Source organism: Callorhinus ursinus, unplaced genomic scaffold (genome assembly GCF_003265705.2).
Source record: "Callorhinus ursinus isolate GAN/ISIS: 27379988/994484 unplaced genomic scaffold, GSC_fseal_2.0 scaffold8, whole genome shotgun sequence".
Lineage (NCBI taxonomy): Eukaryota > Metazoa > Chordata > Mammalia > Carnivora > Otariidae > Callorhinus > Callorhinus ursinus.
In genome coordinates this window covers 34,075,909-34,147,997 of record NW_027397070.1, presented here as the reverse complement: position 1 = coordinate 34,147,997, position 72,089 = coordinate 34,075,909, and the positions used below count along the sequence as shown (strand labels likewise).

At 38.0% G+C, this 72,089-nt stretch overlaps 1 protein-coding gene across 3 annotated transcripts; it reads right to left on the bottom strand.

Annotated features, from left to right (window-relative positions):
- Positions 1-16,869: 16,869 nt before the first annotated feature.
- PPM1A (protein phosphatase, Mg2+/Mn2+ dependent 1A) lies at positions 16,870-62,718 on the bottom strand. Of its 3 annotated transcripts, XM_025869929.2 has the most exons (6): positions 62,559-62,717; positions 27,425-28,278; positions 24,898-25,015; positions 20,655-20,763; positions 18,950-19,007; positions 16,870-17,758 (listed from the first exon to the last, which is right to left on the bottom strand). In XM_025869929.2, the coding sequence occupies exons 1-6, from the start codon at positions 62,569-62,571 to the stop codon at positions 17,729-17,731; spliced, it is 1,182 nt and encodes a 393-aa protein (XP_025725714.1). In that variant the 5' UTR covers positions 62,572-62,717; the 3' UTR covers positions 16,870-17,728. The 3 variants fall into 3 exon arrangements, with proteins under 3 accessions (XP_025725714.1, XP_073751406.1, XP_025725715.2); XM_073895305.1 differs by lacking the exon at positions 16,870-17,758 and having other exon boundaries at positions 18,887-19,007; positions 62,559-62,718; XM_025869930.2 differs by lacking the exons at positions 16,870-17,758; positions 62,559-62,717 and adding an exon at positions 58,904-59,232 and having other exon boundaries at positions 18,887-19,007.
- Positions 62,719-72,089: the final 9,371 nt, after the last annotated feature.

The window sequence follows — 72,089 nt, the reverse complement described above, 5'->3', positions numbered from 1 at the left end:
GCTCCAGGCTTAAACTTACTTTTGCTATTCTTGCTTCCTGTCTTAGTTGGAGCTGCCATACAAAAGTACGATAGGCTGGATGGCTGATAACAGAAATGTATTGCTCACTAATCTGGAGGTTGGAAGTCTGAAGTCAAGGTGCCAGAATAGTTGGGTTCTGGTGAGGGCTCTCTTGCAGGGCGCAAACTGCCAATTTCCTGTATCTTCACGTCGTCGAAAGAGAACCAGCCAGCTCTCTGGCCTCTTCTCTTAAGGGCATGAATCCCACTCCTGAGGGCTTCACCCTCATGACCTAATCACCTCTTAAAGGTCCCACCTCCAAATACCATGACATTGGAGATTAGGGTTTCAACATATGTATTTTTATATATGAACATATGAGACATTTGAACATTTAGCCCATTGCATTTTCCTTAATTCCCAATCTTTCTCTTAAAGTCATTGGCATAGTTTTGAAAACTATCTTTGAGAATAAGGCAAAAACAAATCGCCAAACCAGGACTCATGTTTTGAGAAAAAAAATTCTAGTTTTGACTTTTAGAAAAGCCAGTGAGACAAAGATTAGCAATGGAAGTATGTCGAAAACATTTAGGACTATTGGAAAATAGTAGAAATCGGCAAGATGTAAGAGAGGGAATACAATACTTAAGGTAAAGATTGACATAATGTGCTCTCTGAGATAAATGCTTTTAATAGCATATTATCAATGTCCAGTCTACTCTCCAGGGCACATTATCCAGATTCAAGATCGAACATAGGGTGGGGGGAGGGGAATGGCTTGGAGATGGGCTAGCTCAGAGATGGGGAAGCAGTCAGGATGGGATGGCAGTCAAAGACCAAGCTCAGGACTGGGGCAGGGACTAACGGTGGGCTGGAGCTCAGGATAAGGAAATCAAGGATGGAGTGAGAATATGCTGGGCACATGTGTATTAATTTTTTAAAAATCTAAAAGTCGGAAAGGTAAGAGAAAGCCTTTCCTCGTAGTAGAATATAGAAAGTATGGAGTTCTAAAATCAGCTGATGCTAGAACTGGTGGGTGGAGTTAGATGAGCAATAGACGATTTACAGTCTCAGATAATCTCCCCACATTAATTACAAAGGGAAAAACAATGACTTCACAGTGGAGAAAACCAGCAGATACCACCTTAATTGAGTGATCAGAGATAGCATCTGAACGTAGTAATGAGAAAACACCAGAAAAACCCAAGTTGGGGGATATTCTCAGAACAACTGGCTTCTATTCCTCAAAAGTGGCAAAGTCACTAAAGACAAAGGCAGGCTGAGGAGGCAGTGAAAGCGACAAGAGAGCTGATGGCCATGCGTGATCCCCACTTGAGCCCTGGGGTGGGAAGAGTAGCTGGAAAGACACTGTGGTGTAAGTGATGAAATTTGAATATGGACTGTGGGTTAGGGAACTGTATTTTAGGAATGTGCCATTACCTGATGGTGAGAATTGGGCTGTGATTCTGTAAGGAGACGTCCTTGTTCTCAGGAAACACACATTGAAGTATTCAGAGGTGAAGAAGCTCAGTGTTTGCAACTCATTCTCAGATGGCTCAGAAAACAGCGTTGCTGCTACAACAAATGGTACCACTGTTGGCCCACACACTCTTGCCGGTTGGTGGTTAAATTCACCATTTAGTATGTCAGCTACTGAAGGCAAGGACTAAAGAGTAGAGATCACAGAGATTTCCTGGACCTGGAACAGTAACTGATGACACTTTGTATTGTCTCCCTCTGGGGAAGGGCTAATGCATTTTTCTTTCTTTCTTTTTTTTTTTTTCTTTTTCATTTAGTTCAATTAGCTAACCTATAGTACATCATTAGTTTTTGATGTAGTGTTCAGTGATTCATCAGTTGTGTATAACACCCAGTGCTCATCACGCCCCATGCCCTCCTTAATGTCCATCACACAGTTAACCTCATCCCCCCACCCCTCTCCCTTCTGTAACCCTCAGTTTGTTTCCTGGAGTGAAGAGTTTCTCATGGTTTGTCCCCCTCTCTGATTTCTTCCCATTCAGTTTTCCTTCCCTTCCCATACGGTCCTCGGCGCTATTTCTTATGTTCCACATATTAATGCAACCATATGATAATTGTCTTTCTCTGCTTATTTCACTTAGCATAATACCTTCCAGTTCCATCCATATTGATGCTAATGGTAGGTATTCAGGGCTACTGCATTTTTTGAAAATTGCATTATGTGAGGCCAGGAGCATTTGGGGATAATATAGGAGTGAAAGGGACGTGGATGTAGATGTTGGGAGACCAGCAAGATGATTTCTAGCAGACAGTTGCCGTCAGTCGCGGCCCAGTATTCACTCCCCCTCCTGGGCTCTGTTTCCTTTAGGGAATCTCCTCTACAGCCTTATGTATGGTCTTGGTGCATCTAAATTTTGGCGTCTGCCTCACTATGAAGCTAAGATGATAGATCTTTCCTCTAATTACCTTGGTTTCCACCCATTTCCAAGCCTGGTTTTCTAGCTTCTTGTAGGTCTGTGAGCTGCTAAGAGCGTTGCTATAAATTTCACTTTTTGCTTAAGTTATCTAGAGTCAGGATCTATGGCCTGGAAAGGAAGAGCCCTGACTGATCTGTGCGCTGTGTGGTGGGCACTGTGGTAGGTGTTTTGTATACACGTCAACAATTCTCAGAGCCATCTACTAGCCTCATGGAGAAGACAGGCATATACAGGCTAATTGCTAGTAAGCAAGAACAGATCCATTCATCTCTGCTAATCGGGGAATTTTATTTTATTTTTTTAAAAATTTTATTTATTTGTTAGAGAGCGTGGGCGAGAGAGAGCGAGCGAGAGTACAAGCAGGGGGAGCTACAGGTAGAGGGAGAAGCAGGCTCCCTGCTGAGCAAGGAGCCGGATGTGGGACTTGATCCCAGGACCCTCGGATCATGACCTGAGCCGAAGGCAGCCCCTTAACTGAGTGAGCCACCCAGGCATCTGCTAATTGGGGAATTTTAAATGGGGAGCATAAGTGCAGTTTTTACTGTAGAAATTGAGGTTGATCCTCACCAGCCAGGGGTCAGAAGCAGTTTGTAAGCTTTCTGTCTCCAGCCTATGCCCAGTGTCAGGTGAGACAGGAAGAGAAAGCCATCATCATAAATAAATTTGTTAATCTTTTTTTCTTTATTTAAATTCTATTTAGCTAACATACACTGTATTATTAATCTCAGGGATAGAATTTAGTGATTCATCAGTTGCATATAACACCCAGTGCTCATCACATCACATGCCCTCCCTAATGCCCATCACCCTGTTACCCCATCCCCCCACCTGCCTCCCCTCCAGCAACCGTCAGTTTGTTTCCTAGAGTTAAGAGTCACTTATGGTTTGGTCCCTCTCTGTTTTTATCTTATTTTCTTTTTCCTTCCCTTCCCATATATTCATCTGTTTTGTTTCTTAAATTCCACATATGAGTGAAATCACATGGTATTTGTCTTTCTCTGACTTATTTTGCTTGGCATAATACCCTCTAGTTCCATCCACGTTGCTGCAAATAGCAAGATTTCATTCTTTTCAATAGCTGAGTAATCTTTTAAATAAATGGTGCTGGGAAAACTGGATATACATATGCAAAAGAATGAATTTGGACCCTTAGCTTACGCCATATATAAAAATTAACTCAAAAATGGATCAAAGACCTAAATTTAACAACTATATAGCCCTTAGAATAAAACATATTTGAAAATCTTCATGACCTTGGGTTAGGCAATGATTTCTTAGGTATGACACCAAAAGCACAGGCAATAAAAGAAAAAATAAATCAGGCTTTGCCAAAATTAAAAACTGTGTATCAAAAGACTCCATCAACAGCTCACAGAATGGGAGGAAATATTTGCAAATCATCCATTTGATAAGAAATTAATATCCAGAATCATAAAGAATTCTTACAACTCAACACACCAACAAAGCCAAACCACCCAGTTAAACAATGGGCAAAGGTTAAACTAGACATTTCTCCTAAAAAGATACACAGGTAGCCAGTAAGCACATAAGAAGATGCTCAACATCATTAGTCATCAGGGAAATGCATATCCACAACAGTGAGATCCACTGCATGCCCATTAGGATGGCTATTATTCAAACAAAGAGAAAAGTGTTGATGAGGATGTGGAGAACTGGAACCCTCATACATAGCTGGTGGGGATGTAATATTGCGCAGCTGCTGTGGGAAACCATCTTTCAGCTCCTCAATAAGTTGGACACAGAATTACAATATGACCCAGCAATTCTACATATATATACCTGAAAGAATTAAAAACAGGGACTCAAATTTGTACACCTATGCTTATTAGCAGCATTATTCACAACAGCCAAAAGGTGAAAAAAAACCTGTCCATCTATGGATAAACAGTTAAACAAACTGTGGTATACATATTCCATAAAAAGGAATAAAATTCTGATACCTGTTAGAACATGGATGAAATGTGAAAACGATGCTAAGTGAAATAAGTCACACACAAATACACAAATAGTGTATCATTTCATGTATATGAAATATGTAGAATAGGTAAATTTCTAGAGATAATAAAGTAGAATAGAGGTTGCTAAGGTCTGAGGGGAAGGGAGATTGGGAAGTTATTGTTCAGTGGATATCAGGTTTCTGTTTGGGGTGATGAAAGTGCTCTGGAGATGGATGTTGGCAATGGTTAAACAACACTGTGAATGTACTTAATGCCACTGAATTGTACACTTAAAATGGTAATTTTGTTATGTACACGTTGCAATAAAGAAATTATGTCAAGATAATAAAGCTGGTGAGATCTTCCCTGAGAAGTTAATTCAGGTGGCTTATCAAAGATGTTTAAAAAAAACAACTGTTTTTTTTCCCAGCTTGAGGATTTTTTTTACAGGTTGTTATAAATCATGGTTGGAGATAAGTCTAGTATATTTTAATTTTTAATATTCCTCAGCTTAAACAATATTCCAAATACACTAGAATTTCTATTTGCTTTGTCTTTTCCCCGAATCACAAGAAAATGATTGGAAAGATGGTCACCAAACTCAGAGGCTGGTTAAGTTAGTCTAACTTAAACTGTGGGCTCTGTGGCAAACCTCAAATTCACTTTGGGGCTTCCAGAAGTGCCTGAGAGAGAAACGATCATTATCTGCAGAAGATTAAGACTGAGGCCCCTGGGGATGGGAATGTGTGGCCTGAGTGCACAGGGGGCGGCGAGCGGCTTGCAAGGCAACTGCGTACTGAGCCTCAGAGGCAGAGACTCCACTGCAGGTGAGGATGGATGGCAGAGGCGAGGCCGCTGACGGGCGGCTGTGGCATATCTCAGGGTTAGTGACAGCGGGGGGGCGGGGTCTTTAGTTAAGACTGGTTGATAATTCTAGCCAGCGACAAGGGCAGGACTGCTGGAGCTGCAGGAAGATGAAATAGCAGTAAGCAGGCAGAGCCCCCAGCCTTGGGTTTTGCTTCTGTTTTGTTTTTTTGCTCATCACTTCTATTCAGAGAATGTCTCCTCCAAAGAATCACATTTACTAAGAAGAAAAACATAGGATTGTGCTACCTCCTGTCCTAGCCACAACGGGTGCAGGTTACTGTTTTAGAATGGAAGGAAGGAGAGCATAGTGTGAGGAGGGAAGCTTTCTGATAAAAAAACAAAGCCTCTTGCAAGGTTTACCTCTAAACTGTCATAGTCACAATGAATGGACCTGGGCAATAGCTTTAGAAGCAGCTCAAAAATAGGGACATAATAATCATACATCTTAAGGTAGTCACATCAGAAACAAGTTGCCGATAAATTGGAGGCTGTAAAGGTGGTGTGTTTTTTTTTTTAATTATGAAATGCATTGTCCATTGTTAAAACTTGAAAAATGACAAACTATCAAATGCTTAAGGGCTCTTAGCTGATTCCACATTCCGAATGTTGGTGTTATTTTGTTTCTGCTCGGAGGGGGGTGGTGGCAGGAAACCTCAAAGAGAATTTCATGTGGTCCCCGCCTCTCTGCTCCCACGCACTTGCCTCAAAGTACACAGTTCAAGTTCGCCCCCGGCTCTGGGCTTGTGCTGGCGGCGGAATAGCGAGGCCAGTCAGCGGGGTGGGGGCTCAGCTCAGGTATGGGTGTCTTGGGGCCACAGTTCTGCCAGAGCTACTGCCAAGGCTCCTCTAATGCCCATATCTAATGCAGAGGCTCCAGAACCCTCCTGGGGGTGGGGGTGGGGGTGGGGGCGGGGAGGCCGTAGCAGATAAACTTTCTGACTGGGCAATCAGCTCAAATTACTGACCGACTGTTAGGTCTGGGGCCCACTGCGCTGGTGGCGTATGGGGAAGGGGGAATGACTGAGATGCCGCTGGACTGGGATGAAACTGATTTAACATAAGCAATGTCCTATTCATCACATAGACTTAGTGAAAAGCTCTTCTCAGGAAGCAAAGGACAGAGAAAGCAGGTTTCCTAGTGATGTACCTTTAAACCTCTCATTCGCCGTCGGGGGTCCGGGCGCGGGAAGCTACTGCCGAGCCCGCCATTCTCACCCGCCTCGCCGCCTCGGCGCCTTTCCTTTGCGCTCCGTTGCTCATCAGGTTCTTCTGCTTGGAAAACTGCCTGCCTAGCTCTGTCGATGCAAATCTAACCTCACCTTTAACGCCAGGTGTGTTCCACTTCATCCCCAAAGATGTAGGAACGCTGACCTCTCATAATTATGAGCACTTCCAACATGAAATCATCCCATGTGGTCCCAGCCACTGGTCTCAAAGTGCACAGTTCAGGTAAGACCACGTCTCCCGGAGCGTATACACCAATCTCATTTTCTGCAGGCACAGATACACGCACAGGCTTATTTATCCAAGTGCATATTGTGCACCCAACATACTTATTAGGGTTACTCACGAATATTCCGGTTTGTTCCTTTTAGGTCTCCTAAAGTTAGATGTGACCTGCTCTGGCCAATGAAACCATGCAAGTACAGGAACAGTAAAACAAGTTCCCCTAAGACCCTAGGATGTGAATGAGACAGGCATGTTCTGGGGAGTGTGGCTGAAGCAAAGCAAGCCAGGCGGGTGCAAGAGGTCTCAGGGACCACCTCATACAGAGGGCTTCACAGGCTGCTGTGAAGGGCTTCAGCTTCTACTGAGTGAAACAGCAGCCATCTCAGGAACTTGAACAAAGGGTCTGAGGGGCGAGGGAGAGAGTGCAGGTACCCCCGGGGGCTGGCAGTGGAGTAACCTTCCAACTGAACCTTCACTGATGGAAGAAGGTCATTCTATCTTGTGGGCAACTTGAGAACCACTGCTTCAGAGAAGCCAGGGGACCAATTAATAGAAGGGAAACCTGCAATCCTTATTTTAAACTTCATTTTTATTGCTTTCCTAATCGAACTTACAAGTGACAGTTGACAATTGAATGTTGGGTCATCCCCAGCTTCCCTTATACTGGGCCTTTGGAGGGACATAGTGCAGGGAGAGCAGGGACACCTAATCTGCCAACCAGGGGTGCCTATTGACGGCTATAAAAACATAAGGATTTATGGAGCCGAAATTGATTGTTTTTAATTTCAGAAAAGTAGAATTATCTTAACTTAAAAAAAAAAAAACCCGATAACTTGTTTTTCACTTTAGAACCTCTTCTTTCTTGCCCTTAGTATTTATCGCCTTTCCTTCCCCTCCTCCACATTCCCTTTTCCTTTTCCTCTCTTGCCAAAAAGAATACTGCCAATTTCGTTAAATGACTTCAAGTTAAAGTCTAAGAAAATCATAGATTCTAAGATTAAAAAGTACAATGGTTTTCACATAAAGCATTCAAATTTTTATACCTGAACAAATGATTTTTGAACAAAAGTGTTTGACTTTCAGCCCAAGAAACTAAAATATCCAAACAGTTCCAAGAGATTTAGAGAACCAACTACATTGGATCTTCAAAAACTACTACAGCCTTCTTATTTCAAATCATGGAGACTCACCCTCCAGGAAGTTTCCTTCTTGGAGCCCTGCTCCTCCTGAGATGAAGCTTTTACTGACACTGTTGTTCTGTCAGATGCCAAATCCATCTGGTCATGAAGCAGCAAACCTCTCTGAAGGTCAAGTTGAACCAAGAACACTTGTGCCAGGCACTTGAACTTGAACAAGGATATTTATATATGCATATGCAACACCCTTATAACCATATTGTCATTAAACAGTCCAACCTAGAAATATTGAGGAAATTGGGACAAAGCACAATGCAAACCCTTAGGGTATGAGAGGAGGCAGAATTCAACACCCTCAGATTTTTCTAAAAAAATATTTACATAAGTCCTAAAGCAAATGTAGTCTAGCAGCTTACATATTTAAAACAAAACTAAAGGAAAAAAACAAGGCAAGCATTCTGATTTCAGACATTAAATACTAAGGAAAAAGGACACCAAGCAAGCTTCCTTTCTGGGATCTAGGCACATTAGCTGTTTCATTACCCTTATTAAATGCTAAGGCCTCTGTCTTTTTATTTTATTAAGGATCATTGCAGCAAAATCTGTCAAAATACATCAAGAAAAGTGGACAGTTATAAAAGTTGAATTTACATCAGCTACATGAAGACTTTTATTTGCTTAATGCCAGGTTAAAAAGTCACTTCCCATGTGCTTCTACTACATCAAATCACTAGAACATTATAGTTGTTTTGTTAGGAATGTTCTGGAGACATTTAGCTAAAAAAACCTTTGTTTTGTTAGTAAGCAGTTAAAAGATGGGATGGCTAAAATAATTGAAAAAAGTTCTGCTCTTATGATATATAGTGAATCTTTGTTTTCTTCATTAAATGGAATCAAATATACATTGAAGATTGTTATGCTGAAAATTTAAGACAATCCTTAGAATTTCAGTATCCTAATGCGAGGTACACATATAACCCACTTGACCTAGAACAGTCACAAACTCTTCTAGCAAACCTTCTGATTTTTAAATACTAAACAATTTTAGTCAGTTGATAGCAGAGCAAACACAAATAGCAAAATACAATACAAAAAGGATCTTTAAAGACACAGCATGGCTATAATCTAAGTCAGAGTTCGACTGTCACCTAGTTAGAGCCCTCATCAACCTCTAACAGAGACGACACTTAAAAGAATAATTTTTGGAGACTTCAGTGATGTCTCAGTCAGACTGAGTTGGATCCATAAATCTCAACACCTTTAGAGTTTGAAAGGAACTCTCCACTCACCTCACTTCTGTGTCATTCAAAAGAAAACCTTAAAATCACTTTCCCAACTTATCTTTATGCTGTATTATAATCCAGCATTAACATTTAAGCTCAATATTATTTCTTTCTGGGTCAACTGCTGGAATAACATTTCCCATACCAATGTCCAAGCAAGTTGATCTAATACTAGAGCATCTAGCGGGGGCTTTATGAAAAGCTGAAATGATGAAGAATAAGTAATTTAAAATAAAAACATCTTTAGATTTAATTTCAAAGTAGGAATTATAAAGTTGGTATTGCTTACATTTATCAAACCTCATATATGCAAATTTTATGTATGTTTTTTCTTTAAACCTGTCATCCAGTTCTAAGGGTCAATTCTAAGGAGACATGATTAAATTGAAATAAGCACTGACTTGCAATCTGATCATTCAAGAACTAACTTCAGAAACTATGAAATTGAACCAAATAAAACTGCCATTTTTGTAGATCAAAAATGGTCAAATCAGAAGTTAGAAATTTCAATTAGAGGGGCGCATGGGTGGCTCAGTCGGTTAATTGTCCGGCTCTTGATTTCAGCTCAGGTCGTGATCTCAGGGTTGTGGGATCGAGCCCCGTGTTGTCGGGCTCTGTGCTCAGCGCGGAGTCTGCTGGTCCCTCTCCCTCTGCACCCCCCACCCCCCACTCGCTCTCACTCACTCTATAAAAAATAAAACCTTTGAAAAATAAAAAAGAAATTTCAATTAGAAATTTCACCGGGTCAAATTAACATCTGGAAAAACTCTTTGTACCTATAAGGAAACCACAGAGAAAGTGCTTTGGTCTGGGAGACCCAAGCCCGTACCTAAACTATAAACAGAGGAGGACACTTATGCAGTATGTTTAGCTAATCTACTATCTAGGTAATGGTACAACTATTAACATGAAACACAATCTTATAAAAAGCTTTTTAGATACTCTGTATCACCTTATATAAGGTATCAGAGAAATTACTACGAATCTCATTTAGACAACAGGCAGCAAGAGAGCACAAATCCTTTCCCTGTCCCTGGTAAGTGGGTGGTTTTGTGGCAAGTAAACGAAATCCTATGGACAGCATGCAAATTAAGTTTTTCTGGGGTAGTTCAGAAGACAATTTTTCAACTAGAATCAAAATTTCTGTGATATGATGGGAATTTCAGTCCAAGCAAATAAGTGATAACAAGGAAAGAGTACCCCAATATTAGTTTCTTCATAAGCAATCACTTAAAGGGAAAAAGCAACTGAAAAAAAACAATTTTTACTTAAAAAAAAACCCTACCTTCAATGTTTAAAAGAATAATTACAAAAAACAAAACTCCAGGATACAAAACTACACTTTGACAGGTGAACAGGCACTAGTTACACGTAAGCCAAATAAATTATTTGCCACACCCTTATTTATTTCTAAGACTTGCTACCTTTAATTAATGTGTTTTCATTACACATTTTATAATGAAAATTAGCTTTTGCAGTTCATAGAACTTCACTTACATCACCAATTCAATGTATTTTAAAATCCCTCTAGTTCAATTATGCAAGCCTCTAAGTCACACTTTCAGACATGAACACAGGTAATATAACAAAATATCAGAATTAGCAGAAGCGCGCGCGCGCGCGCGCACACACACACACACACACACACACACACACACACACACACACACGATGAAGTGAGCACTGCACCAGGGACACGAAATGGGTAAGTTCCAGACCAGTCCCAATTCCCAAGTCTCTAAGGGAGTAAGAAATCTTTATCGTAAGAAGACAAATGGAAATGTTCTTGCCAGAGGAACGACTTCTGGCTTGTTTCTGGAATGTGTTTATGAAAATAACCATCAATTCAAACTTACTTGCTTTCAGTAATCTTCCTAAAATCAAGAAGGAACAAGTCTAGTTCAAATTATGACTATCAGTTCTATCTTCCTTAGCCAATGAACCAAATTGAGTTGAACAAAAATTCTCTTAAGGTATCCTAATAACTAACTTCAAAATTCCCATGTTTCCAGGCAGAACAAAAGTGCTGCCTGCAATGTCAAACAATCATAAACACACACACACATTATGCAATTGCCTGTTTATTTAGTGGCACCGGTTTTGCAAACTAGAAATTATTTCTACTTTTCATCTCACAATCTGCAATCATTCACAGGCCGAATGCAATTTCTTCAACAGACTTAAAAACAAAAAGTACATTCTTAAAGTTTAGAACTGAATCCACATGTTTTCTTTGGACCAGGAAAATGGTACATAATACAAAATATACATTTATGGAATTTCTTTAAAAGTTTGGATCACATAAACGGCAAACAGTGGGTGAGTTAACTGTGGAGAATTCTGTTATACACTGTTTAGGAAAAATATTTCTGCAGTTGTATTAGTTTTACATTTATAGATTTAAAAAAATGAATGTATTATATATAATGCAACATGCTTTAACATGTACATGGTCTCTCCACTCATAACATTTATACAAATTAAGTGAAATAAATCATTTCAAGAGTGAAACCAACTACTATTTGGGCGTATTACTACAAACAAGGTACTTTCCTGCAGATATGCTGTTGTCTTAATCAATGGCTAACCAAATAAGACAATGGTTTCTGTGTTTCAAAATTCCCACAAATGGGAATTAAATAAGCTGTAACTTATTTTGGCAACAGATGCAACAAGCTAATAAATTTTTTCATGGTGGTTATATTTTAGTAGAAATCCCATTAATTCTGTACATTAATGGCTGTATATTACGTCCTATTTTAACATTCTGTATCACTAAGTAAATACCCAATTCCTTAGAATCTGAAGTGAATTAAACATTTAATGAACTCTAAGACTAGGGAGCTCAAAACCTGAGTGAGATCTGACAGTTAAACGTGTTGTGAATATACTGTATTCGCACTATGCAGGTCAGAAACATTTCAAACTTTCAATTTCCATTTTTTACCTCTTTTCTGTTGTTTCAAGTGGCAAACTCAGAGTGACGTTATCCTCCAAAACTAGTCCAAATACTCTATTCACCTTTAATTACTTACTTTCCCCCCAAATACCATCTTTAAAAAGGATATTTTCCTATCAGGTTCTAGCCTAGGGTCCCATCCACCTCTTTTATCTTTTAAAAAAGTGAAACACTTCCTCAAAATAGACTCAAATTATTTTGATGCCCTTGAAATTTTTATGGGCTTTGCAGGAAAAAGGCTGACGAACCAATGCAATATTGTAAACTTCGGGGAGTTATGTACATTATATGAATTTTCCTGTGTAAGGAAGTTCCTAGGATTCATCAATTTCAAAGGGCCTGGGAACCTAAAAAGTTAAGAAGCACTGCTAAAATGAATTTGTACCACTCACTGTACCTAATTTTTACTAATTTTGTTCTGTAGCTACCCAATCTCCTACACAAATCTTACTTCAGATAGTACCATACAAACACAAATGTTATTAAATGTCCTTTACTGGATCAGGAGGACTATACAAAAGAAAGGAAAAACATTAAATTTTTCTAAACATTTAATTCAATAAGAAAGCTAATAGAAAACTGAGTTTTGGAGCAATTAAAAGAACAAAAGGATTGGGTTTTGTGGTGAATAAACATTGCATTTATTTTTCTCAGTTAAGTTGAAGCAGCAGTAATTTTTACCATTATCTCCCTTGCTGGAAAAATCAAATGATCTGAAGCAAAGGTTGGTTCTTGCTGGTTTATGTGATGCAACAGTTAATAATATACAGCTAGGCTCAGGGAAGACCTTCCAATGGCATTTAAAATAATTAAGAGCAATCCTCTCTGTCTTCCTCATTGGCATTTACCCACCCCTCCATCTCCCAAGTTTTCTTATTTTGGGCCCACTTTTATATAGTGTTAATTGGCCTTGGTGAGGTAATGCACCCAAGAAAACGGAACTGGCCTGCTGAGAGACAGAGAGAACCATCACCAAGAGGGTAGTAGAGGAACTCAAGCAACATTTTGTGCTGCATGAAGGAGGGAAAAAAAAGTCACTTCTTTGTTATATCAATTCAAACAACATTTTCCCCCATCTAATATGTTGTCAACTACAATTTAAATATATCTGAGTTTTTTTAGTTGGTGCACTCCTACCTGCTGGTAATATAATCGGGAAAACACGAGAGCAGAAGCCCCTAGGTTAATATATAAAGCAGGCAAAAGGGAAAGAATCTGCGTGAAGGTGAACAGAAATAGAAATGTTCATTTGACAACAAAGTGGAACCAAATACCTCTCATCAATTCTGTATGGCATCCTGATTTCAGTAGTAACTAACACTTGAGACTTATTATTCTGACCAACACAGTATTTTACTCCCAACATTTAGAAAATGTATTCTTAAATATTTCAAGCATATTCTAAAGTAATGTATAATTTAAAAATACAATCCAAACTCATGGCACATTATTGAAAGAAATAAAGTGAAATTAGGCTTCTAAAGTTTTAAACTACAGAGAAGTCATCCTCATGACTGAAAGAAAAACTAATTAGAAGACTCAATTACAAAATGGTCATCTCACTAGCAATACCTGCAAGCAAAGGTATGAAACTCTTTAAGATTCCTTCAAAGAAAAACCTCAAAAGAGAAACATTTATGTACTGAAAATATTTACATATTTTCTACTACCAAATCCTAACATAATACTGTACAAATAACAAAACATTATAGGCTTACACCTCTAATTCCAACTTTATGAATTAAAACTATACACCATGAAATTCAAAATGAAAACAGAAAACCTGTAACCAATTTTGTCAGTTCTTTCAGAAATCACAAATTGAATTCCCATATGAATTTGTCCAATAAAGATGGGCAGCGAAATTATTTTTAAAAATTAAAACACACAGTAATCATTTGGCTAAAATTATTAACACTGGCAGTGTGTTTTCAAAAAACATTTTTTTCTTAAATAAGATAAATTTAGCTATATATATATATACATATGTATATATATATATATATATATATATATAATTTTAAATGCCTTAAACTCAAACTCAACCAGTATTTCCAGGGTTGGAGAATTCTAAGAAATCCATGACCTATTTCTCTGACTGGTTGCTGTTGGCAGGAAGAGTAAAGGCCAGTTGTTAAAGGTAGTCAAGCATACTGAACAGAGTTGAGCCTCCTCAGTCCAATTTTATTACTATGCTGAGCAAAATTTTCTTCTGAATGAGATTTTTAACTTTGGGGAGAAGAAAGTAAATAGGAGCGTTTTCAAATGAATAATGGAAGTACAAAGGAGCTCTTCAGGGCAGAGACCTGCCTTGTTCAGGACAATTATCTGGCAGACAGTAGGGGGGCTGTAACTATTTTTTTGGATGAGTGATTCAGTTACAATATTAACATACATTAGATTATAAATTGTACTCAAATGTAAACTCCTGAGGGCAAGGACCTATTCATTTCTTTATAGTTCCAAGGTACTTGGCCTAGAACAGTGTTTTGCAGATAACACTTCAATACATTTTGTGGAAAAGCTGGATTATTAGCAGAATTAATATGTGGTCAAAAGGATGGTCACTAACAGTGTTAGTGTAATTCAGATTATTTGAATTATATACTTGATTTAGTCTTTAATCCAAATTTCTTAATGTGGTAAAAAAATATGTGGTTGGAGCAGTACACTAATTGCATAGTACTCTAGAAGAAGCATTATAATTAAAAATGTGTGAAATAGTTCTAAAGCTAAATAAGAAAAATACCACTTGGATTTTTTAAAGTTAATGTTAATATTGAGCACTGTTTCTGTTATCTGTAAAAGTATATTCCTTAAGAAAGTGGAAATTAAGAGAGCTTACCTTGCTAAAAGAGATCAGTGAAATTTTTTAATGTTAGGGTAACAAGAGTCTGCTACACAAAATGAATTTCCTATTAAAAGCAGCAAATTGAGTTCGTCCTATTAAAACACTTAAATGAAACTACATTTTAAATGGTATATTACCATCATACAAGAACTTCCACCCTCCAAAGAAACATACAACACATCAAAAAATTTTGAGGCATTGCCCTGAGATGCTAATTAGCACACAAAAGGGGGTTGGGAGGGTAAGAACTTAAGTGGTACAAAAATGATGTGCACAACAGAGGTGCAAAAGTGCCTTTTAAAAGTGTGGTTGGTTCCCACCCCCACCCTTACCCCAGGAATCAAGAACACACACAGTCTGCTATTATAATGTATACTTCCTTTTTTACAATGAAAAATTATATATAGTATGGCAATGCTGACTCATGCGGAAAAGATTTAGTCTTCTCAGAGAATACTTAGTAGTTTTCTATCACTTCCAAGCTTCATTTCAGTACTAATTTTAACAAGGAATATCTTAACCTCTTCTTTTGTATTTAAAAACTCTCAAATAAAAAACTAAATATGCTGTTATGGTTTGAAATATAGCGTTCCATCACATATTTTTACTCGTGACTTACAATTTTACAACATCTCAAAGTCTAATTCAAGGTTTTGAAATTTCTAGAACTAAAAGATTCAGTCTACTTTAAATATTAAGGAGCTGGCTTCTTATACTAGGAATTTAGTTTTCAGCGCTAGTAGGTCTAGGACTCTCTACACTAGAAGCGCCGCCATCCGCGGACTGCACGCGGAGGTGCCTGCAAAGCCAGAACAGAACATTGTCATACTTTGTACTCTACCACAGATTTAGACACTGAGCATTTATTTGTAAGTTTGGAATTGGTTCTGTAATTCCAACTGTTATGAATTTCTAAATATAAATAGTACTTGTTTTTCTTCATTCATGCTGGATTGAGTTATAAATTAAATACAATTAAATTACATTGAATTGCCTCACAGTAAGAGGGATAATGGAAAGGTTTTGCTGGTATGTAACTACTTAAATCTGAGACATTTCACATTACTTTGCCCACTACTCCCCTAACTTTACATTAGTTTTAAGGCTATATATACAAATATGTATATTTCCAAGTTAGGGAAAAAAACAAATATAACAAAACTAATTATACTACCTTTTATACACAGAGTTTCGATTTTGTATTCAATGTTGTATTGTAATCTTATACGTTCATAGTTTTACTAGTGGGGAATCTGCCTACTGAATGATTAAATTACACGGCAATAAATACAATATCCAACCTAGACAGACAAAAATACAGAAGGGCACAAAACAGTAGTCTTTTCTGCGTGACAGATTTAAAAACTTACTTTCACATGCTTAATCAGAGGAATTTAAGCCTAAATTAAATTAGGTATTTTTATATCTACAATTCTTTAAGCTTTGAAAGTTATTTTTAAAGGCCAACAGCTAAATATTAGCAACATGCTATATTTCAAATCACAAATACATCTTAACTACTTGGATTCTAAAGACATGGGCCAATTAAGAATCACAGGCAAACACACGCTCACACACACACACGCACACGCACACCCCTACTATAGAGTGTTAGATTGTCAAACTCTGACAATTATTTTAATTAAACAGTAGGCAAATTCAAGCTGATCCACATCTTAATGAAAAATAAGCAGCCAGAAAGAACTCTGTTAAAAAACACATTAAGAAACAACAGACTTAAATCTTGTAGTCTTTCTAATGGAAGGGAAACAGTTCCATCTGTGCCTTGAGTAACAGTATTTCCCAATTAAAAGAGACTAGCATCTTTCCCCATGAGAAACTTCTCATTTACAACGGCATGGTGTTTTATAAGGGTGGGGTAAAGGAGGAATTACACATACATGATTAAATTTCTTGTTTGTTAAATCAAGCTTTATTGATAAAATGGAATCAGAATACCTTACTAGGAACGGCAGCAGGCCCAGCCAATCATGATAGCAAAAACGTGGCAGTCTCCTACTATCGGCAGGAAGCTGCTGCTTATCAATTAGTCATTCAACGTAAGGACTTGTAAAAGAGGTGCAAAGAATCAAGGCATTTTAGCCCCAAGATTGATATTCTTATGAATATACTGTATTACCTGCAATACTCCTGGCAACAAGGCGAGGACAACCTAAAAGTTAAATGAAGGGACCAGCTTTATCAACAGTGCCAACCCCACTGCCAAGATAGTTTTCGGTTAACTCCCTGGATGTTCAGCTTTGTAAGATTTTGGAATTATTCTCCATAATTGTGAGCACATTTGAGCGTCTAGCTGGCATGGCTGCTACTCTCCCTGTCCCGACCCCAAGTCCAAGCACAACATGACTTCAAAGGACTATATATCTGTTGCATCACACAACAAGCCAAACATTTTTTGTAACTTTGATAGTGATTTAAAGCAGTTCATAATTAAATATGAGCATTTTGTACAAGGACAATTACACTTTACAAAAAACAAAATCATACAACAAAAATTGCTGGAGTCTGATTTACAACATGAATTATGGTTTGAAATCACGTTTACATTAAAGTCTCAAATTTACAAAAAAAAAAAAAAAATTCAGTCCTGGGCTAGCTGTTGTACTGCTGAGTTCTCCGGTGTGGCCCACTCTCACCACGTCAGATGTCCTTCTTTAAAGTTGAGGATGGATGTTTGAAAGGTTCAAGGAAGTTGAGCTGTACTCTCCTTTGGAGGTGAAGGTAAACTCCATAGCTAGATGAGCAGTTTTACCACATGTCATCAGTCGATGTAGAGTCCTTTGTAAAAGGAAACAGAGCAGAACAAGGAACTACATTAAAGCTGAGAGGTGCCAAAAAACATTACTTTCTGGATAATGCCGAAAGGTAAGGTTTTGTAAAGTTGACATCTGGACTACAAGTGCTTTTTAAAGTGTATGTGTGTCTATGTAATATTAGTATTCTATCTGCTCAAAAAATTGTTAACCCTTTGTTTTGTTTTGGAATAAAATATTTGAAATACAATTTTACCATGAGGCTGACCAAATGTATTTCTAAATCAGTGTAATTACTAAAAAATGTTTATTTTCTTCAATTAAAACCCAATTTATCTTCAGAACACTACTTTTATTACATAAGAAGAGATTAAGGCCTCAGATAATATGAGATTTAAGGAGGCTTCACAATGCAATATATATCTCAGAGCTGTGCCCAAATGATTTTAAGTCACGACTTTCCTGTGGTGACTTACTACAACAGAATTCTAACAGGAAATTTAAGTGGAGAATAGGACATTCTAATGTCTTTTTATATAAGTAGAGTTCTCTACTTTAGTATTTAAATGAAGTATATATTTCAGGGTTCTCAGCAAAGGTATTTCCAAACAAAAACTACTTAGTGGAGCTGAGCATTCTAAAGTTCTGTTGCAGCTGCTTATAAAACTCAGAATTCAGGGCGCCTGGGTGGCTCAGTTGGTTAAGCGACTGCCTTCGGCTCGGGTCGTGATCCTGGAGTCCCGGGATCGAGTCCCACATCGGGCTCCCTGCTCGGCAGGGAGTCTGCTTCTCCCTCTGACCCTCCCCCTCTCACGTGCTCTCTCTCTCTCATTCTCTCTCTCAAATAAATAAATAAAATCTAAAAAAAAAAAAAAAAAAAAAAAAAACTCAGAATTCAAAATTCTGAGCAGAGGGATTATTTCCAACTTCAAAAAATCATTTAGTGGAGGCAAATCTTCTGAAGCTGATTGCTTGTAGAGACTTAAAAAACCAAGAATAATTCAAAGGGGCTTTCTTCTTTTTCGAGAGAGGTGGCCACTCACCATGATTATGTCCTCAATCACTAGAACTGTGGTGCAGCCAGAGCTCAGAGCAATCAATCAGGGGTGTGTGTAAGAGAGTGGGTGCAGTGAACGGCTCTGCAAAAACAGGTAGGAAGGATATGCATTTACAATGAAGGGGAAGGGAAAGCAGATGGAGCCAAAATGTTACTTACAGTGTCATCATTTTTGTAAGGATTCAGTCTATTGTAAACGGCTTCAATTACATTCCGCCTAAATTTAAAAAAAATGCAGAAAGTTAATTCTTTAGAGCACAAAACTTTAACAATTCATAGTTAGGCGCTCATTAAAATGTCAAAGATAACCTTATACTTAGACATTATTTTAATTCTATTTCTTACTATCAATAAGTGATCCTCACTTTAAGGTATTTGAGCCCCTATGTTAAACTAGAGGTGAATTTACTCTAAAATGTTAACATTCCACCAACCCAATTAATAGAAGACTAAAAGTCATGGTACAAAAAAAAAAAAATGAGTCTATTTATGGTCTACTTCATTTTGAACTGGCTTATGTGGTTATGAGTCAGCAATGACGATGCCGTTTTAAGATAAAATACTAATATATATCCTGCTTAAGAGTTGAATGTTAGTTTTGAAGTAGAAGTAACTTCAGCATCTGTTGCGGTAAAATAATTTAGATAAATTTTACATTTAAATGTCTGCTTTTTGTAATGCCCCCTTTAAAAAACTCTATTAAAGCTAAAATGTCAAATATGACATTTCCCTGCCAAGTCTAGGACTTTTTAAATAACATTTTGTTAAACAATCTGTAGTGGTATTTATAAGTTATAGCCTCCCCTACTTCCAAAATTGATTTGAAGCAATTTCATAGACAGTCATTTCACAGAAAGTCATATTGGAAGAAAAGGTTTCCAAGCTTCCAATAGGAATTTTAACAATTACTATTTAGAGAAATGATTATAAAGAACATGGTTACATTTACAGAACACAGTAGAGAATCAAGGAAATTATCAATATATCTTGTAGGTCCATTATATGGGTATCAGAGGTAAAAATGTTTGAATTATAAAATTTCTTAAAGTCTCCACTTTATAAAGATGTAAGCTTAATATCTGACACAAATTAGTCCAATTCTATGAACTGAAATGCACACAGAAAAAGGCAAGAAATGCATCCTCCTATCTTCCCTCGTTACAAAATCCAACCAACCAGGAATCAACAATCAAAGACACCGGGAAAATCAGAGATAGAAAAAAATGGCCTAGGGGCGCCTGGGTGGCTCAGTGGTTGAGCATCTGCCTTCAGCTCAGGTCATGATCCCAGGGTCCTGGGATCGAGCCCCACATCAGGCTTCCTGCTCTGTTCAGCAGGAAGCCTGCTTCTCCCTCTCCCACTCCCCCTGCTTGTGTTCCTGCTCTCGCTGTCTCTCTGTGTCAAATAAATAAAATCTTAAAAAAAAAAAAAAAAAAGGCCTAGATGGAGGATGGGAAAGATGCTCGTCCCTGGGGTGCTAAATTATCCAAGGATTGACAAAATCAAATTAAAATAGTAGCAATAAAAATCACAATTAGAATTTTGTAGTGCTACATAATTTAGCTTAAAAAATTATTTCACAAAAAAATATTTCACTATATTAATTTACTTATCCTATAACCCAAGCTTTCACTAAAGACAGCCTTCAGTATAATTAGTTACACATAATGACATTCTGACACCTATTCTAAAACATGCATCATGTATCATTAATAATGAAAACCACTGAATCACAGGCTAAACATTTTGAACATACAGGTAACTGCCTCACTTTAGAAATTAGGTAAATACACATCTGATCAATGAACACCTAACATTTTTATGTGCGGAGATAAATTTTAAGAATATGCAGAACGTAACTTACTTGCTTGCCAATTCACCCCCTGGTGGGAGGCTGGGGATGTTCTCACTTGCTAATGTGCGCATCACATGGACTAAGTCAGGGACGCCTTCCCCCTGCTTCTTTATGATTTCTGGGAATCAGAAGTACTTTTTTTGTAAGTGTTGTCCAAATTTAATTAAAAAAAAAACTGAAACAAAGATAACTTAGGTTTTTAAAGATGGCATTTACCACATCTGAGATTTTCTAAGCTGGTATTAGAAAAAAAAAATCAAGTTGACTTTTGAAAATTTATGACAAAGGGATACACAAAATGACACAAAAAAATGAGATACTTTCCAGATAAACTTTGAAGAATGAAAATAAACAAGACAAAAATGTGAAAAAAGTTTCATGTTAAAATCAATATACTTTATGATCAAGGATATGGGTATACAAATGAAAATATTCTTAAGATGCCAACTAGTTACTTCTGAGGAGGTCAACTCCTCTCTTTAGACTACAAACATGTTTCTTGAATTTTGCACAGGTTTTTTTAAAAAATAACCAATCTCAAAATTTGAAAGGGAAAAAACCCTTTAAACATAAGGGCATTTTCTGATTATGAACTCAAATCATTTTTACATATGTTTATACTTGCAAAGTGAGACTTAAGTAGCATGTGCAGATTACCACTCACAGCTTAATTTTTGTCTGAAGTATCTTTAAGCAGTAAATAGATATATAATACCATTTCCCCAGTTGGTCATTTGAACAGGGCATATGGAGTGGAAAAAAATATATAAATTTCATGATAAATTTTTACAAAGAAAAAATTTGATAAACCATACAACTGCACTTAAAATTGTTAATTTCAAAACATCCAGTTATTAAATGGGTATAGTGATATGACCTGCAGTGTTGCCATGTAGACGCATACTGTTATTCATACCACAGAATACCAACAATTATATACAACCAACTTAAAGAATTCTCAAACTATCAAGTACAAGAAGTCTTCACTTGGAGTTTTAGCATATTTATTCTAAATGCAAGATCATACCAAAGGTATTTGTAATTTAAAAGTTCAAGTTTTGCTCAATTTTCTGTTTTTAAATGTTTTTAATTGTAAGAAATTCTCTTTGTCATCATTAGGGCAAGAAAACTGTCATTCTAGTTCTCAATTTATAAATACCTTTGAAAATCACAATGCATATAAAGATGTTCCATCCTTCGATCAAGTCTCAAAATATCAATTCCTCATTAAAGCCATATATTAAAAGACAGACATTGCTACCCATATTTCTTTAAATGGCTCAAATTGTCCTTTTGGAATTAAGGCCAAATTTTACCATGTATTCTTTTTTTGCCTTTTTTTTTTTTTTTTTAAACCAGTCTTAAATCTGAACAAAAAGCAAGGATCTCAGATTTGGTTTGCCAAGTTCCTTTATTGTATAATCTTTAACATCTAGTATTCTACATGGTTCTAATGCTGGAAATCTGCTGTACAAAAATAAAGGGTTTTGATGTTTACCTAAGCTGCACAATTTCACAATCTAAAGCTGTAAAACACTTAACATACAGTCTCTGCTAAGCCAATACAATTATTGGATAGATAACTAAATACAATAGAAATGAACACTGATGATAAAGTCAATCAATGATAGTTTCAGGTCTAAAAAACATTACCTTGATTCATCTATATTTGATGTATCTTACATCTCCTTTATTAAAATATATATTAGGGTATTTTAATTGTGAAGAAAATTACAGGAAGACAAATTCTTTAAAAAAATTAATATAAGGCTTTAAAAACAGTTAATATCTCCTATTCCACACGGGACAACACATTTAAACTGTCTTACCATTAATACTACACTAGCATTGCTTCTTCTGCTTTTAAAAAGGAAAACAAGATGAATTTTATGAAATATTCCTTTAATTGCTCTTGAACTATACATTAATTAGAATTGTAAAAAGGCTGAATGCTTTTACTAAAGAATATATGTATAGAAGATCTGTTTCCCATACTCACATATAAACACATTCTGCTCTTCCCTACTCCCCTCCACACCAAGTCTGAGGCATCCTATCAGTTATGTCCAAATTAGCAACTTTAAATGGGCAGTCAACAGAAAAGATTTAAAAAGTATATACGTACAAGTACAATCTTAAATTGGCTTAGAAGGACCACAACCTTAAGTGATGTCGTTTAAATTATGAGCTGAGTCTTTTTATCACAACCCTAGACAGTCAAGTATTTAGAAGGGCACAGGTAATGGGACAGCTGAAAAGCCTTTCCTCTTTCGTATGGTGTGGACAGAAAAGCCGAAAGTATTCAAAGCAAATAAAATGAGGTTTAGTAGATCACAGCAATTTTGAAGACATGTATTTAAACAAAAGAAAGAAAAGAAAGAAAGAAATATTCAGTGCCTGTTTTGAAAGCTGAATGCAGTCATTTTTACTTAGAACAACTTTTGCAATGTAAATAGTTACATTCTATGTTTTAAAATATAGTAGCAACTTTAATTAATGTAATTATTTATTTTCTAGTTGCAGTCTTATCAAACCTACCTCAATAAAGAATATGAAATTTAATTTGTGACATAATAATCTCAAATTGAATGATACAAGTATATTTCAACATATCAAAAATATTGAGTATTGATGTAAACTCTGTTCAGGTGGCAATTCTTCCTTGATAAAAAGCAATATAAAACTTAATATTGTAACATAAAATTATGTACCTAAAGCAATTATTTAGAATTGCACTAAAAACTTAAAGAGTGTACACTAAAAAGCTGTAATTCATTTCTAAAATATGATCCTGTTTCATAGTAAATAAAACTAAAGTACTTATTCTTTAAATCAATAAGAAAACATGTACACCCAAATTACTTTAAAGTGCCAATAAATCACATACCAATTTATCCCAATACATAGTCTTACTGTTTCATTTTTCCACTAGCCAGCAGTTTGAACCAATGTGGTATGAGTTGGTAGCATTCTAAATATTTTATTTTAGTGTATTATATAGAAATAACATATCAAAATGATTCATTTAAAATATAAAAATTCCAAGAGCCTTGGGTAATAGTAAGAAAACAAACTCAGTGAACAATAAGTCCAATGAATGAAATACTACATAGTACACACATACTAGATATAGTACTATCGAGTGGGGGGAGCAATAAAAACAAAACAGCAGCTCTAGATGGTAATGAAAATCAAAACCAATCCTGATTCTAATAGCAGACTGATTATAATTGATATCAAACAGTAAAAACGGAGAAAACAAAATTAAAGTGCATATTAATTTTAATAATGCAGGCACAGCAGGATATAATAGTGTGTAGGTCAATGCTTACATGCTATTAGATCTTTAACGTGCAAATTCATGACATTAGGAGCCCAAAATGCATTTTAACGCTATCATAGGCATGTCAAGCTTTTCTGCTTAAAAGAAACTGCATAATCTACATGCTCATTGCATATATGCAGCCAAATGGAGTTCTCTGGGGAGACTTAGCATTTAAAGCAATAGCTTCATAAAAGGTTGTTTGTATTTTTTCAGATATTTAAAGGCATTACACTTGAGAGTTACAAACATCTTTCTAATTGTCTCCAAGTAATTTGCAGAATTATGACAAATATATTCCTGAAATTCCCAACTTATTTCTTCCTTTTATTCAGCATTTATATTTCTGCCAAGTAGAAACCTAGTATATCTTCTATTCAGGTCTATGTTGTCTCAGTGAGGAAGTTTATGGCTTAGGCAAGAAGCCTTGAAACAGTTTAAAATAAATTTTTTAAAAAGCTGTGGCACATGAAAGTTGCTAACAACCAAGCTGTGATCTTCAAGTTATTAAAAAAAAATCCTAAAGACCTTAAATTCATATACAGAGCTTTACACAGAAAGATGGTATTCAAATTATCACCATCATAAATAATCTGTTTATAATTAAATAAACCACAAATCAGGCTTTCCTGGCATAAAACTACTCATGCCAGTGAATTCATCAAGAATTTTAAAGCATACAAACACTTTTCAGCCTTTTTAAACAAAAGTATCCTGAACAGAATGTACAGGGTCACACTAGTTATTTCTAATATAACTGTAATAGGACAATCAAAAACATCTGAACAGTTACTACAGAAATGCCCTTTCCCACTTTTGTACACTAAACACTAGATGTCAGAGGCATGTAAAGATCTAAAAGCTAAAATATTTTGATTGTGTTGAGGTTTTTCTTTAATAAAGCTACTTATTTTTTGTTAAATGATCCACCTTCTACTCTGCTTTCCAGGTACTTGTCCAATTCTGCCTCCTTCTTCACTGCTTCTGGTGATACTTTGGGTGCATTTGGAAAACAGATCAGTATCACACTCATGTTGTCTCGACTTCCCTGGGAAGAAAGAAGTTTGAGAAATATTACGCTTTCTTCTTGCTCTTTAAAGCCTTGAAAACTTTCACAGTTATGACTATCTTAATTATACTTCTAGTAAAAAATATATAAATTGTTTTAAAGGAGAAAAAATATGCATATGTGGAGAGGCACCCCCCCCCGCCATACACATACAGTGTATATGGTATACAGTATAACCAACACTCCAAAAGATGGGAGAAGCACTACAGGCTAACCTCCACTGCAACAATCATTTTTTTAAAATGCTATAAAACAAAAATATTTCTGAACATTTACTGGCAGCCTACTTAAGTTGAAGATACCTAACACAAATGTACATACATACATACATACATGCACACACACACATAATCAACAGAAAATTCTAGGGGATTTGACCTATAGTTACATGTATACTCGACAAATTTATATTTAAAATAAATTATAATAAATTTGGGGGCTAACTACTTTGCTTCATAATAAACAGAAACATGGAATTAGTAAAACACTAAATATATATAATTTATAAACCAGTTTTTTAACTTTCATAATTTAAAAAAATGGCTTAACTTTTAGGAAGTACATTCATTTTTAAAGATACCTAGGTATTCAAAATGCTATAATTAAAATACCTGAATCAATGTTAGCCTCCTCATATTCCCCTCCCTATTAGGAACTGGAGTTAACTTTTACATTTTAAATATTTGATTCCTCAATATGGGAAAACTGACCTCATACCATTAGTTTAAGCAAACCAAAGAATTTAATATTAAAAAGAATCTTGGAGAAAAACAGTATAAAATGTGGCAAATGACAGAGTACTGAATAATTTTTAAAATGGAGAACGCAGACAAGATATTAGCTGAGTCATAATTTACCAGTATCTGAATGTGACAATTCTCTCCAAGAAAACAGCTTTTAATCTAGCCAACAACTATTTAATTCTCAAGAGCTATAGAATAAGACCAACAAATAGATACTACTTTTATGCATACTAAAAGGGACAAGGAGCACATGCGTCACTGTTCGGCTCTCCTCAAATTCAGAAATCAAGAGCGTGAACTATTAAGTTGTTGCTCTACTGGTTTTTTTTTTTTTTTAAACCTATGGGGCGCCTGGATGGCTCAGTTGGTTAAGCAACTGCCTTCAGCTCAGGTCATGATCCCGGAGTCCTGGGATTGAGTCCCACAACGGGCTCCCTGCTCAGAGGGGAGTCTGCTTCTCCCTCTGACCCTCCTCCTTCTCGTGCTCTCTCTCTCTCATTCTCTCTCTCTCTCAAATAAATAAATAAAATCTTTAAAAAAAAAAACCTATGTGCTGGATGTTACATAAACTCGATTTGTGTTGGATGTGACATAAACCTGATTTCTAAGTATGATCAGATTTTAATTAAGATTTTAAGTAGAGCTGGCAGTATGCTTATAAAACTATAAAGAACATTAAGATGACTTTGTATTTCTGCACGTTAAAAGAAAATCAAATATGTAGTCTCAGAAGTTTTATAAAATCAACATTTGTTAGAGAAAAAGAAAAAAATCAAAGAATTAATGAACATTACAGACAAAAAATTTAATTCATCAGCAGTCCTATGAGGTAGCTACTACTATCTCCACTCAGTAGCTGAGAGAGGTCAAACAATTTGTCTGAGACTGTAAAGGTGACCCAGGTAAGCCTGACTGAAGGCCTGCCTCTTCAGTCGGCTTCCTCTTGGCTTCAGCTTCCTCATCTGTAAAATAAAGGGGCTGAGCTGGCTCATCTACATACATGAACACTTTTGATCATCCCAACAACCCCATGAGATAGGGTGATAATATCTCTTACCTTTTTTACAGTTAAAGAAACTGATTTTCCAGACAGCTTAAATAGCTTACCTGAAGTCATACTCAGTCTCATACCACGTTCTTCTGACGCCATGTTCAAGGCTATTTTTATTACATCACACCAAGTGATCACTAAATTCTCTTTGTTGGTGCTACATATTCATTAGACTATAGTCTCACAGTACTTCCATAATTGTATGGAGATATCACATGATAAAAATAAAATATTAAAATTCTAAAATGCTTGTCATTTATTAGACACAAAGGCCTAACCCTCCCCCATGCCTTTCCTTTTAAGACATGCACCCTGATAGTTTTTTTGCCTTTGATAATCTTCCACAATATTAAAAAGCTGAGGTAGTCATGGTTACTAAAAGACCATTTATATTATAATTCTTGCATATTTGGTAATTGGGTAATTTATTTCTAAAAAATGTTCCTGAATTTTCATAATTGGTAAAGAGTATCCTGCAGTTTTGTGCCAAGAACTTATTTCTTGAGAACTACAGTTTCTAAAATGATTAAATACTAGAGTAATAGTTAAGATGACATACAACCATTTTTATCTTTTAAAAGAAAGTCTAACTACCTTATACAAACAGGTGTCGACTACTTCATTGCAAACTTTCTCAAGGTCATCAGTGACTTCAAGTCTGGATCTTACAAAATCACAGAGCTCTTCATTTCCCATAACATCCCAAATACCATCACATGCAAGGATAATGAACTGATCATCTTCTTCAGATCTTTCAATATCATGGACTTCAGGCTCTGGTGAGACAAGCTGCTCTGTAGGACCTTTTCCATGGACACATTTGTAATCAAAGTCCCCAAGGGCCCTCGATACAGCCAGAGAGCCATTCACACGCTGAATCATTACAGAACCACCTGCATTCTGAATTCGTTCTTTTTCCAGCGGATTACTTGGTTTGTGATCTTGTGTGAAGAAGTGAACTTTCCTGTTTCTACAAAGTAAACCTCTCGAGTCTCCACAGTTAATGAAATAAGTATGTTGAGGAGAAATTAAGACACCCACAGCTGTTGACCCACTTCTATCTGCACCATGTTTCTTCTCTGACATAACTCTCATGTGTTCATCAATCTCCAGAAAACCTGTTCTGATTCCATTCTTTACATTTTCCACAGAAGGTGCTCCTGCAGACCCTTTAAAATCCTGGTTATTGGTGATGTGATCTAACAAATGCTCACAGCAGTATTTGGCAACCTGAGAACCAGCATGCCCGTCATACACAGCAAAGAATGACCATGTTTCAAGTCCACTTGGCAAACCGATCACAGCCGTATGTGCATCCTCCATTTCAACTCGCCAACCTTGCATGCTGCTTAGCCCATATCGCAACCCATTACCCTGCCCCTGGGCATTATGTTTTTCCATCTTTGGCTTGTCTAAAAATGCTCCCATTATGTCTTGATATTCTAGGTCTGCAAAGGAAGAGAAACAGGAAAGTTAATAACTATCTTATACACAAAATACATGTCCAACAACCTTTTTAAGAGTGAAGAAAATATAAAGAAAGCTTTAAATAAGAAATCACAACTTTATAAGCAGACACTCATTGTGTTGCAGACCTGGAACCTAGAGATTAACAAGAAAGAATTGGGGGAGAGGCTGATCAGGCACAGCTTAGAATGAATAACAGGCAGAGAGACCTAAAGTATCAGGATAAAAGTAGCTGACCTGACACTGCCCCGCCAGGCACAACCACCTGAGGTAGAAAGGAGACTGGCAGTGGTCATCAGCTTACATGAACCAGGCCAAGTGTTTAAGGATGTAATGAATATGTGAATCTCTTAGGGAATCTCAGACCTAAATTGTATGTGTATGTTAATCAAGAAAAAGCCAAATGAATTCACAACATACCAAAAGCCTACTAATTCAAACATCTTGGTTGAACATTTAGGATTTTCCAGTTTTATTCTGAACTACCTATAGTGTTATTCCTACTACATGAACACTCTGAAAAAGTAAAAAAATTATCTACTCACAAAGATCCGAATTTGCACACTTATTCCTTTAAACCTTTGCTCATGTCAGTCCCCTTAACTGGAATCCCTTTGCCCCTCCTCCCTACTTATAGAAAAATGTATATCCATCTTTTAAAGTCTAGTTCAAATTCTACTTTTTCCATAGGTTTTTCAGTCTCTGACAAAGCCATTAAGTTATTAAATTATCATACAGAGTACAACCTCAACGGTCAAGTTGCAAAGCAATTATACATACATACAACGGAGCTTGTTATATATAACAAAATCAACCTATTGTGGTCTACTGATGTTCTGTTAATTTAGCAGTAATAACATGTATCATTATTATTATACTCTATGACCATTAGGTATAAACAGTAAAGGAGATTAGAGGGTCTAGGAAAAGCCATGTGGACAAGGATTAGCTAATCTAATCCTTTCCCAATAATCAAAAGCTAAAAACTGGTCTGAAATGGGCCCACACAACCCAGGGGCAAAGTTGGTTAGAATTTAGGTTGACCTTTACTTGAGTAATATAGCCTAGGAATGTAGAGACGTGGGGTCCAAGTCATCAAATTAAGTCACAACTGAACGCAAACCAATCCAAAAGAAGGCTAGGATTAAACTTAATGGAGGTAAAATGGGGAGGCAAAACAGGGGGTAGGTAAAAGTACCTAGGTAAATCAGGATGCAGTTATGAGACTAAGGGATTGATGATGCTAGTGATTCTAAGCTTTGAGAAGTTGGGAGAGAAAAGTTTAAGAAAAACTCCTTAGGAAGGTCCCAGTGTCCCAATAACCTTTTCCCCCTTCTTCCCCTACCGGGACCAAACTAATATACAAGAGAGAAGTCTGGCTGATTGGTGTGATAAAACAATCTCCTGCTTACCCTTCTGTCCCTTATGACAATTCTACTAATGAAGGTAAATAATGAAAACTAGCCATCATTATTCCTTATGGTAGTATTCATCAGATTACCAGATACCAAGTTGATATACATTAATTATAACAAGGGTGCTTTGATTAGACAAAGGAATAACATAATGATACCTTAATAGCAGACTATATTTAAAAATAATTCTAAATCATTCATTCTCAACAACCCTCTAAAGTCAGTAATAATATCTTCAATTTATAGATGTATCTCAGTGAAACTAAAGAACTTGGCCAAAGTTACTCAACTGATAAGTTTAGAGGAATCAGGACTCTAATTCAAGCCTGTCTGAATCTAAAACACCATTTACCACTACGGCAATGGTCTTGATCATGGATATATAAAAGAATTATTTGTGGACTTTTTGAAAAATTACAATTAACAAATCAGAATTTCCAGGGTAGGGTTGGAACCTAGACATTTGTGTATCTGTAAAAAAGATTAGATGAGATGCCTAGATAGGTACATCTTTTTTTCTTTAAATTTTTTTAATATTATGTTAATCACCATACAGTACATCATTAGTTTTTGATGTAGTGTTCCATGATTCATTGTTTGTGCATAACACCCAGTGCTCCACGCAGAACGTGCCCTCTTTAATACCCATCACCAGGCTAACCCATCCCCCCCACCCCCCTCCCCTCTAGGACCCTCAGTTTGTTTCTCAGAGTCCGTCATCTCTCATGGTTCATCCCCCCCCGCCTCCGGTTTTATTTTTTTATTTTTTATTTTTTTAAGATAATGTTTATCTTTTTTTTTTTTAAGATTCATTTATTTATTTTGAGAGAGTGAGAATGAGAGAGAGAGAGCACATGAGAGGGGGGAGAGTTAGAGGGAGAAGCAGGCCCCTCGCCGAGCAGGGAGCCCGATGTGGGACTCGATCCTGGGACCCCAGGATCATGACCTGAGCCGAAGGCAGTTGCTTAACCAACTGAGCCACCCAGGCGCCCCCCCCCTTTCCAGTTTTAGATAGGTACATCTAGATGGCTAGATGATGACTGAGCCATCGTGAAGTCATCTGCTGAAGGTCAACAGCAATTTGCCTCATCTCTGTACCTCAATTCCTTTAGCTAGACTAAACGGGAGGAGAGAGATACAGTTAAGATGCTCGATAATCTAGCATTCCTCGTCTGTACAATGAACATATTTATACTTACCTATGAATGTTGCTTCAAGGTTAAATGAGGTAGGCAAAAATAAGGCACTCAGTAAACTAATTATTACTACATTCCTACATATACAGTCACACTAGATTCAGACAGTACCTAACAGGGAACTTACTCTCTTTTGCAGAAAAGTCCAGTAGCGATTTTCCAGATATACATATAAAACTACCAAATAAATAATTCTTTGAAGACAAACAGCATAAAATTTCTAAAAACAAAACCCAAACTTTTGAAAAATATATATTAGAAATGTAAAAAATTTAACAAACCAAGTCAACCATCTGATAAAAATTTAGGTCCAGCCCATAGCAAGTATAAAAATATACATCAAGGACAAACTGGTAGTTTTGTGGTTGGACTTTCACATAGTGAAAACAGACAATTCAGAAATCTTACCTCCTGGGATTCTGAGTAATTTGTAGAATCCTAGTGAAGCAGCCAACAATAGCTACATAAATACAGCAGATGGTTATGTAAATATAATACTTACCAGAAATTACTTACTTATAAATACTATGTTTACATAAGTCATCTTCCAGAAGTGGACTACTAATTATGTAGTCAAATTATTAAATTGGCATCTATCTATAAACAGTAAATCCTAAGGGGTTCAATTTGCCCATGAAAGCTTAAGCTAGTTTCTGAAAGAAATTCTAGTTCTTGCCTCGTCTTAGATCTACTCTGAGCACATGCCGGATGGATCTCACCACAACACTAGCTTATCGGTTGATCTGAACTTTTCAGAACAAAGTACTATGACAATCACAAGACTGAACTCATCTTTGATATAATCTGAAATTTTGGTGAACACTTTCTGTCTTTGAAAACCAAACTAACTCCTAAACTGAAAAATTCTAAGGCTGGCCCAGGAAGTCATTCATTAAAGTTCAGCCATTGGCTTTTATTAAGCAAAACTGATCTCATAGTCATAGCAGAAAAGTCTTATACCTTGTTATTTGGTTTAATCTGCTTATAAATCACCCCCCCCAATAAAAGCTCTATATATTCAACTGATAAGATCCTTAAGCAACATATTAGCCCAGAAACAAGAATTAGTCAAAAAATTGAGGAGTAAAACCATTTAAGGTTTTTTTTCTGTTTACCTATGGGGACACAGGCTAATACAGAACCCCTCCAGCCTCCATTAAACAGAGGACAAAATAGACATGTAAACGATGTGGAGAGGGGCGCCTGGGTGGCTCAGTTGTTAAGTGTCTGCCTTCGGCTCAGGTCATGGTCCCAGGGTCCTGGGATGGAGCCCCGCATCGGGCTCCCTGCTCTGCGGGAGGCCTACTTCTCCCTCTGCCACTCCCCCTGCCTGTGTTCCTGCTATCACTAACTCTGTTAAATAAATAAATAAAATCTTAAAAACAAAAAAAACAAAAAAAACAGGGGCGCCTGGGTGGCTCAGTTGGTTAGGCGACTGCCTTCGGGTCGGGTCGTGGTCTCAGGGTCTTGAGATCGAGCCCCGCATCAGGTTCCCTGCTCGGCGGGAAGCCTGCTTCTCCCTTTCCCACTCCCCCTGCTTGTGTTCCCTCTCTCGCTGTCTTGTGTCAAATAAATAAATAAAATCCAAAAAAAAAAAAAAACCAATGTGGAGAAAATATATTTTAAAGATTGGGAGGAATCCAGAGAGGGGAAAAACCATATACAAGAGCGCCTAGGAGCTCCTTGGGGAAGAGGGAAAAAATGGAACACTAACTAGCAGCATAGGTGCAGTGTAAACAACATGGCAAAATTCAAGTCATTTGCAGTGGGATGTGGGATGTAAACTCTTTACTGCTACCAAATGTTTAGCATATTCTACATTGCCCACTAATGCTTATATGTGAATAGACTTTGTCAAACATGAAGACAAATGCTCAGCTAGCCCCTGAAATGCACGTTTATTGAATGACAGGATTTAAGTAATATATTGCAGAGTGGGGGTTCAGTGGAAAAACAGACTCCTTGTGGCTGTCTCTGCAAAGGATAATTTAGGGTACACAATCTACTTTTAACTTCCCAAGCTTTGAGACATGGTAATTCATAAATTATATTTTTATAATCCAAGGCAGCCACGTCAAAGTTATCTATGGTAATGACAAATAAATGCATGAACAAAACTTTATACCAATTTGAGAAAAAAAGGCTAAATTTTTCTCTCATTGGAGACTGAAATTTCTCATCGACCCTTACTTTAAAAAATGATTACACAGGGGTGCCGGGGTGGCACAGAGAGTTAAGCATCTGACTCTTGATTTCAGCTCAAGTCATGAGCTCAGGGTCGTGACATCAAGCCCTGCTTTGTGCTCCATGCTGGGCATGGAGCCTGCCTAAGATGCTCTCTCTCCCTCTCCCCCTGCCCTCATCTCTCTCTTAAAAAAAGGATTACACATATTTATATTTACAACTTTGATTTTGATTAACTTAACTCATCAGAGCCAAAATGTAGAAATGATCTGTCTAAACCTATTTTATAAACGAGAGGGCACACAGAAACAGAATGATTTGCTGAAGGTCACAAAGCTAGTTCAACAGTAAAAGCTGAAAATAGGTATAGTACGTTTCTGGAATTTTACTGCAATTCTACACATCCCGTCCTGTGTACTTGCAAATGAAGTTAATGGAAGTCTAAAAACAGGCTTTTTAAAGACAACACACAGGCGCCTGGGTGGCTCAGTCGTTAAGCCTCTGCCTTCGGCTCAGGTCGTGATCCCAGGGTCCTGGGATCGAGTCCCACATCGGGCTCCCTGCTCGGCGGGATGCCTGCTTCTCCCTCTCTCACTCCCCCTGCTTGTGTTCCTGCTCTCACTATCTCTCTGTCAAATAAATAAATAAAATCTTTAAAAAAAATAAAAAATAAAAAAAAATAAAGACAACACACAAGGCAGGTAAGTAGGGAAGACTGTCACGGAACAAAGCTGAAACTTCCTTAAGTGCCATTTCTTCCTCTGCCTACTCTAACTTCTTTTCTAAACTTCTATATTGCCAAAGATAAAGGACAAAAAAGAAGGTAAAGAGAAAAGGAAAAAAAGCAAGATCTAAACTTTTTTTGTCTAGGACTGAGAGAAAACCAGAGTGAACAATTTCTGGCAAAGCTAATCTCAAATACTCAGGCTAAATAAAATGTAAAAATGAGCAAAGAAAAATAAGAGGATATATTTTTAAAGGTTCAGAAGTTATGGCGGGGGGGGGAGGGAGAGGGGGAGGGGAGCACAAACCTCAATATTCATTATCTCCAAACTAGAAATGACGCATCAAGATAAGAGATATGAGATTATGAGATGGAACTACAGGCTGTCAATTAAAAAAGGGGGGGGCACTCTGAAAGTAGGTACATGGAAATGAAAAACAATTACTGAACTAAAAATTTCAATAGAGACAATGAATAGCCAATTAGATACCACAGAAAAAAACCAAACCAATAAATGAGATCACCTCAAGAAATTCTTTTAGAACTCAGGTCTTTCTTCATCTTCATTCCAAACGTACAAACCCACCCACATCTGTACCCATCCTATCCTCATACCTTTCTGTGATAAAAGAGGACTCTCTGTGCTCTCACTTAACATAAATCCCTCTACTAGAGCTTTGAAGCCCATGCTTCAAAGGAATCGTACACAACTTACGTGTCTTCTCCGGAACCTTACAGTATTGTCCTCTTCTTCTTTATACCCAACCTCTCCTTGTCAATTGGAGTACAACTTCTAAAGACACTCAGATGTTGACCATTACTGCCTTTCCCTTCTCTTTGCAGTTCAGCTTCTTAAAAACAAGTGTTGATGCTCCACACTGTTGCCTGGCCATCCCACCAAAATAAGCTCCTCTAAGTTGCTTAATCCAGTGGACATTTTTAGTCCTCATTTCACTGACTGTTTACAACAGCATTCGACACTCCCTCTTCCAACTTCCCACTGGCTTTTCAAGATGCTACACACTCTCAGCTTTCCTCCTGCCCCAAGCTTTTCCGTCCTTGTTCCCTTTGCAGATCCATCATCATCTTCCAAGCCATTAAATACCGACATTCAAGGCTTAGACCCAGCCCTCTTCTCACTTTATACTGGCTTCCAACTATTATTCATGTGTATGGGGGAAAGGGAACCAGATGATATATTTTAAGATACAAAAGGACTCAAAGTATACACTCATACTTTTTTAATGAGAAATCCAGCCAAGCAAACATCTACTCACTGTGTTTTAAAACTAAGTTCATCTCTGACTTGTCATTAGTTTAACTCTTAAATAACCTGCTTCTTAAAAATCATCTAAAAAACAAAATCCCGTATATAAAGTAAAAAGAAGCTGGGAAATTGCCCGCTCATCCAATTTAATACTAAAGAGAAACCCCTTTTGGGCGCCTGAGTGGCTCAGTTGGTTAAGCGACTGCCTTCGGCTCAGGTCATGATCCTGGAGTCCCGGGATCGAGTCCCGCATCGGGCTCCCTGCTCACCAGGGAGTCTGCTTCTCCCTCTGACCCTCCCCCTGTCTCATGTGCTTTCTCTCTCATTCTCTCTGTCTCTCAAATAAATAAATAAAATCTTTAAAAAAAAAAAAAAATAAAGAGAAACCCCTTTTATGTCTATAAATGGAAATACCTTTCATAAGATTAAACTTAAAAGTTATAGATGTATCCAATATGTGACTCTGGACAAATCCTTTAGCTTAATTTCTAACTCTCTTCATTGATAAATAAACAACCTTGATTAACAATTTTCAGAATAATTACCTTGTTCTGAGAAATGTAGAAGCAAGAAGCCTAAAATTCTAGGAATACCTAGGTAAATGGCATTAGTAAATAATATTTCAGTCTAAAATCATGCCAATAAAATTCTCAATACCAAGATAATGAGATAAAATTATTTTACAACAGAAAAATCAACTTGTAGAGAATGAAAAAACAAAAAACCAGCTACCAACTAGGACTACAAGCTGTTAGACTGAATTTGATCTTCACATATATTGTTAGCCCCTGTCCCTGAACTTGCATTCTCCAGTACTCCTATTACTCCTTATGGACCACATGGCATCTGAGTTTGCATCATTTGATAAAGAGGAGAATACCTGTGATGATAACAGCATACAACCCACGAGGATTTACTCTAATCTTATTTTTCTTGAAGTGGCCACTTCATCTCAAAGTAGCAAAACAAATGATACCTGTAAAAGGCTGAATAATACGTACCAGGTCCAAATCCTATAAATGTTACCTTATTTGGAAAGAGTCTTTGCAGGCGTGATTAGTTAAAAAAATTTGCAATGGGGGGATTATTCTGAATTATACTGGGGCCCCTAAATGTAATCACAAGTGTCCCTGAAAGAGAGGCAGAGGAAGAACTGTCACAGAGAAGTGAAGATAGAGATATGAAGATGCTAGCCCTTGAGGATTACAGTGATATACGGCTACAATCCAAGGAATGCTGCATTCTTCCTAAAGCCTCCAGAGTGAACACATTCCTGCCAATACCTTGACTTCGGCCCAGGGAAACTAATTTTGGACTTGTGCCCTCTAGAATGGTAAGAGAATAAATGTGTACGACAAATAAGAACCTGGAGTATAAAAAGTATTAATAGAGCTAAGAAAAGAAATTTAAGAGATAAAAATTATTGTAATGTTTTAAATGGCATGAAAAACAGTAATGAGGGGCGCCTGGGTGGTTCAGTCGGTTAAGTGTCTACCTTCGGGTCAGGTCATGATCCAGGGTCCTGGGATCGAGCCCCGCATGGGGCTCCCTGCTCTGTGGGAAGCCTGCTTCTCCCTCTCCCACTCCCCCTGCTTGTATTCCCTCTCTTGCTGTCTGTCAGATAAATACATAAAATCTTTAAAAAAATAAAAAAGAAAACAATAATGAGCAAAGAACCTACAGAAAACAATCTGCAAGGCATAAAACTTAAAATAAGAGAAAAATCATCCTGTATGCAGGTAAGAATAAAGAGATAAAAGTGAGTAGATTAAAGACACAAACAATGCAGATCCAACAATTTAATTAGTATACCGTAAAAAGAAAATCAAATAATGGAGAAGAAATAAAACTTCAAAGAAATTAATCACAAACTGAGGGAAAATTTGAACTAATGACTGAAAGTGTTCGTCAAGCAGTAATTTTAGTAGAAAATGATCAATACCAAAGTATACTTTGATAATAAATTTCAAGAATACAAGAATTTAGAAAAATGAACATGTCAAAAAAGAAAAAAAAAATCAGGCTGGTCTCAACTTCTTTGTCACATGATATGCAATAATGAAGTAATGCCTATAAATGTTGAGGGTAAAGAGGGATATTCCCAGAATTCTATACCCAGCAAAGTTGGCATTTATACATGAAGGTAACAGAAAAGGTATCATCAACTATGCCAACACTAAAAAAGTACCATCCAGGGGCGCCTGGGTGGCTCAGTCAGTTAAGCGGCCAAGTCTTGACTTTGGTTCAGGTCATGATCCTGGGGTCCTGGGATAGAGCCCCACATCATGCTCCACGTGCCGCTGAGGAGTCTAACTGTGGATTCTCTCTCTTTCTCCCTCTGCCCCTCCCCATGCTCAAGCTCTCTCTCTCTCTCTAATAAATAAATCTTTTAAAAAAAAGTATTCATGGAAAACCTATTTAAAGAAAGATTAATGCCAAGAGATTAATTAAAACCAGAAATTCAATAAATGGAGATGTCATAGTATGCAGGACTTTGGGGTTGGCAAAATACACTAAGCAAATACAGTTGTCCCTTGAAAAACATGGGTTTGATCCACTTATGGACCTGTGCATGGATTCTTTTTTTTTTTTTAGTAAATACAGTACAGTACTATAAATGTATTTACTCTTCCTTATGATTTTAACATTTTTTCTCTAGCTTATTTTAAGAATACAATATACAATACATGTAACATGCAAAATAGATACTAATCAACTTTATGTTATCAGTAAGGTTTCCAATCAACAGTAGGCTATCAGTAGTTAAGCTTTGGGGAAGACAGAAGTTATATGTGAATTTTTGACCATGTGGAGAATTGGTGCCCTTAGGGAAGGGGAACCTGCTTCTCCTGCAACAACCTCCATGTTGTTCAAGAGTCACCTGTGTAAAAGAAGTCAAGGGTTGCGATTTTACTTTCAGAGAAAGAAAAGCATAAGGAATAAGTCAACAAATACAACAACTGTCTTTTTTTAATGGATGAGAGTATACTCTAAAATTATAACCTATGAATTTTACGGGCTAAATATTTTTATGCCAGATAATTCATAACAATCCTTCAAAAATACTGTATGCTGAAATTAAGACTATACTTTCTGTTCAAATATGCTTAAAACAGTAATTAAAAATCAAGCATTTGGACGCCTGGGTGGCTCAGTTGGTTGAGCAACTGCCTTCGGCTCAGGTCATGATCCTGGAGTCCCGGGATCGAGTCCCACCCACATCGGGCTCTCTGCTCAGCGGGGAGTCTGCTTCTCCCTCTGACCCTCTTCCCTCTCGTACTCTCTATCTCTCATTCTCTCTCTCTCAAATAAGTAAATAAAATCTTTAAAAAAAATCAAGCATTTATTTGATTGTATATTAGAAAAGCTGTAAAGTTTCCTAACACACTCCCACCCACCCTACTCCAGGAACCCTCGCCCCCCCCACCAAAAAAAGAAAACAAATGACAGACCATATTATCTGACTTTAATACAATAACAGTAGATGTTGGTAAAAATAAAGAAAGAAGAAAACTTTAAACACCTAGAAATTGCTTTAAAGGCATGCTTCTAATCAACCTTGTAGTGAGTTTGTATATTTTTATAATTACAGAATATTTAGAAACAATAATGGTAAGTAAAACCTTATATCAAATTTTATGAGATGTGACCAAACCTTACTCAGGAAAACTCACACTTTCTTAGTAAAAAAGTGAAAATCAGTATACTAAATCTCAACGCAAAAAGTAAAAAGAACAACCACATGCATACACACAGACCTAAGGAAAGAAATATATTAAGGAATGTATATTAAGAAAAATTAAGGTGGGGCGCCTGGGTGGCTCAGTCGTTAAGTGTCTGCCTTCGGCTCAGGTCATGATCCCAGGGTCCTGGGATGGAGTCCCCCATGAGGCTCCCTGCTCAGTGGGAAGCCTGCTTCTCCCTCTCCCGCTCCCCCTGCTTGTGTTCCCTCTCTCGCTGTGTCTCTCTCTGTCAAATAAATAAATAAAATCTAAAAGAAAAAAAAGAGAAAAATTAAGGTAAACATGATGTCATGAGAGAAAAATGAGTAAAATAGGTAAACCACTAGTCTGAGAAAAACTATCATTCAAAATTAGAAATCAAATAAGCATATAGCTTGCTTCTGAGATAGGTGTTTGTTTTGTTTTATAAAACACATTGTACAACTCTTTGCTAATAAATTTGAAAATATGGAGGAAACAGACAATGTTCTTAAAAAACAAATTACCAAATTTTTTTCAGGCAGTGATGAAATAGAGACCAGTAACTCTGGAACAAAATGAGAAAGTTATCAAAGAACTAACCCTCAAAAGAACTCTAGGGCTCATGAAAAAATTAAAAAAGGCAGAAGAACCATTCCAGGTTAAAGAAGACCAAGGAGATATCACAATACAGTGTAATGCACAATTGTGCATGGGCTTATATATATTTGTGTGTGCAAAAAGAGTATGTATGCATACATACACAAAGGGAAAAAAGAAAATTTATAAAACAAATGTGGGAAAAAATTAGTCATTCAGATAATATGAAAGTTCACCGTACCTTTTTTCTTCAGATTTTCTGTAAGTTTAAACTGTTTCCAAAATAAAGTTATTAAAAACGAGTGTATCAGACAAGCCTTATAAAACATAATACCAAAATAAATTACCTACAGAAGAAAAAAGCTTCCCACTTCATTTAACCTACCATAATCCTGATTAAAAACTGGCAAAGACAGTACCAAAAAATAAAACTATAATCCGAACATATTAATACAGATGCAAAAAACCCTCAGTATAAGCAGATCACCAACTAGAGCTCATCTTAACAATTTAACGACAAGTCAACATTCAGCAACCTATTAATATGCCATCTTTTTTAAAAAAGTCCAAAGGGGGGCAACCCAGGTGACTCAGTCGGTTAAGTGTCTACCTTCAGCTCAGGTTGTGATCCTGGAGTTCCAGAATTGAGTCTACGGGATAGGCTCCCTGCTCAGTGGGGAGTCTGCTTCTCATTCTCCCTCTGCTCCTCCCCACCCCCACCCTTGCATGCATGCTCTCAAATAAATAAATAAGTTCAAAACCACATGATTATCTCTTCATCTGATAAAATTCATTCTATAATATGATAATCTATATTTCAAGCCAAAGAGGAAACATAGTGATTAGAACAATTCTCAGAAAGAAGCCAACAAAAGGATACTTATTCTTATCCCTAACAGTTAGCAAAGTCTAGAAATAAGGATCAATACAGTTAAGATTTTTTTTAAAGGCATAAAATTATGAAAAGAGATCAAATTGCTATTTGCAGATAATAACCATGTGATGGCAAACTCAAAATCTAAAACAATATTAGGGAAAAAAAGTTCAATAAGGTTATCTGACTACAGAAAATCCTTAAGAAAACTAATAATAATAACCACTTAGAAAATAAAGAAAAAATGCCAATAAAAGTCTTTACATCTAAATAAATAACCAAAGAATTATTCAAGACCTTTAAGAAAAGAGCCTCAGAGGGGCGCCTGGGTGGCTCAGATGGTTAAGTGTCTGCCTTGGGCTCGGGTTATGATCCCAGGGTCCTGGGATTCCCCACATCAGGCTCCTGGCTCAGCGGGGAGCCTACTTCTCCCTCTCCCTCTCCCCCTGCTCATGCTCTCTTTCTCCCTGTGTATCTGTCTCAAATGAATAAATAAAAAATCTTAAAAAAAAAAAAAGAGCCTCAGAATAAAAGACACTCCTATTTCTGAGACAGGAAGATTCAATATTGCAAAGACAGTCATCCTCCCTTTATTAATCAATAAATTCAGTATAACCACAACTGGGTCTTCTTGTTCCCAGACCTTGATAAATAATTCCTAAATTCATATGAAAGAATAAATGTTTGCGAATAGCCAAAACATTCTAAAACACATTAGCATTTGTCATACCTAATATTAAAATATTTCAAATTATGATATTTAAGAGGGAATACTGAAAGGATTCATCAGTGGAACAGAACTGAGACTCTGGAAAGACAACTGTGGGAGCAAAAATTCAATCAATGGTGTTAAAACAGCTGGCCTACTTTAATCCTGCCCCCCCCCCCCATGGAAAGTAGCTGAATTCCTATTACACATCTTGAAATAAGTACCAGGTAATTAAAGATTTAAGTTTGAAACACGATAATAAAACCATACAAGTACATCTAGGCAAGTATTTCTATAATTTAATCGTAGGAAAGGACTCTCTAAGTATGACATTTTTTTGCCATTAGGCAAAAAAAGACTTTAAAGGAATAAAAAGCAATTCCAGAGAATAAAACTTCTACACTATAAAACCAAGCTCCTAAGCTTAAAAGGCACATATCTTTAAAACAAGTATTTGCAATATATATGGTAAAGTTAATATTCCTAAAATAGAAGTCTCTTGTAAGACAATAAAATGAACACTTTAAAGGAAAAGAAACAAAGAACATGAACAGGCAATTCAATTCATAAAAGAATACAAATGGACAATAAATACATGGAATAATAACCAATCTCACTAGCCATTAAACACAAATTTATTTTTTACACATTATCAAAGATTAAAAATGGGGCGCCTGGGTGGCTCAGTGCGTTAAGCGTCTGCCTCTGGCTCCGGTCATGATCCCGGATTCCTGGGATCGAGCCCCACGGGGAGCCTGCTTCTCCCTCTGCCTCGCCTCTGCCTGCCGCTCCCCCTGCTCAGGTTCTTGCCTGCTCATTCTCTTTCTTTCTAAGAAATATATAAAATCTTAAAAAAAAAAGATTAAAAATTTATAGTTTCCAGTATTGGCAAAGGAGTAAAAAAAAAAAAAAAATGCTTCTCATAGGTAGGAGACTAAACTGCCACCTTTCTGAAGGATATGTACGACACACATTAATTTTAAATGTTGACTTCCATTTAAATGGTTTTTTATATTCACACTCTAAAGTGCCCTTCTATTCCAAAAGTACTTTTAAAATAAATGGACTATAAAACAAAATTAAGAAAACCTAACCACCTGCTAAAGATAAACTCTTGAAATACAAAGCTTTTTGTGAAGCTGAAACTATGAGCCTCCTGGGTTCAACTAACAGAGATGGATCGAGTCTACATCCTGTAGTGATAGTAACAGAAATTAAAAATGCCCCATGCAAAGCTGGGACAGAACTCAAGCTCCCTGAAACTCATGCCTGGGGTGGAGGGGCTCTGTTGCCTATAAAAGGAGCTGGAAAAAGCTACTTATAACCATAACCTGGAGCTATAGTTTAGATGAAGTTAGGTGCCCAGTGAGCAGAAAAAGTATAGCTCTTCTCTTAGTCAGTGCCTTTTCTTGGAGAGATGAAAGTCTGATCCTGATCTTATCAAGAATCAGGAACCACACCTCCAGTGTAAGATATGGTTTCAGAATGGCCACCCCAGGGCCAAGATGTAAGCACATGCAAAAACACTGGATAAGAAGGGTGAAAACAAAGAAAACAAAACCAAAAACTTTCATTTAATAAGAGAACACAAAACCAAACTCCAAAACACATGAGGAAAAAAAACTATGATGGACAGCCAACAAAATCAACAATTGTAGGAATTTAAACTAGAAGGAAAAATAACAATCTGAAAATAACTTAAAATGTGTGTTTAGGATCCTTCCAAAGTTAAAAAAGACAACAGACATAAAGAGGAAAAAAATTTAAAACAGAAATCAAACCAGAATAGGTGGCTCTTAGAGAGAAAGAACCTGAAAAGGAGAAAAATATTCACTGAGAAATAAAAACAACTGAGGCCACATAAACTCTAGCTGAATAAAGTCAAGGGATTAATCAGTAAATTGAAAAATGATACTTAAGAACTGCCTAGAAAATTACATAAAGATTAAAAAGGAATACTAGAAAAGCAATATTCAAAAATATAGGGGGACCCGGCTGACTCAGTGGGTGGAGCATGCGACTCTTGATCTCGGGATTGTATGCTCGAAAACCACATTGGGCGTAGAGATTACTTAAAAATAAAATCTTAAAAAAATATATATATAAAGGTTAAAGAATTTTCTAGAACTGAAGAAAGATATGCGTCTTTAGATCAACAATGTATTTCAAAGAGTACCTCCATATAGCACAACATACACATACCTCCTAGGCCTAGGGGAATGTGTTAGGATATCAAGTACAGTAGAACAAATACTTAATATTTATACCACACTTAAAAAACAGCTCTGTCCTGCATATATTTTACATATTATTAAGGTAATCAATGCTACAACCCCATACAATACAGATACTATCTCATTATCTGTTTAGAACTTGCCCAAGGTCACAAAGTAAATAGTGGTGACAGGATACAGAAAAGGAATCCTTTTAAAAACTGGTAGAGAGAAAAATTACATACAAAGGCCTAACAACCAGGTAGAAACCAGACTTCTCAGAGATCATAATATAATGAAATATCTTGAGGGTACTAATAGGGATGGGGGGATGGGACACCTATTAACCAAGAATTCTTTATTTGCTTAAAAAAAGAAAGTAATGTATAAAATATACTTTTAGATAAAAATTACAGACATTTACAGGCCACACTGTTAGAAAAGATTACTAAAAGCTATACCTTAGCAAGAAGAAAGGTAACTCCAGGAGTGAGATATAAAGGAACAGTAAGGACAGTGAAATATCTGACTGATTATATTAAATATAAAAAAGAAAATGAAACTTTTTTATGCTACAAAAAGAGGAAATAAAATTATAGACAGTTATACAGATGATGAAGGTATGCTGTATTTAATCAAATGTGAGCTCAGAGGAAAAAAAAATCACCAAATATACAAGGAAACAAGCTGCAATGAATAGAAGTAACATAACAAATACAAGATATAAAATAACTATGTATGAAATGTTTAAGAAGATTACACACACACACACACACACACACACACACACACACACACACCAGGAAAATGAGAAGAAATTACTTAAAAATTTACCAAGGAATTGGAAAAGAATTAAATGCCACTTTTGGAAATTAAAAATTAAAAATCATTGATATTAAAATTTCAAAGGATGACAACAGATTAGAAACAAATGCAATAAATTTAGTTCACTGAGTTGAAGAAATAAAAAAATAAAATTATGTTCACTTCAAAAAACCTACCACAAAAGGATGAGGGGGAAAGGGGAAGGAGAAAAAGAAAATCAAATTCTCCAATAATAGTTAAATAGTATAAATAGTCCACAGAAGTAGCTCTAAGAAATTTTAAGACTTGGACTTTATAGTGCCTCTGAAAGCCCAAGAACTATTAACTAATTTCTCTGTTGATGCCAACTCCCTAGAACATGGCTATGGTAGTAGCAGAGTTCTTTACACTCTAAATCAACATTTATTCCACTGAGAGAATCAGAAAACACCAGCAAAATAATGGCACCTAACTCTATAAGGTACAGCTTAATCTCATTTAACAAATGCTCCTTTGGTATCTCATTTTCTAAATATACCTAAATCATAGCAATCTTTAAATTTGTGTATCTTTAGTTAGAGGTAGAAGTTTCCTGTGGGATCCATTAGTTTGCAGCTCATAGGGCTAAGGCCTCTGGAATGGTGTTCCAATCCCCTCAGGCCTAAAATATTTTCACAGGTTTCTCTGGTTAAATATTCTTTTCATAAAGCTCAATTTTATAGTCAGTTAAATCAACAAATACTCTTAAATTTCTCCTGCAATATAAGTAATCTATAAAAGGTATGAAGATTCTCTGTATCTCTGTCTTCAATGAATAAATAAAATCTTTAAAAAAAAAAGTTATGAAGATTTATATAGAGTTCTTTTAAGAAGAATATTTGACAGAGAGAGAGAAAACGAGAGAGAGAGAGAGAGAGAGAGAGCACACAAGCAGGGAGAGTGGCAGGGAGAGGCAGAAGCAGGCTCCCTGCTGAGCAAGGAGCCCAATGTGGGCTAGATCCCAAGACTATGGGATCATGACCTGACCCGAAAGCAGACACTTAACCGACTGGGCCACCCAGGTGCCCTTATAGAGTTCTTTTGAATAGAAATATTTGTTATTTAAAAAAAAAAAATACACACATTTTGTAAACTTGAGTTCCAATACTAAAAACATTCACTTAAATCATATAACATATTTTATATGTTAAATAACGAATCTCATTGTTCTAAAGAAATTAAGTATCTTCATGACCTGCTCCTTTAGAAAGTTATATGCAAAATATTGTAGGCAATGTTTCTGATAAGGGGCTGATTATGGGGTTTTAAACATACCATCCAAGATGTAAAATACAAGTACAAACAGTTCCCATTAGTTTGCATTCCCTTTCTCCCAAATTTTGAGTTTGCTTATTACAGGATTTTACTCCTTTAAAGCTGTATGTATGACTATGGCTCTTTGGGGGCACTTTTACTGACCGTGCCTAAAATCCCACTAACAATTCTAGTCCAACCAGAAGGCCCCTGATCTATCAAATCAAATTAGATTTTCTTTGGCAGCAGCACTCTCTCAATTAGTGCCTTCCCCTAGCTGATTCTAGATCCCTGAAGTAGTCCACTGAGTATGGAGGCACCCAGAATAGGATTCTACCCCTCCAATTTAAAAACCCTCAGGGGACAGTGTCATTTAAGTCTGTGGGATTTCTCCAAAGTATCCCAAGGTGATAAGGTTTCCCATGTTACCCTGGTTCAAACCTGAAGATCTTCAAATAACCCAAAAAAAACAACACATGACTATAGTTCAGCTTCAAAATTCCTATACAAAGTTCTGGAAAGAAAATATGTCAAGGGTACTAAACCTCATCAGAAAATGGAATTATCATTTGTGCTCCAATGACATTATGACTAAAATTCAAAGTTCAGAACAGAGAATTAAAAAAAAATCTTATCTTCTACTACATGATAACATCTCTGCCTTTTCTTTCTTCCTTCTAGGTCTTTTTTTTTTTTTTAAAGATTTTATTTATTTATTTGAGAGAGAGAGAATGAGAGACAGAGAGCACAAGAGGGAAGAGGGTCAGAGGGAGAAGCAGACTCTCCGCTGAGTGGGGAGCCCGACATGGGACTCGATCCCAGGACTCTAGGATCATGACCTGAGCCAAAGGCAGTCGCCCAACCAACTGAACCACCGAGGAGCCCTCTTCCTTCTAGGTCTTATTCTCTCCTAAGCAAACTCCAAGTTTTACTCTTCTGTTCACAAATTCAGTCTCCTTGCAAATTTTATACCATTTCTATTCCTGTTCTCATCAGGAGAACGCTGTCCCTCCCCAGCCTGATCAATCTCTTCTATTTTCCTGTTCTTGCCTTTCCCATTCTTGGGTTTAGGGGTGTAAGCAGGTAGAGTTCAGGCAAGTCAACTGCTAGGGGAAACATTTCAGTGAACTCATGCAAGCCTGAGTTTGAAAGGTTAGAAGAGAAATGGCTACTAGAGAACACTTTAGAGAAAGTTGAGGGACTAATGAGCAACGCAGAGTAAAAAACACTTCTGGATGAGGACTAATCGTACATATTCTTTGAAGAGCCTGATTCTTGGTTTAAATCTGGATACAGTCTTCCAATTACTGAATTAATTTTTCCTGGTCAGAGGAGGAGGAAACAACTATTTAAGCTCTATAAGGAAGCTACATTATTCATCACTAGTTATCTCATAAGATATATAAAATGTTTATAAAGGCTAGAAATTAACTGATCAAAAAGTTATCTAGATTGCATTTATATGAAATATCCAAAAAAATGTATAGAGAGAGAAAGTAGATGAGTGGTTGATAAGAACTGGGGGAGAGGAGAATGGGGAGTGACTGCTAATGACTACAAGGTTTCTTTGGGGGTTATGTAAATGTTCTAAAATTAAATTGTGGTTAATGGTTGCACAATTCTGTGAATACACTAAAAACTACTGAGCTGCAACTTTAAATGGGTGAATTTTATGCTATGTGAGTTACATCTCAATAAAGTCATTTAAAAAGACTGCTATGGTTTTTTGTAACTATATTTTATTTTGCATAAGATTTTAAAAGATGACTATAGATTATATGGAGTAACATGTAAAAATACTATATTCAATTTTTTCCAAGATTACCTTTGAAACTTCCCCAGCTGCCCAATATTTATCTTATAGCTTCAACTAAACACTGATTTCACTTGTTGAGTATTTCTTCCAAATAACCAAATTTCATCCAAATGAATTATAATGCAAAAGACTGTTACTGAGTTAAATACCTAAATTTAAATGCCCTAAATTAAAACCTTAAAAATGAAATTTCAAAAAGCAAACCAAAGGTGACCAAGCAAACCAACCAAAATAAGTCAGATACAGTTCTTCTATGCTAAATAGTATTTCCATGAAGTCCACGACGTAAGTCATTTTTTTCTACCAAATATCACTCAAAAATAGTCATTGCTGAATTAGGTAAAAACTTAACAACTCCCCAAACCATAGTCACCTTGTGCAGGTTTGAGCAGCAGTCTCAATTTCTCATAGTAAGTGTAGACAGAGCTTGCCACTTTTGATGTTTCCTTCATGTTTAATGTATCAGTATCTTCTAGACACGTACTGTGATATTAATTACAAGCTCCATAAGGTAGTCTTAAGTTTCTACAAAGGTATGTACTGAGCAATTTTTAGAAGTAAACTTCAGGGGCGCCTGGGTGGCTCAGTTGGTTAAGCGACTGCCTTCAGCTCAGGTCGTGATCCTGGAGTCCCGGGATCGAGTCCCGCTCAGGGGGAAGTTGGCTTCTCCCTCTGACCCTCCCCCCTCTCATGTGCTCTCTCTCTCTCTCTCTCTCTCTCTCTCATTCTTTCTCTCAAATAAATAAAATCTTTAAAAAAAATAAAATAAAAGTATAAACTTCAGAAGGACATAATTGCCTGAAAAATAAGCTCAGTTTAGTTGGTGGGTTCTAGTGACTATAAAAATTGGATACTGACCTATTTTCACTAACAACTACAGTATGAGCAAAAACACTGAAAAGATGTGGAAAGCATAGAGCTATTTAGTTTTTTAAAGTTTTCTAAGAATGTTCTATAGTATTCACAATCTCAATTTGCCTCATCTGTTAACTATTTCAAATTTCTTGGTTTTGAATAACTTGTCTACAGAAATGGATTCAATTTCCAGTTTGCTATTTTTTAAACCTTGCATATTTGAGGATTCAGACTCAGACTGACCTAGAAAATAATAACTGACTCCCTTAGCCAACCAACCCATTCTTTTTTCTTTTGCTTAAAACAAACAAAACCCCCTGTGTGACAGTACATTTAAAGATGTATGCTGGTAACCTGAAAGAAGGGGAAAATAGAACTTATTAAATATTTAAGATGATAAAAGGTTTATTCACAAACAAAATATGTAGCAATTTTAAGTATTTTACACATGAAATGCCACTGCTAGAAAAAAGAACCAAAAAGTATTTGCCTCTAAGAGAAAGACTTCTGTCCATACAATCTAACATTTTTCAAAAACAGATTCATTCACTGAGTCCATAAGTTTTGATGAGATGTTTTGAGTGTATGGAAAAGGATGCTGGGAAATTAAGAGAAAAAAAGTATTTTTAAATGAAAAATTCCATCTTTCTATTAGCTTAAAATATACATATAACTACCTCCTGTACTTGATTAGCCACACCTCAAATGACATGACCTAAAATGAATTTCTCAATTCCCTGCCACTTCTCCTACCCAGTTCCCTGTCTCAGGAAATAGATCTACCATTAGTCATAAGCTCACAGAATCCTGTATTTCACCCTGATCATAGTATATTATAAGACCCTGTGAATTCTTCTCATTTTAGATTTTCAGATTCATGAGGGAAGGATCATGTCTTTCCTATTCATGCCTTTTCTATTCATAATACTTTGCATATCGTGAGACACTTGTTTAATACGTAGGACAAGGGAATGATAGCCATCATCATGACTTCTCTCTTGTCAACAGCCTCAGGAATTCTTTTCTACCCAGGAAAATGTATTCCCATAGAAAAGGAGTTGCAAACAAACTGTATCCTACCATTTCCATTTTCTTATTCTACAGAATGCATAGTTCTAATTTTTAAAACCTCTACAGAAATAGAATTGATTTCTAGTAAGAAAATATTGGACTCTAAAGCAAATGTGCAGCTTACCAATTAAAAATCTGATTTTCAGATTGTGTTCATTAATGACTTTTAAAAGTTTCTTGACATCAGGAGCACCTGGATGGCTGGCTCAGTTATTAAGCGTCTGCCTTCAGCTCAGGTCGTGGTCCCGGGACCTGATTGATGGATTGGTGGATTGGTGGATTGAGCCCCACATCGGGCTCCCTGCTCAGCGGGAAGCTTGCTTCTCCCTCTCCCTCTCCCCCTGCTTGTGTTCCCTCTCTCGCTGTGTATCTCTGTCAAATAAATAAATAAAAATCTTTAAAAAAAAAAGTTTCTTGACATCATTAGTTGACACTCTCATTACTGAAAAATGGAAGGAACAAAAGAGAAAGATGTAGTTATGACTAGAAGTTAGAGCCTATACATTCTCTTTCCCTGAGCTATTTATTTATTCATCTGATCATTCAATCAATAGTCATGAATGGGTAAATTTTTTAAAGTGTTTTCTATATGAGAAGCAAAGTATAAGGTAATTTAGACACAAAGGAATAATTTCTGAGAGCTAGGAAACCCACTTTCAATGTATTTTAGACAAAAATATCTTTAACTTAGTCTGGGAGTTTTACTGTATATAAAATGAATTTATCCCATATGCACTTAAGGAGCTCCTCATTCTACTCACTGTAGCAAACTAGTACAAGATCATACTAGATGGCTGACTAGTTGTTGAAGTACTTGCTTATACTATCAGGAAGCATTTACACAGAGAAAAATGAAGATGACATATGGAGTAATACAGGGTTAAGCTGTGGGTTACAACAGAACAAAAACTGCCACTTCTAAGATCAGCCCCTAACATCCAAAACAGCCTTAAAGATTCTCGGCAAGAATAATCCACTGCTTTATAAAAAGTAAAAATTTTATTTACCATCTATTTACATTCTGAAGCATGATGGCATACTGCAGAGATGTTTTCCTAAAGCCTGGTAAGTTTCGTAATTCTGTTTGTAAAACAAAATCAAAAAAGCAATATATAGCTACTCCTTGCTTATCCTTATCATTAATACTTTCATTTCTGAAATTTGGTAACAAAGGTAAGTAAGCAAGCTTCATCTCCTACAGACGTAGTATCAAATTTGATGCAATTTTCTACCACTCATGCTAAAGAAAAGTAGAAGTGCCAAAAAAAAAAAAAAGGCACCAAGGCATTTATTCAAAATCAGTAATGAATTACATTCTTAGAAGTAGCACAACAGTTCTTGAATAACATATTCTTTTTTTTGAGAGAGAGAAAGAGAGAGAGCAGAGCAGTGTGAGGAGCAGAAGGAGAAGCAAGCTCTCTACTGAGCAGAGTCCCGGGACTCTGGGATCATGACCAGAGCTGAAGGCAGATGCTTAACTGACTGAACCACCCAGGTGCCCCACTGAATAACATACTCTTGAAATAAAATAACTAAGCTACATATAGCCTGATTCAAAACAAAATACACAAAAAAACCATTTATCTACATCCCTGCCTGAATGGTCATATCACAGATGAGTAAAAAGAACTAGCCTAAATATAAAATGGATTATACATGACCTATGCTCTCATAATTTGCTATACTTCTGGTTCACATTCAATTTTCTCTGTCATGTGTTCATCAGAAAATAAGGAGACTATAAAGATAAAACAATCATATATTGAGCATCAACTTAAAACAAAACCCTGTCCCTGCTTTCAAGGAATTTATTTTTAATAAATCTTAATATTGAAATATTCCATTTATAGTATAACTTCTATTTTAAGCCCAATGGGGTAGCTTGTGTTTAACACTATCTTCTTAAATTCACTAAGAATTTAATTTGAATAAAGGACTGATGAAAGCATTTGTCAATGGGTTGCAAAGTAATGAATAAGCCGTAAGGGAAAACTGTGTATGGCTTGTGGTACTAGTTGTATTATGCCTATATCTTTCTTATATTACAAAATTTAACAGTTCTTGGTAAAAAGTTCTACAGTGAATTGACATAACACATGACACTATACTTTTCAAATTCAGTATACCCTTCCACCTAGGATCCCAATTCAATCACAAGATTTACTCACTGGGTACAACGGAAATGTAGTCATACCCTTCATAACCAAAGATTTTCTAAACCATCACAACTGCCAACAGTTTCTTTTAGCAAGAGCAATAAAACTGCTACGATCCATATATATAATAACTATGAAAAATCCAAGGACATGTGTTTAGCTTCTATTACCGGCGGTGAAACTTTGGACAAGTAACTTAACCTTTGTCTCAATTCCTCATCTGTTAAGATACAAGTAATAATAGTATCTATCTCATATACAGAGATAGATTTAATAAGACAGTAATTAAAATTTTTCTATGATAATGCCTGGCCTACTGCTCAATAATGTTAGCTATCATTGTTAGTAGCTAATGTTAAAGCTAGAAAAACTTAAAAGTCGCACAAGAATCAAATTTGTCATTCTGGTCTCATTAGTATCATACTCCAATAAATGGGTCTTAGCAAGCAGACTGCCTATATAAAATTATCCATTTAAAAATTCAATAAAGGAAATTTTACTATGCATTTTCCAAATACTGGAAACAGTTTAACAGTTTGATATGGTTTAAAATTTAGCTTTAAGGTTTATATGAACATAGACTATTCATATATTAGATATGTTTTGATTCAAATTAAATCAGTTGAGAGTTATCTCCCTTCTTTAACTAATACGTCATCTAATTACTGTGACTCCACAACTCCCATTTAAAAGGTTGCCTAGTTCATAGCATCTGCAAATATAACTCTGGAAAGAGATGCATGACTATGAATGTCCTATTAACCCTCAAAGTGAAAACACTGTAAGTTAAAATGAAACCTTTAGGTCTAGAATCAATCAACCTAATTATCTATACCAACATAAGAACTCTGCCACATTTCTGATATGTATAATCTTCACACTTAAATACCCAGGTTCAGCCAAAATAATATATAGGACGAAAAGTCAGAAATGTCTGCTACCCGAAAGCTCTGAACTGTTTCCACCACCTCCTACAGCAATCACTTCCACTCTCAGGTAGATTTTGCCTAATATTTACAAAATATCTGAATATCTACCATCCACAAGGCATTGTGGTAAGCTTTGGGATAATAAGTTATTGTATTTTCCCCTTCCCAGTTTTATAATTAAATTGAACAGTTATAATTAGAACACAAATACCTAGCAATAAAGTATACAACTAAAGCCTAACAAATAATACAATAGATACTGCTATAGAAGAACAGAGAAATGAGAGATGAAACACTGTGATCAGAAATGGCTTTGTGAAAGATGAAATATTAGAAATGAGCTTTGAGTCATGATAGAGCCCCGCATCGGGCTCCCTGCTCCTCGGAAGCCTGCTTCTCCTTCTCCTACTACCCCTGCTTGTGTTCCCTCGCTCGCTGTGTCTCGCTCTGTCAAATAAATAAATAAAATCTTTAAAAAAAAAATGAACAAAAGGGAAAGCAAAAGCTAGAAAAAGAAGGGCAAGAATCCAACCTACCAATTAGCATGAACAAGAACCCACTGAGATAAAAGGATAGGGTGTGTCCAGAGATGGCAAGTGTACTGGTTTGGTTGAAACAGATCAATCCTGGGCGCCTGGGTGGCTCGGCTGGCTAAGCATCTGACTTGTGATTTTGGTTCAGGTCACAATCTCATGACCGAGTGCCACGTCTAGCTCCCCCCTCAGTGGGGAGTCTGCTTGAAATTCTCTCCCACTGCCCCTCCCCCCACTCACTCTCCTCCCACTCGCTCTCCAAAATAAATAAATAAATCTTTAAAAAAAAAAAGAAAGAAACAGATCAATCCTGAAGTTCAATTATGGAAAGTGTCAAAAGCCCAGCAAAGAATTCTAAACTTTATTCTAGATGAAAAGGGAATCACAAAGTATATCAAGCAGAGAAATAATATGACACAAATAGTTTTTTAGAAGAAGTCTGTGATGGTTTATAGAATGGAGAAGGGAGATGCAGCACAAAATGAAAGTGGGAAAGACCAGCTGGAGTGCTAAAAGCATGGTCTGGGTATGAAGTGATTAAGATCTGTAGTATTCTAATACAATTTTTCAACCTTAAATAACACAGGACCCACCTGTAAAGCCTTAGTACCTTTTATGTAAAGACTATTTTTTTTTTACAAGAACTGAATTAATTAGAATTTAGTTTTCTTACTCTCTCTTGCATTTTTTTCCATAGCAGTATCTTCTTGCCCATTTCTAATCATAAACTGTAACTTTTCTTCAAAATACCAACCCTTGTTTTTCTTCACTTACTGATCATTCTAGTCTGAACATTCACCTTTGCTATTACTCTTAATCCTCTATTTAACCATCTATTCCCACCTAACCATTAACTCCAAATGCATGACCTCTCCAGCTTCATATACTCAAATAAATCTACTCATACTCAAACTTTTCTTCCATTACCTCTTAACATTTAACTTTTATATATAAATTCTAGATGCCCACAATCTTTATAACTTCTAAAGTCTCTACTCAATCTCTTAGAGTATGGTTTCCAGGCTCACTGCTAAAACTGTACTCAAAGACTCACACTCAGTAAATCTCTATTCCTGTATCTCAAGATTTCACAAACTCAATAGCAACTACTGTTTATTTAGTACTTTCTTCATGGTAGAAAACGTCAAGTATTTTACACAATCATCTCACTTAATCTTCAAGAATACCTAATGAGGGGCGCCTGGGTGGCTGAGTTGGTTAAGTTGGCTCAGGTCATGATCCTGAAGTCCCAGGATCGAGTCCTACATCGGGCTCCCTGCTCAGCAGGGAGGTCTGCTTCTCCCTCTGATTCTCCCCCCTCTCATGCTCTCTGTTTCCAATAAATAAGTAAAATCTTAAAAAAAAAAAAAAAAAGAACACCTTATGAGAAAAAGGCTTTCCCATAAGACAGGTAAGAAAACTGAGGCTTAGAGAAATCAAAGAGTTTGCCCAAAATTACCCCACTAGAAAATTTTACCATCACCTCCTCTCTAAAGCCTTTAATGTATGTACTTAGAAACATTTCCCTTAGTCCTTCATTAAGGATATCAACCATTTGAGAATTTAATGCTGATTCCATTCCTCAATCTAAACAATGATAGTTGAAGACATAAAACTGTTTAGCTCTGTTGACTTTGGAAACTTAGAGAATGAGAAAATGAACTTAACTTCTTAAATCTTTTCTGAATGTTTCAGAAGAGACTCCTGTATTGGAAGACTTAATTTATACATAAATTTATAAGGTGTCTTTTAATTCTAGGAATCTGAATCATAGTGTTAACATTCAGCTTCTCAATTTTTGATTCCTAGGAACAAGAAGGCTCATCTAGTTGGGAAAAATTCAATCAGGAATATTTTGAAAATAACTTTATAACTACACAGCTCTGATTCTGGCATGTTACTTAGATTCTCTGAGTCTATGTTTCTTCATTTGTAAAACAGAAATAACATCGTATACTTTAGAGGGTTGTGGGGAAAATTAAACCCTCACAAATGGTCAATACACTGTGGCTTTTATTTCTTTATTCTGTATCTAGAAGTAGTTTGTTCTCATAGGATTTTAATTCAAATCATATCAGCTACAAAAACTCTACTGACTTTCAATCCAGATCCTAAATATGAATACTACATAAACTTGATCAATGGATTCCAAATAAACATATTAAGAATTATAAAAACTCAAGCTCCCTCCTTTACCACACATTTATTCAAGGAATGTTTAAGACACCTCTAATTTCATAAACATAGTATCAGTAGTCTATTAATACACATTAACATCTAGTACTCTTCTCTCAGTTTCTTAAAAAAATTCTAAAGTCTATTACATTTTAGATAAAGGTATACAGAAGTTCACCTCTCTTAATCGTTTCCTTTCTCTAGCTCCTCTCCTACCTGTCTCAGCAAAAGAAAAGCTAGGTAAAGAGATTATCTAGGTAGTACATAGATTGCTAGGACATGCAAAGGTCAAAATCATCAAGGAATCTATTCTGGAGATTCAATAAAACATAAAATTGTTACTTGTACATTCGACATTAAAAAAAGCAAAAGAAGAATATAATCAACCTTAACCCCAAATCCTTTCATATAAGGGTGGTTAATAATCCCAGGTAGAAATTCAGAGAATTTCTTGGCTAATAGTGCAATAATAAATGAAGCAACTGAATTTTAAAAATTTGTCACCGACATTATTTGAAATGAAAGACAGAACACATTCTTGCATAAAGTTACTACCTAAGGTATAGGAAGATACAAACTTTTACCTAGTTGCCTCACACCTTCCCCTCACCCAAGGTCCACACATTTCACAGGGCCACACCTTGTTTTATCTTCTTGCTTAACTCTTATAGGACTCCACTTGAGCCGACTTTCTTACATGGCTGCCTCTTTCCTCTGATCTAAGGATGGAAAGTAATCAGTACCACTCAAGAGTCAGGTGCCCAGGCAAGAGTTAGATAATCACTGGGGGGGGGGGGATCATCAAAATATCACCCTATAATTATATCTACATGATCACAAACTTACACTCTAAGAAATTAGTCCAGCACTTCTGGGTGAGCATTACAGGGACAACAAGCTCCCTGTGGACATATGTCAGTCTTTAGTTTTTAAATTATTAAATAAATAAGCATTCACAGCTAAACCAGAATTGACTACATATTTTATTAGCTACTATAATAAACAGTCTTAAGTATAATCTGAACAAATTCAAAGACTAAGTTTTTGGTAACTGCTTAGCAATGTTTACCATGTGACAACACGATGTTGCTATAAATTCCTTTGGAAAAAAGTAGGTACTAGGGGCACCTGGGTGGCTCAGCTGGTTGGGAGTCTGCCTTTGGCTCGGGTCATGATCCCAGGGTCCTGGGACTGAGTCCCACGGTGGGCTCCCGGCTCAGCGGGGAGTCTGCTTCTCCCTCTCCCTGTGCTCCTCCCCTCCCCTCTGCTTGTGCTCTCATTCTCTAAAAATAAATCAAATCTTAAAAAAAATTAGGTATTAGGAAACAAATTTTCAGACAAAGGTGTATTAACAAGTCAAGATAAGCAAGACCCAGCCTGAACTCACAGAAACATCTTCATAATGTGTTCTTATAATGCCCTTCACATCAAACTACCAAGGGTCCTGTGCTTGTTCAAACCTACAGTCTCAACCACCCCGTCCTTCTTCCTCTCAAGAGTTTTTCTAGACTTCCCAATCCCAACAGAAAAATCAATAAAGCCTACCTACAGGAATATCATCCCTAAAGATCAACCACCAACTTAAAATCTTTTATGGAAGACAGTTATTTTTAAATAACATGCAGATTTAGAATACTGAAACATCTAAGTGCCTGGCATATACCAGGCATTTGGTCAAGGCATTTTGAATAGACAATGTTAGCAGAATAAAAAAATTTAACAACTGGCCATGCATTTGATAATACAGTATACCACTTTGGCTTTACTGATTTGTAAACTGAGACTCAAAAGGTTAAAGGAGTTGTCCATGGACACAGATATTTTGGAGCACAGTCATGACTAACAATTCTTATCTCCTAGTAGTACAGTGTTCCCTTCAACAGGTTATACTGTAATTATGGTCATCATTCCAGCCCTTCAAACTAAAATATAAAAACATACTTGTGTTTAAAAAAAAAAGAATGTTTAAAGAAATTTATGTAAATTTCCACCAAAAAAGAAAAATATTTTTTTTGTTTTTTTTTTTAAAGACTTTATCTATTTATTTGACAGAGAGGCATAGCGAGAGAGGGAACACAAGCAGGGGGAGTGGGAGAGAGAGAAGCAGGCCTCCTGCAGAGCAGGGAGCCCAGACGCGGGGCTCGATCCCAGGACCCCAGGATCATGACCTGAGCGGAAGGCAGACGCTTAATGACTGAGCCATGCAGGCGCCCCAAGAAAAAAAAATTTTTTTAAAGTAGGCTCCATGTTCAGCATAGCGCCCAAGGTGGAGCTTGAACTCATGACCCTGGAATAAAAAACCTGAGCTGAGAGCAAGAGTCGGAAACTTAACCAAATGAGCCACCCAGGTGCCCCTAAAAAAGAAATTTTAATGACTCTAGCATTCAACCCTTTTATTTCTCAAATATATACTGAGGTAGCTAGCCAAACTTCCTGGTCTTATATACCTCTCCCATAATAAAATTACTTCACTAACGTGAAAAATGTTTGATACCACATCAAAAATGTCTTTAGTAACTTCCATGTGCACTTCTCATTATACTTTCAATTTGTCACTGCCGCCAACTTGCAGCTGAAAAGTAATCATCCCTACATGATTAAATGTTTATTCAGATATATGTGAGTTACACCTAAGAACAGAACTGTAACATCAGGCAAGGAATGTTACTTTGTGGTTCAAATTATTTACTGACAAACATTAAATCAAATGTAACATCTATGATTAGAAAATAGGCAGTGGTGTGGGTCACTATCTCCCTAATCAATTTTTCTAAAGTGTTACAGAAATACAATATTTGTAAAAGGCCCAATATGTAAAAATATAGAAGTTATGAAAGTGAAGTTGTTCCAGTTAAAGAGGAATTGGGGAGTAAGCCCTGCTGAACTCCCGTGAGCTGTGGAACCCCTAAGGCTCAGCAGAGTATCATTTAAATAAATAAATCCCCTTACTCTTCAGAACTCTTTGCATCTAAAAACTGGTTGTGTTTAAAATCCCAATATGCAAGTTTGAAAAGATTAAGCCTTTTTCCTCAGAACAATTTTTAAAATTTTTAATTTCTTTCAATAATGTCAAAATCACCTACTCTGGGAAAATAATACCTATATCCCATTGATTTTTACACCTCCCATCACTCTACCAATCACTAAAATTCATTCCGCTCATTAGTGCAATCTGCAGAAAATTCAGGGGTAGGGATGGGGGCGGCGCACACATTTCTTGGCTTGGACAACTTAAGTATGACCTTTGTGGATCTGTAAGTACCATGCGGTGCTTGAGAAGAGAGAAGGAAAAATACCTCAGGTGATGAAATTTTCAAAACGTATCTAAACTGCGGTTGGTAGAAGGCTCTCCACAGCCAGCTGTCTTTCAATATTTAAATCTACAAGCAGAACAGAACCATACCTCAACCACCAAACTCTAACATTAAGAACTTTACCACACAATTTACAGTTAAAAATACAAGAAATCAGTGTGATTTACTTCAGTGGATTTGTTCGATGTAATGAATGAACTGGAGGCATCACAGACTTGAGTTCTCAAGGAGCCTCACTCTCAGCTCAGACCCCTATAAGACCTGAAGCAAATCCTCCAGAATTTGGTGTCTCGAGGCTAAGTCCGGTCCAAAGGAAGCCTACCCCCTTCTTTCTCCAGGCCTCCCTCCCAGGGGTTGGAGCTCTGGGCGGCCCTGCGGGTGGGGGCGCCGCAACGCCCTACTCTTCGCTTCGGAAAAGTTCCGCCCGCCGTTCTTGGGCCAGGCTGGCCTGGGGCTCTCGCCCGCGTCGCGGCCTCAAACAGCCGCCGGGCCTCGGCGGCGGGAGGGTCGCGCCCCCTCCCCGCGCCGCCGCCACCAACACTCCGCCCCCGCCGCCCCGCCGCCACCGCCCTCGCTGAGCGTTAACCCCTTGCGGCCCGCCGCCCGGCTTCGGGGAGGAGGCCGGGCCAGGGGGTGGAGTTGTCGTGTCTCCTCCCGGGAGCGCCCGGGCAGACGCCCGGCTTGTTTACAGGCCCCAGGCCCAGGCCTGGCCGCCACCGCCGCCGCGCAGGCCCGCGCCGCCCGCCCGCCCGCCTTCGGCCCGAGCGTCGCGCTTACCAGGAGCAGCCGCAGGCTGGCAGGTCCCTGGTCGGCCAAGGCAGCGGTGGCGACGGCGGCCGGGGAGGGGGCTGGAAGGGGGTCACCGCGGCGGCCGCCGGCCAGGTCAGGCCGGGGAGGGGGGCGGAGGAGGGGAGGAGCCGGGCTGCGTCCGGGCCCCCCGCTCTCGGCGCCCTCGCGGCTCAGATCATCCGGGCGTTGGAACGGGAGGCGGAGAGCGGGTCCCGGAGGAGGAGGAGGAAGAGCCGAAGATTCATCGCTTTCGCGCCCCACCTGCCTGGCGCCCCCCCCCCCCCCCTCCCCAACCACCCGTTCCGGCGCTGCAGCCGCCCGAGCACCCGAAGCTGCGGGCCGGGCCGGCGCCGAGACCACTGCTCCCTCGCTCCCGCGCGCGCTCCCGCCCCTAGCGCCGCCGCCGCCGCCGCCGCCGCCGCCGCCGCCTCGAGCGCGTCCCCGCGCAGGCGCGCTCACGACGGCGCCGTGCTGCCCCTCCCCGACTCCTCTGTCCGCCCCGCCCCGCGGGCTCGGCGGCCGCTACAGCTGCGGCGCGGCGGAGCAGCTGGAGAGACCCGGATGTCGTTGGGCAGGAACTGCGGCGAGGGCCGGCAGGCGGGGGAGGGGCGGCCGCAGATGACATCACTGCCCTACCCAGCTTCTCTCGCCGCAGCCCCCTCGCGGCCGGGGCCCCAGGCTGAGGCCGAAGGGAGCATCCGAATCCCGGATCGGAACCGGGACTGGGGCCCTTATGCCCCCGGCCCTGGGGGCTGGACAGAGTGTGTGAGCGTAAGGAGTCCCGGCCATCGAGAGCTTCTTCAAACCGGGCAGTCTGTCGAGCCCGGACTCGGGAGCTCCCCCTAGGGCGTCGGCTCCTGCCGCCCCGGCGCTTCCACTTGTCTTAAGTGCACACCCCACTCCCTGCAAAGACACCGTTCTCAGAACCCGGAGGACCCACCCCGTGCTTTTGACCTCTCTCGGACGCAGTCGCGGCCTCGTTGCCCCCTGGCGGCTGCGGCTTGAACGCACTGTAGCACCCAGGCAGCCGCCAGACCCCCTTCCCCGGGGCCCCAGGCTTCTGGAGCCACCCTGGCCAGTGACCCCGGGAGCCCCACCGCAGGTACCCCTACCACACACCTCTGGTCCCGAAGGGCAGCCACACCCTACCACCACCCACCCACACGCGAGTGCGGCTGATACACGCACGGGGCACATGCTCTGAGTTTCTGGCAGGTTTTCCATCCGTAGCTCATCGGATTCCACCTTGTATTTATTTGCACATGTTAGACAGTCATGTGATTCTGTCACAGGGGACCTCCAACGACCTCCTGCAAGGTTTAAGGAACGGAAGATTTTTCTTGAGAATGATCAGAAACGTAACAGCTGCTTCTGTTAAGAGGTAGAGATCAAGTCAACCTAATTGAAACTGCACATGAAGGCGGCCAAAATCCAGTTTAGCTAGCTGGACTACAGAAAACCGACCCACGCTGTTTGCAGACGCCGGGATAGAATGACAAACCCTGGGCGGCCAATGAATCAGAACTGGGAGCAGTACATCACCAGCATGAGTTCCCATTGGCTGGGGTGTCTTTCCCTCTCTTGTCAGAGGCTTAACCTGTTCATGGATTTGACCTATACCACACTGGCTGGAAGAGAAGTTTAAAGAAAAATCCGTGTTTTAAAAAAGATGGTCTCGTATATACAAAGAAAAACCCAAATAGTTCACTGTAGGAGGCAAGTACTTTAAAAAGAACACCTGAAAATATTAGTCAAATTGTCTTCTGGCCAATAAAAAGGTAAACTTGTGATGAGGCCTCTCCATTTTATTTCAGGAACTCACTGTAGCAATTTATACCCTGTTACTTTGTATATCCTAAAAGCACTTTGTTGCCCCAACTCTTAGATCAAAAGCAATCTGTTTATTCTTTCTGTCATTCAACGCACACTTAGCTGTTTTTGAAGCTGTGAAAGCCATCTCCAATTTTTTCTACATGACTGTTTTGAGAAGATTCTGTTCCTTTCACATTTAGGCCTGGAACTTGACAACAGGATAAAACAGTTTCACCAAATAGTCACTGGCTGGCCAATTCTTCAAGAAACCCAAAAATCACTCTACCCGCTATCTATGGCATTAGAATTTCTTAGAGTAACAGGAAGATGGATCTTTTCCAGGTATACAATGCGAAAATAAAATTCACTTATGCATTTGGTCCCAGGATCATCTGAGGATACAGTTCCTAATTACTTCTCTGTACACTTGGCCAAAAAAAAAAAAAAAAGGGAAACTAGATCATAGATCTTTGAAACCACCCCGTATTGAAAATCCTTAATACTTAAGACAAGTAACAGCATGATTAGCATGCTAGTAGACTCATTACAATTGTAAAATTAAAAAGCCCATGTGGCAACCACTATGTGAAGTGCCCCTGGAATGCAAATTTTCTTATTCCTAAGGCAGAGCCTGAGTAACCAATGACAGTAGTGGACCATAGAGAACTTGAAGGACTTGCTTATCTTTCTGCTTCCTTCCTTTAGTCTTCCATATCTTTTCTTCTCTCTGTTCTACACTTGCAGGAGAATCTGGGTCAATTATAGCAGAAGAGGCAGAAGAATAGAAAATAAGAGCATAAAGAGATTTTTAAGGAGGGCACACAGTATACCCCAGACTGCTGATAAAAGTCTACTTTCCTACTATTTCTTCTTTCTGGATACAGCTTGCAGGGACATTTTGGTATGAACTAGGAAACTCATGGGTTATCAGATAACACTTTTAAAGTTTGGAACAAAGATATCTTAATATTGTCTGAATAAATATGCTTGATATTATAATATCCCATTCCTTATTATTATATTAAATATTATGTTCCCGAAATATTATGCTATAGACCAAACCCAACTATTTAGAAGGGAGGAAAGGACATTGAAAAAAGAGGCTTAAGGGTGGCCTGGGTGGCTCAGTCATTAAGTGTCTGCCTTTGGCTCAGGTCATGATCCCAGGGGCCCGCACCATCGAGCCCCCGCATCCGGCTCCCTGCTCAGGGGGGAGCCTGCTTCTCCCTCTCCCACTCCCCCTGCTTGTGTTCCCTCTCTCGCTGTGTCTCTCTCTGTCAAATAAATAAAATCTTTACAAAAAAAAAAAAAAGGAAAGAAAAAAAGGCTTAAAAGTTTTCTTTTTGTTTAAACTATAGGGGATCTCCAATGTGTATTTGGGATGTTCATAATGAGTTTCTGTGAAACCTCAGTGAAAATATATTCTCATAATTGTATTTTAGTAATTTCTTATGGGCATATTGTAAAACTATCCTACGGCTGCTTTGGAAATCTGTTTACATTTCAATTACCAAAGAGGAAGAAGATTTTCTGGAAGATTGGCTTTCAAGTCCTGAATTTAACTGTGTGCTATTAGCTTAGTACTTGGGAGGCATGGGGTGAGCATGGGGGCTGAGGTGAGGAGTCTGAAGCTTAATCTGGTTAGCAACACCCTCTCCGCTTTTCCTCTAGAATCACAATTTAAAGTGAAGGTTACACTGCTTGTTCCCAAATTACTATTGTGAATCCATCCGGGAGAGTCACCCTTGAGACCGCCTGGCTTGGGCCTCTCAAAAATCAAGGTCAGCAATTTAAGTGATCCCTCAGGGGAGCGCTTGAGAATTCCCCTCACCTGAGCCATCCATCCTTTCACACTGAAGTCAGCCACTACTCAAGAGTCACAAAGCCAAGCAGAACAGAGTTTCAACTCTTCCTTCCTCCTCCTCCTTCACTCCCTGTTCCACGAGTCTTTCTCACAAATATCCTCTTCATACGTCCTCCTCTTCTCTCTTTTCTCCTTATCACTCTTCTCCCTTTCTTCTGTCCTTTTTTAGTCCCCTTTGCCCCTCTTTTCCCCGTTCTTCTCTTCCCGCTTTTTCTTAGCTTAGTCCAAAATACAGCCTCTGCTACCCACTTTCTCCTGAAGCAGTACCTATCAGTGGATAGTGCCCCTAAACTAATTTTGCTGGTGGGGGGTGTGCCCCCCAGCCTGGCCCTCTGGCCTCCATCCCCCCCCCCACCCTAAAGGGTCATGAAAAACTTAGGTCTTTAAAGGACTGTCACAGAATGAAAAGGATTAGAGAATCCGGTCCTGTGTGACATCACTGAGGCAGCTCCATCGGGGGTGGAGTAGATAGGAGCCAGCGGTCTTGTGTTGTCACTGTGACTCCTCCTGGATCTTTTAAGAGAGATGGGGGTCCCCATGAACACCATAGGCCAAGTCCTAGGGAGTCTTCAGAGTAGCATCTCGTTTCAAGAGAGCTGTATATAGCCACAGCCCCACAACATTGGGGCAGGCCCTTTCAGGCAAATGCATTTGTTCAACGGATAGTTATTGTATGCCAGGATGGTGGTAGATAAGGACATGAAGGGGCAAAAAGTCCCAGCCCTCAAGGACCTGATATTATAATCAGGGGTATAGACAAAGAGGCAAACAAATAAGGAAATTAAGATATAGAATATGCCAAGCTCCATACCAGGCCCCTTATGGGTGTTATTTAATTCTCACAATAATTTTGTAAACAAAGATACTGCCCCCCTCTCTCTCTCACCCCCCATTTTACAGAAGAGGAAACTAAGGCTGAGGAAAAGAGCTCTTTTGCAGACCTGAGACCGTCTGAGTCCAAAGTCACTGCTTTTTCTGTCCCAGAAGCTGACTCTTGAACTGACTTTCTCTTTTCTTGAGGCCCTTTCCACTGCAGTTTTGCATCCAAGAAAGAAAGAACAAGTCCAAAAATGGTGCCCTTGCTGAAGATGTCTTAGGAGAGGAGGTACACAGCACATCGAACAGCAAAAATATTTCTCATGCTCCATTTAAAATCATCACTTATCTTAGAATTTTGTTTCCAGCTGTCACCAGTTCCATTCTCCTGCTCTCTCTACTCAAGGAAAACTTCTCTCTTCCCTTCTCCTAAGACTCTATGAAAACTGTGGAGGAGGAGAGCATATTTATTCTGTCTGAAGATATTCATAACAATCATTTTTGAATATTTTAAAAACGTTAGAGCCAAAGAGGATATCCCAAAGCCTATCTCTGCTCTGTTTATCCTGTGGACAAGTTATTAACCTCTCTTAACCTTGGTTTCTTCATCAGGAACACAGGAATAATCACCCTGCAGAAACAGATGAGATCTTGCACAGAAAGAACCTGCCACAAGAAAATGTAACTGTTACTTTAAAGCACATCATGTGATATTTTTTAATAATAACACATTGTAAATGTTTTGACACCTTCCATGCAATATTTTATCTCTTCTATAGGCCTACAAAGGTTCACAACAGAGTTGTCAGTTGTAGGGCTAAAATTATTCTTTTCAAGACTTGTTTTGACTTCTAGTCCATTGGCTTCCTGAGAACCTGTGGGAATGTATGTGTGACCTATGACAAGGATCTTCTGCTGGAGGGTTCTGCCATCCCCACCACTGCTGACCCTTTTTATGTGAGTTTCCACTTCATGCCATCTATACCAGAGGTGACCGTTTGGTTCTGAACCTAAACTTTAGATTGTTCTTCTTATACTGCTTTAAAAGAAGGACTCCAAATGCTATATTTTATATGTTACAGTATTTGTCATTTTTATATTATAGACTTGAGTCACCACCATGCATTTTATCTAATCGATAGATATTGAGTACCTCAAAAATCCCAGGCAGTGCTCTAGAGGCTGGGGATATTATGTTGAAGAAGAAAGGCAGTTTTCATAGAGCTTACTTGGGGGTAACAGAGAAAACAAACAAGCTTCTTACAGAGGAATAAATACTGTAATATATGTAGAACAAAGCATGATGTGGGCAAGCAGGATGGGAGAGGGGCCAAAGGAAAGTTTACTTTACAGCAATCAGTCAGAGAAAGCCTGTTACAGGGGTGGCAGTTGGGCAGGCCTGGGTAACAGAAGAAACCACCATGTAAAGATCTAAGGGAAGACCCAGGCAAGAGCAAAGGCCCTGGGGTGGGAGTGCTCTTGACATGTCAGGGAACAGAGAGAACTCTGGGATGGCCGGGACACGGTCAATGTGGGAGAGAGTGCTATGTAGGCAGGGTGTCTATTGGCCACAGTAAGCATTTTGATTTTATTTTATGTGTGATGGAAAACCACTGGAGGTTTTTATGCAGGGGAATGATGTGATCTGATATATGTTTTGCTCTTGCTGCAATATGAAGAAGAGATTTTAGAAAAGTAAAAGTGGAAGTAGAAAAATCCTTTCATGTCAGTTTCATAAATCCTTAAAGAGGAAGTGAAATTATTTCCAGCTTTAAATATCATAGAATGATTACATTTTGGTGGTAGGATTGAGGTCTTCTGGAGATCTCTTGTTATTGGAGTTTATGTTTTCATTTTCTGAGAAGGATTCTTGGATATTTTTGCCAGTGACTCATCACATAACCTTTCTTGGTTAGTATAGTAAAATGTAGCAAGGAGTACCTTGTAGGAAAGGCTAAATTAAGAGTAGGTAAGATGGACACCCATTCAGACGGTTCAATTACAGGTGAATACCTACTGCCCTCAAAAATACTCCCCAAGAACCTCATTATCCTCTCGCTCTCCACTTGATGCTCTCCCAACACACATCTGAAGGCTGAAGACTAAAATTCCACTAGGTATTTATACCTTGTGCCATCCAGTGAGAATGGTAGTTTAGGTGTCCTTACCTAAGGCACATATTTTTACATCTTAATATGAAAATCTTTAGATCTTTTGAATAGTTAAATTTTAATACATGGGAAGCAAGTTGCATTGACATGTATTGGTGGGAAGGGTAAAGGAAATTTAAGAAGGAACTTGGTAAAGACCTCAATAAAATCAAAGATGAATTCTGCTTCTTCCACAGCCATCTCTGGTCTCAGTCTCGCTCAAGGACCAATGAAAGAAATAAGAATACTTCACATGTTTAGTCTTCTTATTTGCTACTGAGTTTTCTTCCTTTAATTTAAAGGTCAAATATTGGTAGTCTTCAAGGTAAACCTAGGGTAGGCCTTTAGAAAAGGACCATGACTAATTTTATGCTTAATCTTACAATTAGTACATTATAGATACCCAAGAAATATTTCATAATAAAAATTATTATGGCTGTTATATTACACCTGTAGAATCTGCGATCTCTGCATTGGTGAGCCAAACAACAATTTCTGCCTATAGTACCAGATTCAGCCTATGCACTAGCTGGTGTAAATAATAAGCACTTGTCACTGGAAAAATAATCCATCATTCAAAACTAAGTACTGATTATGAACCTATAATGTGTCAAATGACATTAAATACGGAGAAGGATGCAAATAATAGTTGCTGTAATATCTCGCAAACCTCGTATTTACCAGACTCTGATATATGTCATATCAATTCTATTAAAAATATCTGTTAGGGTACCTGAGGGGCTCAGTCGGTTAAGCATCAGCCTTCAGCTCAGGTCATGATCCTGGAGTCCTGGGATCAAGTCCCATGTCAGGCTCCTTGTTCAGCAGGGAACCTGCTTCTCCAGCTCCCCCTGCTTGTTCTCTCTCTCTCTCTCTCTCTGTCAAATAAATAAATAAAATCTTAAAAAAATAAAATACAAATATCTGTTAGAAATAATTTGTTGTTTAAATTACATTTTATGGCCATCGTAAGTTCTTGAAAAGAATATATGAGAAAATATATTGATCTGTACTTTTAAAGAACCATGTGTACATCTCTTGGGGGGGGCGGTCAGTAAAATTACTGACCTTTGTCCAAGTAGGCAAGACATACAAACCTCTTTTTGTTGTCAATCACAACACAAGCATGGAAAGTTTAAAGGGAACAATGTGAGTACTTGAAACATGGGATGCCAAAAAAAAAAAAAAATCTTGGCTTGATATAAAATACCAGTGATTTATATGGCCTAGTGAGTCATGTGTATCATATCTGGGTTATGTACCCATAAACATTGCCTTAAAGGCAGTCAGACTATTTGGACTGTCATCACTAAACGCATCATCACATGTCAGTCCTGCCTGAATTCAAAAGCAAAAACTAAAATACAGGGGCACCTGGGTGGCTCAGTTGGTTAAGCATCTGCCTTCTGCTCAGGTCATGATCCCAGGGTCCTGGGATCAAGCCCCGCATCAGGCTCCCTGATCAGCGGGGAGCCTGCTTCTCCCTCTCCCTCTGCCTGCCTCTCTGCCTACTTGTGCTCTCTCTATCTCTCTGTCAAATAAATAAATAAAATACTAAAAAAAACCTAAAATACAGAAACACATGGAACTGACAACATATAAAATTTCTGCTGTCCTACACTTAGATTCCCAAAGGCAATGTTACAAAAGGGTGTTTAAAAGTCCAAGAAATTCTCCTTGTAACTCTACCTAATTTGGATTAGATAGGTCCTTTTTGGTTGTTAATATTTGTTTGAAACTGTTAAAGGGCAAGAAATTTCACTGACTTAATAAAATGTTCTAGATGATGTAAATCACAACCCCCACACCTATGAAAAGAATTGTTAGTCAAACACCAAGTTTGGAATAAAAACATAGTATGTGTCAAATCCCAATAAATATGGCAAGAGATATAAATGATGGCTACTGTTTATTGAGCACTTCCTTTTTTGCTAGAATCTTTATTTCCACAGTATCTAATTTAATCCCAACAATATCCCTTCAAGGTAGCTGTTATTACTATATTTCACAGATGAGAAATGGAAGCTCAGAAGGGTTAAGTTCACTTGTCCAAATTCATAGAGCAAGTGAGTGGATAGAATTTGAACCCCATGTGACTCCAAGTTTTGCTGTTTTTTAGAACACAAAATTGAAGTTTAAAATATAATCTCAGTGTCTATTAAGACATCAGGTTATACAGAGACCCTCTGGCCTGGGGAATCAGAACACAGGGTTTTAGTCTTGTCTCTGATGCTATGCCACTGTATGCAACTTAGGCAAGTCATTTCATCTTTTTGAATTTTGAGTTTCCACATATGTAAAATGAAGGTGTTGAGTCGAATAATCCTTGTAGTTCCTTCCATCTTCAACATTCCACTACTCTAGCAATGAAAAAACCCTGACTCTGGAATTGAACTTCTATTTCTTCCACATTCTGGTAACAGTAGTGTGTATTTCTTTAGGAAGAACCACCCCTTCCTCTCAGTATAATTCCTTCCTCTGACCCCAGAATCTGGTGCAAGGTTGGGCACATGACCTAAGAGGACCAATTAGAGTAAATCCTAGGAATTGTTTGGGAGCATTAGAAGAAAGACATCCTGTTCCTCTATGGTTGTTAGCAGTAAGGATGATGAGAGTTTGGAGCTTCTTGGGGCATGTGCAAAGATAGCTTCTCCTCTGGAGTGTTTAGTTTCTTGAGGCAATACATTCTCTATTTGGTTAAACCAGTTTAAATTGGGGTTTCTTTCTGGTTCATAGAGTCACAATAGGGGTGCTCTTTGAAGAATAGGTTGAATTTGCTTTAGGTTGGATTTCAGAGGGGGAAAGCTGTGCCCAGAATCTTTGATATGGGCATGACTCTCTTACTGGATTGGAAGCAAAGTGTGAAGAGGCGGTTAGATATCAGGAATGAAAACTAGTATGAGACTGAATTGTCAAAGATGTCGTAAGGTTCCAGGAGGACTTTAGACTTGGATGGTGATATCAGATTTTGTTTTTCAAAAAAGACCCCTATGATATTTCGAGTTCTACCTCTCCTCTTCCAAACCTTGCCATTCTTGCATCAAAAGGTGGAAGAAGATTTATATCTTTTCCCATTGACCTTAGGTAAGTCTTTAAAACTACCTCAATAAATAGAATGTTATTGAAGCAACACAGCATTATTTCCAAGGCTAGGTCATACAAGGCAATATGGTTTCCATATGGGTTCTCTCTCTTTCAGAACATTTGCCCTTGAAACCATACTACCATGTTGTGAGCAAAGACCATGTGTAGGTATTTTAGTTGACAACCTGTGTAATAAAGAATTTGGCCTTTCTCCCTAGTTCCTGGGAAGTAGCCTTTAAAACCTTGGACTGTCCCAAGTGATAGGAGTATCTTTGTTATTCATCATGTTCTCTGAGAGTTTATGCTGATGAGTTGACTAACAGTGGGACCTTTGATAATTTAAACAAACGTGATGACTCAGGGTAGAAGCTGCCCATGCCAGAAAGACCAATCATGTGACCAGAGATTTGGGGTTTTGAAGTGGGTGATATTAACCCAACCTCTGGGAAGGTGTGGGGGATGGCTGGAGATTGAATCACATGGCCAATGATTTACAGAAGGCGCAATCACGGAGGTTTAACATTATGCACACAGTTGGGTGCCCGGGTGGCTCAGTTGGTTGGGCGACTGCCATCGGCTCAGGTCATGATCCTGGAGTCCCAGGATCGAGTCCCGCATCGGGCTCCCTGCTCGGCGGGGAGTCTGCTTCTCCTTCTGACCCTCCTCCCTCTCATGCTCTCTGTCTCTCATTCTCTCTCTCGCAAATAAATAAAAATCTTAAAAAAATTTAAAAAAAAAACATGCACACAGTTGGGAGTCATTGTAGGGTTTGTTAGCATCTAAAAGCGTTAGAAATGACAGGATCATTTCAAAAACTAGTTGCATCCATTCTTGTAGTAATAATGACAAAACCAGTGTAACTAGCAGCCAGAGTTAAGGAAAAAGGGCATGGGGGAGTCATAAAGAAATAGAAGGGGAGGATCCCAGAGCCATCTAAAGTAGACAGCCTTCTAAGACGACTACAATGATCCCCATCTCCTTCTATTCACATTGTTTTGTAATTCCCTCCCTTTGAGTATGGACTGGACCTCCTTTCTAACAAACAGGATGTGGCAAAAGTGATGAGCTCTTGCTTCCAAGATCAGGTTGCAAAAGACCATGGTTTCTGTCTTGCTAGAATTCTGTCTTTCCTTCCAACTTTTTTGCGCTGATGAAGGAAGCTGGCATGGTGTGAGCTGTCTTCTCCATAGAGAGGTCCATTTGGCTAGGAACTAGGGGCAGCCTCCCACCAACAGCAAGTGAGGAACCGAGGCCCTTGGTCCAACAGTCTGGAGAAACTGAATCCTGCCAACAACAGCATGAACGAGCTTGGAAGAGGACCCATCCTCAGTTGCGCCTTGAGGTCACAGCAGCTCTGGCCAACATTTTTATTTTATTTTATTTTTTTCAAGATTTTATTTATTTAGTTGACAGAGAGAGACACAGTGAGAGAGGGAACACAAGCAGGGGGAGTGGGAGAGGGAGAAGCAGGCTTCCTGCAGAGCAGGGAGCCTGATGTGGGACTCAATCCCAGGACTCGGGGATCATGACCTGAGCTGAAGGCAGACGCTCAACTGACTGAGCCACCCAGGTGCCCCAACATTTTGATTTTAGACTGTGAGAAACCTTGAGCCAGAGGAGCCAACTAAGCCACCCCTGGGGTAATTGAACAGTAACTATAAGATGTGTTTATTACTTTAAGCCACAAAGTTTTGGGGGTAATTTTAAAGCAGCAATAGATAATTAATATAGCAACTAAGCCCATGATTTCTACACCACCTCTAGCAATATTACAATGATGCTTAAAAATTTTTTTTGTAACACAGTTCTTTCTGTGTCCTTAAATATATATGGTGTATTTGTTTAAAGTTATGGTAAATAAAAATGTTTCATCTTGATACATTTTTGAAAAGTTAACATCTTTTGAAGTAGTTAGAGAAATCCTGTAATGTCTCAAACCCAGGGGCGTCTATAATTTGGAAACTAAAAGGGACTGAAAGAGATTATATTCTCTTCTTTTCCAAAGACATTCAAATCCTAGCAAGTTTATTCCAGATTTGTTACTTATAATTTTCTTTTTTTATTTTTAAAGATTTTTAAAAAAATTTATTCATTTGAGACAGAGAGAGAGAGAGAGCATGAGCAGGGGAGAGAGACAGAGGGAGAGGGGGAAGCAGGCTTCCCACTGAGCAGGAAGCTCTACTCAGGGCTGGATCCCAGGGCCCGGAGAGCCAATGGCAGACAGTTAACCATCTGAGCCACTCAGGTGCCCCGTTACTTATATTTTTTCTTTTTTTTTTTTTAAGATTTTATTTATTTATTTATTTGACACAGAGAGACACAGTGAGAGAGGGAATGCAAGCAGGGGGAGTGGGAGAGGGTGAAGCAGGCTTCCCACTGAGCAGGGAGCCCAATGTGGGACTTGATCCCAGGACCCTGGGACCATGACCTGAGCCAAAGGCAGATGCTTAATGACTGAGCCACTCAGGCATCCATACTTATAATTTTAATTGAAAATCAGAACGTAGATAGTTCTAAAGAGTCCAGAGTTTTAAATAGGGAGGGTGTGGCCCATTAACATTTTACAGTAATAATTCTCCTTTAATTCTATGTATATACATGTATTTATATATATACACACATATATATATATTCCTCCCTTATTTATATTATATATATGTGTGTGTGTGTATATATATATATATATATATATATATATATATACACATTAAAGCAAATATTCTTACAGTATGGTGAACAGAATAATGGCCCCACTAAATGTTCACCTCTAATCCCTGGAACCTGCAACTATGTTACCTTAAGTAGCAAAAGGAACTTTGCAGATGTCATTCAGTGAAGGATATTGAGGTGGGAAGATTCTCATGGAACCCGAGGTGCAGTGTAATCACAAGTGTTCTTACAGGAGTGAATCAGGAGGAGCAGAGTCAGAGAAGAAGATGTGATGATGGAAGCAAAGATCAGAATGATATGAAGAAAGGGTCACAAGCCAAGGAGTTAGGTGATCTCCAGAAGATGCGAACGGCAAGGAAACTGACTCCTCCCTAGAGCTTCCAGAAGGAACATGGCCCTACAGGCAGATCTTATTATTTCTAATCTCCGGAATGGTAAGATAATACATTTATGTTGTTTGAAGCCACTGAGTTTATGGTAATTTGTTACAGCAGCAACAGGAAGCTAGGGCATATACTTTACTTCTTTAGGATCTTAATTTGCTTCTTACTGCTATTAGGAGATATTTTTAAATCTCCCATCAATAATGGCATTTTAGTACAGAAAGCCAACAGTGTGTCAAAATCACTTGGAAATCTTTTTAAAAATACAGTTCCCTGAGCTTCATCCCCAGGGATTCTAAATTGGGAATTATTGCTCCAGAATTAAGTATGGCTTGAAGGGAGACCCCACTCTAACAGAGTAGATGGTTAAAGAGTAAATGGCAACTTTAAGCTCA

Coding starts and splice junctions, on each gene's coding strand:
- PPM1A (XM_073895305.1), bottom strand. Junction 25,016..27,424: donor TCGACACCTGTTTGTATAAG/GTAGTTAGACTT, acceptor CTTTCTTCCCAG/GGAAGTCGAGACAACATGAG. Junction 20,764..24,897: donor CCTGGAAAGCAGAGTAGAAG/GTGGATCATTTA, acceptor TCTGATTCCCAG/AAATCATAAAGAAGCAGGGG.